Raw genomic sequence first — 72,089 nt, 5'->3', positions numbered from 1 at the left:
GCGAGGCCTAGAAATTGACGAATTTCGGTAGGCGTCTTCGGTGCTGACCAGCTCTCAATGGCTTTGATTTTGGAAGGGTCCACGTGTATTCCCTCTTTGCTAACCACGTGCCCTAAGAATTCGACTCTTCGGATCCAAAATTCGCATTTCGAGAACTTCACATAGAGCTTCTCCGAACGCAGCGTTTCTAAGACTAGTCGCAGATGTTGACTATGCTCCTCCTTACTACGAGAGTAGATAAGTATGTCATCGATGAAGACGATGACGAACTGATCCAAGTAAGGACGACACACCCTATTCATTAAATCCATGAATAACGCGGGCGCGTTGGTTAATCCGAACGGCATCACTACGAATTCGTAGTGCCCATAACGAGTTCGGAAGGCTGTCTTCGGGACATCCTCCCCTAGCACTCGTAGTTGGTGATATCCGGATCTTAGATCGATTTTTGAAAAGAAGTTCGCCCCTTGCAGTTGATCAAATAAATCGTCAATACGAGGCAGACGATAACGATTTTTGACGGTCAGTTTGTTGAGCTCCCTGTAGTCGATGCACATACGAAACGATCCGTCGTTCTTCTTGACGAACAAGACTGGAGCTCCCCAGGGTGAGAAGCTTGGTCTTATAAAGCCCTTGCTGAGCAGTTCGTTAAGTTGACTGGACAGTTCTTGCATCTCTGCAGGTGCTAGACGATATGGCGATTTGGCTACTGGGGTAGCCCCTGGAACTAAGTCGATTCTGAACTCGACTTGACGTTGCGGAGGTAATCCTGGGAGTTCTTCTGGAAATGTGTCGGGAAAATCACGTACTACTGGAATGTTCTTAATGTCTTTCGCTTCTTGGCTCACATGGACAACATGAGCGAGGAATGCTCGATATTCCTTTCGAAGGTATTTCTGGGCTTGAATACTCGAGATGAGGCGAAGGTTAGTGTCGGGTTTGTCGCCGTAGATTTCTAGAGTTTCGCTAGACGGCAGATTAAGGCGAACAACCTTTTCATAACACATGATGTCGGCACGATGCAGACTCAACCAATCCATGCCGATAATGATGTCGAAGCTTTTAATTGAGACCGGCATGAGGTCGATCGAAAATAAATGACTATCTAGAGTTAGGGTACAACCTATGTATATGCAGCTAGTACTCTCTGTCTTTCCATTAGCCATTTCTACAGTGAACGGTTCTTTAAGTGCTCGTGATTTTTGCTTAAGTAAATAAGCAAATTTTTGGTTCACGAAACTCCTCTCTGCTCCACTATCAAACAGTATGCATGCATAAGAGTTATCGAGGAGAAACGTACCAGTGACCACTGTGGGGTCGGCAACCGCTTCCTCGTGGCCTATGGCCAGAACTCTTCCCACTCCACCGGCATTCCCTGCCTTCGGGCAGTTCCTTTTGTAGTGGCCCACCTCGCCACAACCGTAGCAAGCTTGGCCCACACCAACGCCGGGGACTTGGTTGATTGGTTTTGTTGGAGCCTTGCAGAAGCGGGCAGTGTGCCCCTTCCTGTTGCAGTTAGAGCACTGCATTTCACGGAAGGCTCCATTGTGGTGGAAGTTGCACTTGTTGCACTTAGGCAAACTTCCAGCATACTGCCTTACCGGAGCAGCAGCGGCAGGTGCTATCGCAGCATGAACTACCACGACCTGCTGCTTTTTGGCAGCCTTCTTATTCTTTTTGTCATCCTAGAATTTCCGCTTGTTGTCAGCGGTCTTGGAGGGTTCTGAGATGGATAGGGTTTTTGTTCACGACGGGGTAGGGACCCCATGGTCAATAAGCCGCTGTGCCAATCGTTTGGCACTATTGAATGTAGTGGGGTTTGAAGCCAAAACATTCCCCTAAAAATGGAGGCACCAGACCCCATATGTACCTCTCTATCTTCTTTCCCTCTGTGTGAACCATGTTGGGACAGAGGGCTACCAGCTCGCTGAACCTGGCGGTATAGGAAACTATGTCGGAGCCCTTCATGGTTAGACTCCATAGTTCCTGTTCCAATTTCTGGATCTCGCCCCTCGGGCAGTATTCCTCAATCATCAGCTCTCTAAGAGCTTCCCAGCCTATAGCATTAGCCACCACTAGAGATAGTGACTTGACATGGCTATTCCACCATGTCAGGGCTTTTTCCTCGAAGGTGCAAGCAGCGAACTTGACCTTGCTCCCTTCTGGACAGGAGCAGATTTTGAAAACCGAATCGGTCTTCTCGAACCATTGCGAGAGGGCAATGACTCCGCCAGTCCGTCTAAAGGACTTGGGCTTGCAGTTGGTGAAGTCCTTGTAGGAGCACTCTCTCAAGCGCACGGGGATTTCACCGTGAGTAGAATGAACAGGTGTTCCTCCTCCAGTGGAACCGGAAGAATGATATTGAGCCATGGCTGTTGCCACAGCCGCAACTACTGCAACATTTAGAGCTGCCGTATCGATTTGAGGAGTAGGTGGTGTTGCAGTTATTGGAGGATTGCGTCTTGTTGATCGGCGTGGAGGCATCTTTCAACTATAAGTTTACAAGGATGACAATATGGGTAAGAATAGAGAAATTGATGAGAGTAACTCATGGACTAACTTTCCGTAGCCCAACAACACAATTGAATAGTATGATTGAATGTAGATCTAGTACTAATTGATGATAGCATTTGGATAATAATTTCCATGAGATTAGATATTTGTCAATAATACTGGAATTACAGATGTAACAAGTTCGGGAAAAATGACCTAGAAGTAGGCCTTACATCAACCAAGATGGGAAAATTTTGACAGAACTACGACCTAATCAAGACCTAACATGTCCAAGTTTTAACAAAGATAGGAAACTAGACTAGAGTTTTACATAACTAAGTTATATCCAAAAGAGAAGGTTGAGTAGGCTCTATCTACGAAGAGAACCACTCGAATGAGTCCTTGATTCAGACAGACGGCGCTCTATGTCTCGCATGCGCCTTTCATACATTGACTGTCTAGCCCGAAGTTCCCTAACTTCAGCTTGGGATGCAGCTAGCTGTTGCTGCAGAGTCCCATTGGTTATCCTAGCCCTTTCCATAGCCACCTCGAGTTGGCGAATGCGGACCGTGTTAACGCCAGAATTGGCGTCAATCTCCATGACTCGGTCAATAGATGCTCGACCTTGCTCGGTGTTCCGAGCAATCCTACGGACCATGATAGGCAGGACTCGATCAGCTGAACCTCCCTCGTTTAGGTTGTAAAAGCTTCTGTCCCCATTGTAGGGAATGGGTTGACCCTGTTCTTGACTCCGTCTGTTCAAGTTTTTGGCCCACAGAGGTGTGAGTCCTTGAAATGTTGGACGAGGGTTTGGGTTTGGAGCTACTGGGGGTAGGTTGTTGACTTCTGGCTCTGAGTCAGAACCATCAGAAAAGCCTTCAGCATAGTGATCATCCAAAGGGATTGGATGATCATCTTCTGGCTCTTCTCCAAGCCATCCAGCATTGCCTTCATTTGGGAAGTATGGATTTCCGGGAAGATGTAATCCAGCCATGATATCTACGCGAGAAAGGGGTATAAGAAATAAGCACATAAGTAATTTATAGTAACACAAAATACTCCTATAGTATTTTAGGTTTATGTTTTGTTCTAAGGTTTTCGTTGTGGTATTGTTGGTAAGTTTTTAGACTTGTTGCAACCTCACAACCACTCTTAGGCACATGCTAGTCACTCCTCGGATAATATAGTTGATCAGGCTATATCTTCCCAGATTTGACTATATGTCTCTAAGTCTACTTGTGCTGCCCAACAATCGTAATAATTTTGTTCTGTCCTAGTGACACTGAATTTAGCATGAATGCAGGTAGGTATACTTGGTTAAATCTTTTATTATTTAAAAGTATAAACTCTTTGTCAGAGTATTTTTAAATCCCGCTGTGTTTATAGTTTGTATATCTTTTATGGGTTGATATACTCGATTCACTATAAACAATGCTCTGATACCAATCTGTCACACCCCAAAACCAGAACGGCGGAAACATTCGGGGGTGGAGGACGTCATGTACAATATCACAACAAAGAATAGTAGTAAACAAGCAACAACATCATCCATTGCATTAATAATATAATTTCATACAAGTGTGTTCTGTAAAGTTATAAGATACCAAAAATGTAAATCAAAATATAAGATGAGTCTTGAAAGTGCTCCATCTTCTCAAAAGCCTAGCATCGGTACCTGTCTACTGATGACCTGAGAATACAAGTTATTTTGAAAGAGTTGATCAGCTTTAAAGCTGGTGAGTTCATAAGTATTTTAGTGTCATTGTTTGTATGAAAGTGTTTGTATGTACTTGATGTATAAGTTTGTAAATGTTTGTAAATGTTTGTATCTCCTAGAAAATCCTATATTTTCTACTAAACGTAGCCTTCTACCAAGGCATCAAATGAAATGTATGTTTGTTTCTTGTAAAAGTGAGTATTTTCCCAAATATAACTATCATTAACCAAAAATATAGCTTTTACATTACTGTTCATTGTGTGAAGGTCACAAAGTGAATGCAATGGGGAAATAATAAAGTACTGTAGTGTTGTATTAAGTAACTACTGCTGTACTAATTACCTTAAACCAAATGTTATTTAAAGTAACATGTGATATGCCTGTACCATACTACCGACTAAAAACACGACGATGAAAGACGTCGGAAGAAATGACATTTGGCACTCGTAGACTTGCAAGTCCCACTGTAGCGAACAGCAAGGTGTAGGATAGTCAATCCAGTATAGATCTATACTAAAATTCAACGCTCTCCTTCTAGGAGACTCTGGATACAAAACGAGCCATGGCAGGTGATGCCATGCCCCGTTACGTGGCTCACATAACTGTTGTAGTGTTCTTGTATATGTATTGTATGTACTAGCTGTATTGTATGTTCTCTCTCTGTCTAGTATGTATGTATGTTCTCTCTGTTTCTCATAATAGTATGTTCTCTTTTATAATGTATAGTATGTACTAGCTGTATTGTATGTTCTCTCTCTCTGTCTAGTATGTATGTATGTTCTCTCTGTTTCTCATAATAGTATGTTCTCTTCTATAATGTATAGTATGTGTTGACTCATGTATGAACTGACTCATTGTATGTTTCATTGTTCTAGTAATAGTATTAGTAACTTCCTAAACTATACCTATTATAGTTTATTAGTAATGTTGTTTGTATGTATGAACATGTTTGTATACCTTTGCTACCCAAAGGTATTGAAATGAAAGAAGTAACTTTTGTATCTATACAGATATACATAATATATAACTAAGATTCAAACGACCTTCGGACAAACAACCGATACCCTAAGACCACAACCAAACAAGGCACAGGAGGTAGGGTGAGTTATCAGTCCTAAGTCCTTTGAATCCTACTTATATAACTATATCTACATAGATACACATTTAACAAAATATATTAATTTAAAAGACAAAGAAGTTTTGTAAAACCTTTTGAAGAGTTTTAATAAATATTGATGACTTGATGTCATTTCATAAAACGATTTGAAAGCAGTTTGGCATAAAGAAACAAGTTTGATAAAGAGTTTAACATATGAAAGTGTTTGATAAACATTTTGAAGTAGTTTGTTTGATAAACCAGTTTGAAAAGTAAGAAAATCCATATGTTTGATAGTCATTAATCACATGTGATTGATATAATAACTATAATGTATCTACTTGTATTCCTCCCCATAAAAGCATTTAAAATCATTTAAAAGGTTGATTAAGGGGTATGAACTCACCTGTAGTGAGTGGTTTGGAAGAACGGATGGTACAGGATGCTAAGTGTCAAGTGAAGACTTGAGCACACACACGGATCCTATTTAACATATAATGACACATATATGTATCCAATTAGTCATTTAACAACTAATTAACCAAGTTAAGACACCCTAGGACATGGAAAACACTTTGATTCAAGTGCTAGAAGTACCAAGGGTTGCATCTAAGGGTTGTATAGCCACTTAAAGGAGTTTTCGGTCCAAGTAGTATGTTTCTTGAGGTTTTCGGCCCAAAGGGTTTTCGGTCCAAAGAGGTTTTCGGTCCAAAGAGGTTTTCGGCCCAAAAGGGTTTTCGGTCCAAATGATTTTCGGCCCAAAAGGGTTTTCGGTCAAAATGGTTGGCCGAAAACTCATGATGTTTGGTGATTTTTAAGGGCTTTCCACAATCAATGAAGTGTTCTAGACTCAATACTAAGTATTAGGAAAGGCTTAAAGTCATATTGCACCCTTCATAAGGGTTTTCGGTCTAAGGAGATGCACTAGACTGAAAACACCTTTTGTTCTTGGATAAATGATGATTTCAAGGCCCTAAATCAAGAGTTTCAACTAGATAAAAAGTATAGGGAAGTAATACTTACGATTTAGAGGCTAATAGATTTGATTTTGGACCAAAACACTAGTGTGTGTTCTTGGTGTTCTTGAAGATCTAACCCAAAAGAGATGATTTCGTGGATGAAATCAAAGGGTTGTACTAGATAAAGCTTTGTATCAACAAATTAGATGAAAGGAATTCTTACAATTTTGAAGATTGGAATGAAAAACTCGATGATACTTGAGAGAGAACGGAAGTTTTCTTGACTTGTAAAGGAAAGAATGATCAAAATGATCATGAAATATATATGTATAAGGGAGTTTTCGGTCACCTTGACCGAAAATCCAAAGATCTTGACCGAAAACTCCTTTTTGAGGAGGTTTTCGGTTTGCTTCATGACTAGAACTTCAACCAATTCATCCTAACACTGATTCCTTTGATGTACTAAGTTTAGAATACTCGAATAGACTCCAAATAGGGCTAAAAGTTAACAAACAAGACTAACTCTGATAAATTTGAATGTTTATACAAGCTAGAAATTTCGGATTGTCACAGTTTACCTCGAACTCAAACACACAAAGATTCCGTCATGGTTCTTGTTGACAGGTTTTCAAAAATGACTCATTTTATACCCTGTGCTAAGACTTATGATGCGAGCCAAATTGCAAGATTGTATTTTTCTGAAATTGTAAAGCTTCATGGAGTTCCAAAGACCATCACCTCGGATCGGGATGTTAAATTCGTGAGTCATTTTTGGCGTACTCTTTGGAAAAATATGGGTTCTAAGTTGCAATTTAGTAGCTCTCACAATCCGCAAATGGATGGCCAAACCGAAGTTACAAACCGGGGTTTGGGGAATCTCTTACGGAGTCTTATTGGTGATAACCCCAAGCAATGGGATTTAACCCTTGCTCAGGCTGAGTTTGCCTATAACCGTTCCACAAACCGTACTACTGGGTTGAGCTTGTTCATGGTCGTATACGGTCGAAACCCCCTTACTTTGCTTGATTTGACACCCATTCCCCTGGTTGACCATGTTAGTGTTGAGGCGGAAAATCAATCACAACAGATCAAAACTCTCCATCAGAAGGTTTGTGATGAAATCATTAAACATAATACGACGTATCAAAAGCGAGCAAGACGAGCATAGGAAGCAAGTTGTCTACAAGGAGGGTGATTTGGTTTGGATTCATTTGCGAAAAGAACATTTTCTAGCTGGTCGTTTTGGGAAGTTGAAGCCCCGTGCTGATGGTCCTTTCCGGGTGCTCAAGAAGATTAATGATAATGCCTATAAAATTGAACTGCCTGGTCATTACAACACGTCGACTACTTTCAATGTTGCTGATTTATCATCATTTCAGGAGGGAACAGATGAAGGAGCACACTCGAAGGCTGGTCCTTTTCAAGGCAGGGAGGTTGATGCAGGAGCATCCGATCACAGCCTACTATTGGCTGACTTTTTTATGTTTTAGTCAATTATTTAGTTGATTTGTTTCCTATTTGAATTATATTAAAATAATAAGAGATTTAGTGGAAGCTAATATCTGTTTACAGAATATATCTTTAATCTAAATCTTAGGAGTATTTTTTAGGAAAGTCGAACTCTCTTTTTTTCCAGGGTTATAAGTATTTTCCTTGTAGCACGTTTAGAGGGGTCTTTTTTTGATGATTGATAATAAAACATAGAGACTTTCATTGTTCTCGTTTTCTTCTACTTTCACTACTAGAAAAACAGCCTTTTACGACGCGCAATGCGTGTCGTAAAACGCTCAGACGACGCGCAAATGCGTGTCAAGGAAGGCCCTGTCATAACGAGAGACGACACGCTTTTGCGGGTCGTCTATTTACGACGCGCATTTACGACGCGCATTTACGACACGCATTTACGACGCTCATTTACGATACGCAACGCGTATCAAGGAAGGCCCTGTCATAAAGGAAGACGACACGCATTTGTGTATCGTAACCTTACGACGCGCGTTTAGGACACGCATTGCGTATCATTAAAGCCCCTGTCATAAATGAAGATGACACACATTTGCGTGTCATAAACTTCAGCAAGCATTTACGATATACATTTACGACGTGTCTTTATAATACTTATTTACGCATAATACAAAAATATGGAAACAAATATATACCAAAACAATCAATTTCATCCAATAACATCATGTCAAAAAATTGTAATACATTGGTATTAAGGGGATCTGATTGTACATTGTTATTAAGAGGTTTTCCCTAACTATATAACCTAATACTACATTGCTATTAAGGGACACCTTATTGTTTCTACTTCTTATTGTTTCCACATGATACATGTCTTCATCATCAACACATTAGTATTCCGAAAGGCTTCAAGCATCATCAATCTATGTTATAAAATCTTAAAATTTAATACACATGTAGTAAAATACCTTTTGCGAAGAATACAGGCTTCAATACAACCCATACCTGTATAAAATATTTAAATTTAATACACATGTAGATTATAAACGTTAATATGAAAGAGTGAAATAGTAAAATACCTTTTGCCAATTGTCATTGCAGCAATTCAATACAGCCCATACCTGTATAAAATATTAAAATTTAGCTTGGAGCCATACTCTAGACAAAAGGATAACTTTGAGGCCCCCATAAACTTGCTTACCTGTTTTCACAGAATTTATGTAAGAAAGAAGAATATGATTCTAGTTTCCAATATAAAATATAAGCCGATTTTGGGCTTGTTTCCTTTTTTTTTAGATTAGGTTTCGTTTGGATAAATGATTTCTAGAAAATATTAGAAAAACAAGGCACAATTGGAGAAATGGAAGAAAAAGAAATAAGGGGTAATTTGTAAAATCTAAAAAGTTAAGTCTTGTATTCATTAACTAAAAAAGAAACAATATCTTACTAGAGATGTGAAGCTTGCTATCAGAAATTATTTTTAAAAAAATGTTTTTTTTTGTCATTTAGTATTTTTATAAAATTGAATGAAAAAATAATAGCTGGTCGGTGAACCTTCTGTCAGGATTAAAGTTTTTTGGGTCGAACAAAAAACTAAAGTTTTGTCTCATTGAAACATTATATAAATTTTCTGTCATGTCCTGCCTTGTGAAACCAATGAGGGTATTTATGTCTTTTTGCAAGTTTCTTCATATAATGAAGAAACAATCTAATATTTTTATAAACTAAGGAAATGCTCAAAATAGACAAGACTGAACAAGCTTTTTAAGGCAATTTTCAATGATGAAAGTGACGAGGGTATTTACGTCTTTTTGGGTGGAACAAAATATTACAACTAGATATTTGAAACTTGCCGTACACAAATCATTCAAAGATGGTCACCTGAAATTGGAGCCACTCCAATATTTGAATACAAGAGAGGTGTCAATTACTCTTGTGTGATCTGTCTTCAATGCTGCATACAAAAGTTACAGAAGGGCAAATTCGTAAAAAGTCCAACTTTCTCAATTAAGTCAAAAAGAAACACTCATATTATTATTATTATTATTATTATTACCTTGTAGATCATTATTTAAACTATGCCCAATCAAAACTGTTCCTCTTGATAGGAACTTCTTCATGGAATCCTAACGAAAACACATCACGTTCAAGGACAAAATGGTAAACTACCAAATAGTTTCCAATTTTAATACAAGTGACTCGGGCTCATCAATGGTGAAAGATTCTGTCAAAAAAAAAAAAAAAAAACTTGTTTTCTACATTTTGTAGAAAACAGTCAGGGACAAAATAGTAAACTACTAAAACAGTCAATCCGATTCATTTCAGAATTTTGTTGGCTTATCTGTTCTTGATGGATATATAGCATGTGGATCTGAATCAAATGAGGTATTATTATTCTTTATCCTTAAGGTCATGTCTTGGATGCAAATATTAAATACTTATTTTATCATGTTGTATTAAAAAAATAAAAAGACACAGGTACATTTGTACAGAAGAGAACAAATCCTTTGAGCCATTACAATCACTATGTTCCTGTTCGTATAAGTTGCGATTTGATGACATTGGTAGTTGCTTCAATGTGAGTGCATTATAACAGATACTTGGAAGATCGAGTGAACCATCATATTCCGAAACTACCCCTGTTTGCCCAGGTCTTATTTCTTTTCCATTCTGTCATTTCTGTTACTTTGTAATTTCTATCAATATATAAAAATGTTTCTTTGGTTGCCATTTATACCCCTGTAAGAGAAGATGGAACTGAAGGATGTCCAGTTTCTGCTTCAACTGAACCAATAACTGTTGGTAAGCCAAATTAATTTTATGAATTTTTAATGGTGATCTTTTCCTAAATTTATTTTATACCACATCTACGTGCAGAACCTGATGTTCTTACAGAAGTAAAGCAGAAGCTTGATCTTGGATCTGTTAAGTTTGAGGAGTGAATAGGTGGACATGGAAACGAACAATCTATGCATACTGCATAGTAGTTGGAAAGATTGTGAGAGAAGCAAGCTTGCAAAATTACTATTAAGGCAATAACACAAAGATCACATAAAGTTAATTACTATCTTGTTTCAAAATAATGGAGTGAATAGGTGGACATGGAAACGAACAATCTATGCCTTAAGATAAAAAAAAATATGATAAAATAAGCAACAGGGTATCTGGTAGGGAATTTCAATATGTAAAAAAACACGTGAAGTCGCTAGTTCATTTGTATCCTTTCACATGATGTTATTCTCTGCTATCAAAAGGATTTAGGAAGTTACCTTTACAGCTGAGAGAACAAGTTTAGCATGTATTTCTGGCCACTTTGTAAGATCCTGCCGAACATTTGAGATCGTAGGAATATCAGATATTTGAGATCGTAGGAATATCAGACATTTCCTAAAACTGCAGTGATCTGAATTTTACCATTCGTAAACCACCAATTGATAAATATAGTATTTTTTGGAATGTAAGGGTAAATTGGTCATTTAGACTCATTCAGACGGTTTATTCAGTCTAGAAAAAGAAACAGACCTTGTGTGTACATCAGTTTATCCATATAAGCATCATTACAGATTCAGCTACTTTACCCATACAGGCCTTGATGAAAAAAAAAACAAGAAACAGCCCCTATGATGACAGTGGTAAAATACATAGAAAATACCTTAAATTAAGGGCACGTTCCTCTTTGTTTGGTCTACTGTCCACATCCTCTGAATCTGAAGAAGTGTCTGATAGATTTCGATCAGCATTTTCATCTTTTACTTCAAATATCAATCCTACGAACATCATCAAACGTTGTATAATCAAATATCAATCATACCAACATTGAATACCTAAAAATTCACACAAGGAATCTTGCAAGTTTATGAAGCAATCAAAGGAATCACAAAAGCATTGGGAATTCATAGAAGAATTCCTTTCCGAAATTCGGAAGACAATTTACAAAACAAAGACAAAAAAAAAAAAACAAAAAAAAAAAAAAACTCTTTACATGAATACCAGTATTCCTGTAAAAATTAAAACTTTAATACATCTATTTGATTAAATTGAAATATATTAAGGAAAAAGAAAAAGAAAATTTTCACCTTAAATAAAGGGTCAATGTCGCCATCTATATCAAACCAACAAAATTTGCTATTGATCTTCACAGATGTATATAAAGCAATTTCTTTCTGGTTGAGAATTTAATAGAATTGATTATTATTTAAGTCTTGATGATTATTGATTAATAAGTGAATACAAGATGTGGAACCTGATAGAAGGCCAGGCATTGAAGGACAAATTTGTCCATTGAGTCTAGCTCTAGATCCAGAGCAGCATCATAATCCTTTACCTGTTAGATCACTCATATTGTCAAACTCACAAAGTACATATGATGTAGTAGCCCGTAGATAGAGACACTCTATGTTTGAGCTCTCAATGGTAAGCCCAATTGCTATTCTCGTTGACCTTGTTTACTGCATGCATGCAGGAAAAGTTAACAACATCACTGTTGATAAATGCACAAACATTGGAAGTTGTCTTCACAGTCAGTAAAAATTTATGATTATTTTTAATTTTTATGTAACCCATAAGAGTATTGCCACCATACCAAGGAGAAGGTAATCGTACATCAGGTGAAGCACCAAGTAACATTAGTGATGGTGAAGGTTTATGATGTCTACTGCCACTCGAATGCCGAGGTGAATCTTCCCATTCCCATCTTCCATCATCCCAATCAGATCTACCTACAATACATACACACACTTGATTCATTCTTAATAATGAGCAAATTGAACTAATAAAATAGTTATTACAATTTACAAAAGTAAACTTGGACATTAATAGTCGAACACTTATTAGGCAATAAGAAAAAGTTCAATTATCTAATATATTAGGCATTTCATCTAAGGCAATTATCAGTTTAACAACATTAAACAATTAATATGTAGTTCATACCTGAAGCAATATCGTTTTGAACTTAATAGTGATTTTGTGGAATCGAGCAAGCACTAAAGAAAGGAAGGAGAAAGGAAGGATAAGAAAACCGAGAAACAATCAGGGAAATGAGGTGGAGCATTTAGGTCAAGAACATCAGGACCATTTACGAATGAAACCTAAATTGATTTAACAGTCCAAAATATATACCCTTAACGTTGCATCCTCGATATACACAAGATTCAATGAAATTGTGGTTACGCAAAACCAACTAATGTTTAATTAGTGAATCTGTAAACATAATCAAAGAAAAGTAAGAGCATATGAAGAAGAAGCTCAAATATGTTTTTGGAAAAAAATAGATTGATATAATGGACATCGATCAGGGCCTGATTACCTTTGTGGAGATTTATTTTAAGGACATCGTCAAGATAGAGACCAAGAAAATACTTCATGTATTAATCAATCCAACCCCGTTGTTTTCAGGTTTCTTCTTATTGGTATCCGTACAAACCGTGAAGGGACCAACTGAGAATCATTTGCTGAGGGAAAGGCCAGTATGAGACAAACCCATATATATTCCGACAAAATGAGTCAGGTGGAGAGAGAAGGATGGCGACAGAGGGCAAAGTAGACGACGATGGAGTAAAATCAGGTCTCCTTTGAGAAAAAGGAGATGGTGAGGGAGTTGAGGTAGGGTTTGTGGAGGCTTCGCAGTCGGCAAGAAATCGTTTAATCGGAGAGCAATCGAAAGGAATTGGGGTAATAACCCCCAAATTGGAAGCAGCTGAATTTGGGAGGGTGGGGGGAAGAGGTGAGCGGAGGTCGTCGGTGGGAAGAGGTGAGCAGAGATGAGCGGAAGTGAGGCAGATGCAGCGAACCTTGTAGAGAGCATCCTTTTAAAAAAGCCCTAGATCCCCTGCGATTTTGTTAAGTAAACAGTCGGCGCGCGTTCATTTTAAGAATTATAAAGCGACATGTCTGCACGACACGCTTTTTTTAATGGGTGCCCTCCATGTTTTTATTTTTATTTTTCTGACACTAGTTTTAGGTCACGCAAAAATGCGTATCTTAAATCATTCACATTTTTTGACAGATGACATAATGTTTAGGGCACGCACTTTTGCGTATCGTAAATCAGCGAGTGTCATGGTTTGCACGTCATTAAAGGCCTATATTCTAGTAGTGTTTGTGATTTTCTGGCCATTTGATTTTGCTAGTGTTTGACATCAAAAAATCTAGGAAACCAGAGTAACAATTGCATTGTCATACTCCTATTGCTTCTATAATTCTGCTAGAAGGATTATATCTTAAAAACCAATAAAAATTCAAAATATGAAATTGGAAAGAGTAATTAGTACTTATCTTTCCACCACTTGGGATCACCACTCCCTTTTTCTTGATTTATGAAGGGATTTTGAGTTTTTCTTATTTAAATGCTGAGTGCATGGTGGTAATCATGTGGATTCCACAAGCCTTGAATTTATTTAAAGATCAGTCTGTTCAGTCACCTGTCTTATCTAGGAGCTTTACACATCACCTGTCTTATCTAGGAGCTTTACACATTTCATTTTTTTTTCTTTCCTAGCTATGATGATGTGTTATATGAAGCAAAGTTATATGCTTTAATTGTTGCCTTATATGTTTTTATATTTATGAGATGTCTTTAGCATAAAAAGCTAGTGAAATATGGCGCACTTTGAAATTAGAATTCACATTACACATTAAACTATGAACGGTCTACTCATGGAAACACTTTCCTTAGAAATTTGATTACTTGCACATCGAAAAAAGAAGGAACTACTCATAAAGTAGGGACTAACATGACTTAAAGGAAAAAGGGGAAAAAAGAAGGAACACATAGGGGTAAAAGTAATCAGGAAAATGTTGTATGAAAATCACAATCATATAAGAAGGAAGCTAGGGCTTAAACTACTCCACTATCCTTATTTTTAACCTTCACAGCATGCTATATGAGGTCATGTCCTTGGTAAGATCCAACTCCTTCATGTCCAACCTCACACTATTTTCCTGCTTTGTTCTCGGGCATACTATGCTCCTTGCACTATCAATCATGACAGTCTTCACCCTCCTAGACACAACCGTTGGTTGCCTCCTTTGTACATGTCTGAACCACCATCCACCACAATCTTCCTTTACATTAAGTTTTCGGTGATCGACACCACTCCCAACGGAAATATGAATTTCGTGTCTGGTATCTAGACCAACAATGTTTTACCACATGTCCACCGTAGCATCCGTATTTGTTTCTTTCTTGGAAATGATGATGTTGGAAGCTCAACAAACTAGCTGCTTTAGTTGTTGCCGTAAACGCTTTTGTAAGTTATGATGCCTTCTAGCTTTGTTATTTAGCACTCAAGATCTGGAAAGGTACCTCCAAAAATATGAATATTTTCTCTATTAATACAGTTTAAAGATGCAAACCAGTAGCTTTGAGTGATGATTATGCTTCTAGTAATTCGAATAAGAACAATGCCTTTAGAGTTGAACAATAGATAAATACCCTTAATTCCTCAAAGCACACTAGCATGAAGAAATGAAACAAAATTGATAAACGATAAAAAAAATGCTAAAGTGGAAATGGAGCTGATAAAATCAGTTCTTCATATTTGTGTACTAGCAGATAGGTTGGTTAAGCAACTTAAGTTAGGGTGTGTTTGGGTTAGCTTTTTTATCACAAAAGTGATTTTTAAGAAAAGTGTTTATTAGCTTATGACTTTTAGAAAAAATTGTTTTTAAAAAGTGTTTGGATAAGAAAAGCTATTTTTTAAGAGTAAAACGGTTAAAAAACTAAAAAGCTAGGATTTTCTAGCTTTTTGAAAGTTTTATTTTTTCTTATCCAAAAGCTGTTTTAAAAAGCGCTTTTTAGATACACAAACAATTTTTTTGCTTATTAGCTTTTTGAAAAGCTAAAAAGCTAATAAGCTTTTTTCAAAAGCTTTCCCAAACACCCACTTAGTACTACAATATAGTGTGCATAAGTTGAAATGTATTACAATTCAAGTACCTTATACTTCAAACAACAATATTCTGTACACAAACATATTGGAATCACACTAGACTATAAGCAAGAAAAAAGACAAGCATGCATTGGTAAGTTTGCCAGCATGGCTTCTGATACTATTTAATCAGTTTCTTTTGATGAGCCTTTTCCTTTTCCTTTAATTTATTATTCTGTGGGAGTGGGTGGTGTCATTTTTAAATTCACCTTTCCACACCACTTGTGGATTGCTCACACCAATTCAGTTATACATTGTTTTGAGATATTGTTTCATTTCTATATTGAGTATATTGTGGCAGTCATCTGGATTCCATAATCCTTGATTTTTTTTGTTAAGATTGATTACTAGCTTTTAAGTAATGAGTGCACTCTTTCCTTTTCATTGCAAGAAACATAGTTCTCCCTACTCTTTTGATTAAAACCATTCTGTCATAAACAAAATTATTTAGCTAGAGGAAGACAATATTTTAATAGATATAAGTAAATCTTACACACAAGACATATAAGCATATCGCCCAAAGAGCGAGCCCTCTCCTCCTATGCTGCTTGGGATGATCATTATGAAAACTTTACTCATCTTGAAGTAAAATGCATAGCACATTAGAAAACATAATACCATAAAGACAACAGAAAATGGCACAAAGGCAAAAAAGTCACTGGAAGAGAAATCGTCAGCCACTCAAGCTAACACTGATAGCTCTATAGACAGTAATCAAGAAAAAAGATATATAAGCATTTGTAAGCTGCCGTTCAAAATAAATAAATAAGCATTTGGAAGCTTGTAGCCATGGGTGCTGATACTATTTAATCTATTTGTTGGAATGCTTGATATATATGAATGTCATTGTCAGGGGCTTCTGGGTAGTTATCTTCGATTTCTTTTCACCATCTACGCATTTAAAGGTTTTCCATCAATCTCCTTCTGTATTTACTTGTTTCTTTCAATTTCTCTATTTGCGATGAGGTAATAAAATTAAATAATATACCCTTTTATGTAATGCAACTACCTAATTGTTTTGCTTGAAAGTGACTGTTTGGAAAATACTTCAATATATTGAGTGGATTGTGGCAGTCGTGTGGACTCCAAATTTTTGTTGAGATTGATTACTCCACTTCAGTTGCGAGTGCACACTTTTTCTTTTTCACTTTAAGAAACGTATGTTCTCTCTATTATATTGTTCGAGTAGAACTCCTTCACAGCACACACAATAATTCTGCTAGAAAAAAGAATATTTGGTGCCATAATGCAAAGGTAGGCTCATCTTACAGGTCTAGAGCAAGACAACCTAGTGTAGATATAGGTTTAATCTTACACATATGCCAAGGTAATGAGCATAATCCAGTAGAGATAGGAATGTAAGGTGCAGATGAAACAAACGGATAGAAAAGAAACAAACTAATAATAAGCATAAAAACAAATTACGTCCAGCAGCACCATTCCTGACCAAAAGTTATAATATATACATATGTTATAACACAACTTAAACTGCTTATACCATGCCTGAATGGTCACAATTGTATCCATTTTTTGTAATCATTGTTGAGAATATTATAAAACGCAGCTGGGCACCTAAAAACTACTTCGGGTGAGCATTATGAAATCTTGAGTCACCTTGGGATAAATTGGATAGCGCATTAATAAACACAATATCATGAAGCAGAACAGAAAGTGCAGAAGATCAAAACCAGTAAATTGGATAGCGCATTAAATAAGTACTCATGCAAATTTTGATTAGTTCTACTGGCTTTTGGTTGGTAATTTTCCTACCAAGTGGATGATATCTTCAACTGAAATGTAGGAAAACATAGGAACGTAAGATTGTCCTAGTCCTATTGCTTCTTCTATAACTCTGTAAGGAGGATTACACTCTTTTATTTAACTTGTAAGTAGTGTCAGTACCATTTTGTTATCGTAAAACATGTATTCCACCATCGTTTCATATATTTTACTATCTTTCCCTCCCTTTCTTTTTTACTTATGAAGAGCTGTTTATGTTTTTCTCATTTAGATGCAAAGTGCATGGTGGCAATCGTGTGGGTTCCACAAGCCTTGAATTTTTTAATGATCAATATTCCTATGTTTTGTATGTAGTATGACACTTTCTATTTCTGTATAGTGTATAATAGACATACCAAAATCTGAGGGCTTTTGGGTTGCACACTAGCTGTAACTTTATTCACCACCTACCCATTGGTCATTATACACAAATACATACTATATATAACACATAAGGGGATTCTAATCTTCCACAAATAAAACTTCATTATCATTCTTTGTGATATAGGGAAGTAATACTTACGATTTAGAGGCTAATAGAGTTGATTTTGGACCAAAACACTAGTGTGTGTTCTTGGTGTTCTTGAAGATCTAACCCAAAAGAGATGATTTCGTGGATGAAATCAAAGGGTTGTACTAGATAAAGCTTTGTATCAACAAATTAGATGAAAGGAATTCTTACAATTTTGAAGATTGGAATGAAAAACTCGATGATACTTGAGAGAGAACGGAAGTTTTCTTGACTTGTAAAGGAAAGAATGATCAAAATGATCATGAAATATATATGTATAAGGGAGTTTTCGGTCACCTTGACCGAAAATCCAAAGATCTTGACCGAAAACTCCTTTTTGAGGAGGTTTTCGGTTTGCTTCATGACTAGAACTTCAACCAATTCATCCTAACACTGATTCCTTTGATGTACTAAGTTTAGAATACTCGAATAGACTCCAAATAGGGCTAAAAGTTAACAAACAAGACTAACTCTGATAAATTTGAATGTTTATACAAGCTAGAAATTTCGGATTGTCACAGTTTACCTCGAACTCAAACACACAAAGATTCCGTCATGGTTCTTGTTGACAGGTTTTCAAAAATGACTCATTTTATACCCTGTGCTAAGACTTATGATGCGAGCCAAATTGCAAGATTGTATTTTTCTGAAATTGTAAAGCTTCATGGAGTTCCAAAGACCATCACCTCGGATCGGGATGTTAAATTCGTGAGTCATTTTTGGCGTACTCTTTGGAAAAATATGGGTTCTAAGTTGCAATTTAGTAGCTCTCACAATCCGCAAATGGATGGCCAAACCGAAGTTACAAACCGGGGTTTGGGGAATCTCTTACGGAGTCTTATTGGTGATAACCCCAAGCAATGGGATTTAACCCTTGCTCAGGCTGAGTTTGCCTATAACCGTTCCACAAACCGTACTACTGGGTTGAGCTTGTTCATGGTCGTATACGGTCGAAACCCCCTTACTTTGCTTGATTTGACACCCATTCCCCTGGTTGACCATGTTAGTGTTGAGGCGGAAAATCAATCACAACAGATCAAAACTCTCCATCAGAAGGTTTGTGATGAAATCATTAAACATAATACGACGTATCAAAAGCGAGCAAGACGAGCATAGGAAGCAAGTTGTCTACAAGGAGGGTGATTTGGTTTGGATTCATTTGCGAAAAGAACATTTTCTAGCTGGTCGTTTTGGGAAGTTGAAGCCCCGTGCTGATGGTCCTTTCCGGGTGCTCAAGAAGATTAATGATAATGCCTATAAAATTGAACTGCCTGGTCATTACAACACGTCGACTACTTTCAATGTTGCTGATTTATCATCATTTCAGGAGGGAACAGATGAAGGAGCACACTCGAAGGCTGGTCCTTTTCAAGGCAGGGAGGTTGATGCAGGAGCATCCGATCACAGCCTACTATTGGCTGACTTTTTTATGTTTTAGTCAATTATTTAGTTGATTTGTTTCCTATTTGAATTATATTAAAATAATAAGAGATTTAGTGGAAGCTAATATCTGTTTACAGAATATATCTTTAATCTAAATCTTAGGAGTATTTTTTAGGAAAGTCGAACTCTCTTTTTTTCCAGGGTTATAAGTATTTTCCTTGTAGCACGTTTAGAGGGGTCTTTTTTTGATGATTGATAATAAAACATAGAGACTTTCATTGTTCTCGTTTTCTTCTACTTTCACTACTAGAAAAACAGCCTTTTACGACGCGCAATGCGTGTCGTAAAACGCTCAGACGACGCGCAAATGCGTGTCAAGGAAGGCCCTGTCATAACGAGAGACGACACGCTTTTGCGGGTCGTCTATTTACGACGCGCATTTACGACGCGCATTTACGACACGCATTTACGACGCTCATTTACGATACGCAACGCGTATCAAGGAAGGCCCTGTCATAAAGGAAGACGACACGCATTTGTGTATCGTAACCTTACGACGCGCGTTTAGGACACGCATTGCGTATCATTAAAGCCCCTGTCATAAATGAAGATGACACACATTTGCGTGTCATAAACTTCAGCAAGCATTTACGATATACATTTACGACGTGTCTTTATAATACTTATTTACGCATAATACAAAAATATGGAAACAAATATATACCAAAACAATCAATTTCATCCAATAACATCATGTCAAAAAATTGTAATACATTGGTATTAAGGGGATCTGATTGTACATTGTTATTAAGAGGTTTTCCCTAACTATATAACCTAATACTACATTGCTATTAAGGGACACCTTATTGTTTCTACTTCTTATTGTTTCCACATGATACATGTCTTCATCATCAACACATTAGTATTCCGAAAGGCTTCAAGCATCATCAATCTATGTTATAAAATCTTAAAATTTAATACACATGTAGTAAAATACCTTTTGCGAAGAATACAGGCTTCAATACAACCCATACCTGTATAAAATATTTAAATTTAATACACATGTAGATTATAAACGTTAATATGAAAGAGTGAAATAGTAAAATACCTTTTGCCAATTGTCATTGCAGCAATTCAATACAGCCCATACCTGTATAAAATATTAAAATTTAGCTTGGAGCCATACTCTAGACAAAAGGATAACTTTGAGGCCCCCATAAACTTGCTTACCTGTTTTCACAGAATTTATGTAAGAAAGAAGAATATGATTCTAGTTTCCAATATAAAATATAAGCCGATTTTGGGCTTGTTTCCTTTTTTTTTAGATTAGGTTTCGTTTGGATAAATGATTTCTAGAAAATATTAGAAAAACAAGGCACAATTGGAGAAATGGAAGAAAAAGAAATAAGGGGTAATTTGTAAAATCTAAAAAGTTAAGTCTTGTATTCATTAACTAAAAAAGAAACAATATCTTACTAGAGATGTGAAGCTTGCTATCAGAAATTATTTTTAAAAAAATGTTTTTTTTTGTCATTTAGTATTTTTATAAAATTGAATGAAAAAATAATAGCTGGTCGGTGAACCTTCTGTCAGGATTAAAGTTTTTTGGGTCGAACAAAAAACTAAAGTTTTGTCTCATTGAAACATTATATAAATTTTCTGTCATGTCCTGCCTTGTGAAACCAATGAGGGTATTTATGTCTTTTTGCAAGTTTCTTCATATAATGAAGAAACAATCTAATATTTTTATAAACTAAGGAAATGCTCAAAATAGACAAGACTGAACAAGCTTTTTAAGGCAATTTTCAATGATGAAAGTGACGAGGGTATTTACGTCTTTTTGGGTGGAACAAAATATTACAACTAGATATTTGAAACTTGCCGTACACAAATCATTCAAAGATGGTCACCTGAAATTGGAGCCACTCCAATATTTGAATACAAGAGAGGTGTCAATTACTCTTGTGTGATCTGTCTTCAATGCTGCATACAAAAGTTACAGAAGGGCAAATTCGTAAAAAGTCCAACTTTCTCAATTAAGTCAAAAAGAAACACTCATATTATTATTATTATTATTATTATTATTACCTTGTAGATCATTATTTAAACTATGCCCAATCAAAACTGTTCCTCTTGATAGGAACTTCTTCATGGAATCCTAACGAAAACACATCACGTTCAAGGACAAAATGGTAAACTACCAAATAGTTTCCAATTTTAATACAAGTGACTCGGGCTCATCAATGGTGAAAGATTCTGTCAAAAAAAAAAAAAAAAAAACTTGTTTTCTACATTTTGTAGAAAACAGTCAGGGACAAAATAGTAAACTACTAAAACAGTCAATCCGATTCATTTCAGAATTTTGTTGGCTTATCTGTTCTTGATGGATATATAGCATGTGGATCTGAATCAAATGAGGTATTATTATTCTTTATCCTTAAGGTCATGTCTTGGATGCAAATATTAAATACTTATTTTATCATGTTGTATTAAAAAAATAAAAAGACACAGGTACATTTGTACAGAAGAGAACAAATCCTTTGAGCCATTACAATCACTATGTTCCTGTTCGTATAAGTTGCGATTTGATGACATTGGTAGTTGCTTCAATGTGAGTGCATTATAACAGATACTTGGAAGATCGAGTGAACCATCATATTCCGAAACTACCCCTGTTTGCCCAGGTCTTATTTCTTTTCCATTCTGTCATTTCTGTTACTTTGTAATTTCTATCAATATATAAAAATGTTTCTTTGGTTGCCATTTATACCCCTGTAAGAGAAGATGGAACTGAAGGATGTCCAGTTTCTGCTTCAACTGAACCAATAACTGTTGGTAAGCCAAATTAATTTTATGAATTTTTAATGGTGATCTTTTCCTAAATTTATTTTATACCACATCTACGTGCAGAACCTGATGTTCTTACAGAAGTAAAGCAGAAGCTTGATCTTGGATCTGTTAAGTTTGAGGAGTGAATAGGTGGACATGGAAACGAACAATCTATGCATACTGCATAGTAGTTGGAAAGATTGTGAGAGAAGCAAGCTTGCAAAATTACTATTAAGGCAATAACACAAAGATCACATAAAGTTAATTACTATCTTGTTTCAAAATAATGGAGTGAATAGGTGGACATGGAAACGAACAATCTATGCCTTAAGATAAAAAAAAATATGATAAAATAAGCAACAGGGTATCTGGTAGGGAATTTCAATATGTAAAAAAACACGTGAAGTCGCTAGTTCATTTGTATCCTTTCACATGATGTTATTCTCTGCTATCAAAAGGATTTAGGAAGTTACCTTTACAGCTGAGAGAACAAGTTTAGCATGTATTTCTGGCCACTTTGTAAGATCCTGCCGAACATTTGAGATCGTAGGAATATCAGATATTTGAGATCGTAGGAATATCAGACATTTCCTAAAACTGCAGTGATCTGAATTTTACCATTCGTAAACCACCAATTGATAAATATAGTATTTTTTGGAATGTAAGGGTAAATTGGTCATTTAGACTCATTCAGACGGTTTATTCAGTCTAGAAAAAGAAACAGACCTTGTGTGTACATCAGTTTATCCATATAAGCATCATTACAGATTCAGCTACTTTACCCATACAGGCCTTGATGAAAAAAAAAACAAGAAACAGCCCCTATGATGACAGTGGTAAAATACATAGAAAATACCTTAAATTAAGGGCACGTTCCTCTTTGTTTGGTCTACTGTCCACATCCTCTGAATCTGAAGAAGTGTCTGATAGATTTCGATCAGCATTTTCATCTTTTACTTCAAATATCAATCCTACGAACATCATCAAACGTTGTATAATCAAATATCAATCATACCAACATTGAATACCTAAAAATTCACACAAGGAATCTTGCAAGTTTATGAAGCAATCAAAGGAATCACAAAAGCATTGGGAATTCATAGAAGAATTCCTTTCCGAAATTCGGAAGACAATTTACAAAACAAAGACAAAAAAAAAAAAACAAAAAAAAAAAAAACTCTTTACATGAATACCAGTATTCCTGTAAAAATTAAAACTTTAATACATCTATTTGATTAAATTGAAATATATTAAGGAAAAAGAAAAAGAAAATTTTCACCTTAAATAAAGGGTCAATGTCGCCATCTATATCAAACCAACAAAATTTGCTATTGATCTTCACAGATGTATATAAAGCAATTTCTTTCTGGTTGAGAATTTAATAGAATTGATTATTATTTAAGTCTTGATGATTATTGATTAATAAGTGAATACAAGATGTGGAACCTGATAGAAGGCCAGGCATTGAAGGACAAATTTGTCCATTGAGTCTAGCTCTAGATCCAGAGCAGCATCATAATCCTTTACCTGTTAGATCACTCATATTGTCAAACTCACAAAGTACATATGATGTAGTAGCCCGTAGATAGAGACACTCTATGTTTGAGCTCTCAATGGTAAGCCCAATTGCTATTCTCGTTGACCTTGTTTACTGCATGCATGCAGGAAAAGTTAACAATATCACTGTTGATAAATGCACAAACATTGGAAGTTGTCTTCACAGTCAGTAAAAATTTATGATTATTTTTAATTTTTATGTAACCCATAAGAGTATTGCCACCATACCAAGGAGAAGGTAATCGTACATCAGGTGAAGCACCAAGTAACATTAGTGATGGTGAAGGTTTATGATGTCTACTGCCACTCGAATGCCGAGGTGAATCTTCCCATTCCCATCTTCCATCATCCCAATCAGATCTACCTACAATACATACACACACTTGATTCATTCTTAATAATGAGCAAATTGAACTAATAAAATAGTTATTACAATTTACAAAAGTAAACTTGGACATTAATAGTCGAACACTTATTAGGCAATAAGAAAAAGTTCAATTATCTAATATATTAGGCATTTCATCTAAGGCAATTATCAGTTTAACAACATTAAACAATTAATATGTAGTTCATACCTGAAGCAATATCGTTTTGAACTTAATAGTGATTTTGTGGAATCGAGCAAGCACTAAAGAAAGGAAGGAGAAAGGAAGGATAAGAAAACCGAGAAACAATCAGGGAAATGAGGTGGAGCATTTAGGTCAAGAACATCAGGACCATTTACGAATGAAACCTAAATTGATTTAACAGTCCAAAATATATACCCTTAACGTTGCATCCTCGATATACACAAGATTCAATGAAATTGTGGTTACGCAAAACCAACTAATGTTTAATTAGTGAATCTGTAAACATAATCAAAGAAAAGTAAGAGCATATGAAGAAGAAGCTCAAATATGTTTTTGGAAAAAAATAGATTGATATAATGGACATCGATCAGGGCCTGATTACCTTTGTGGAGATTTATTTTAAGGACATCGTCAAGATAGAGACCAAGAAAATACTTCATGTATTAATCAATCCAACCCCGTTGTTTTCAGGTTTCTTCTTATTGGTATCCGTACAAACCGTGAAGGGACCAACTGAGAATCATTTGCTGAGGGAAAGGCCAGTATGAGACAAACCCATATATATTCCGACAAAATGAGTCAGGTGGAGAGAGAAGGATGGCGACAGAGGGCAAAGTAGACGACGATGGAGTAAAATCAGGTCTCCTTTGAGAAAAAGGAGATGGTGAGGGAGTTGAGGTAGGGTTTGTGGAGGCTTCGCAGTCGGCAAGAAATCGTTTAATCGGAGAGCAATCGAAAGGAATTGGGGTAATAACCCCCAAATTGGAAGCAGCTGAATTTGGGAGGGTGGGGGGAAGAGGTGAGCGGAGGTCGTCGGTGGGAAGAGGTGAGCAGAGATGAGCGGAAGTGAGGCAGATGCAGCGAACCTTGTAGAGAGCATCCTTTTAAAAAAGCCCTAGATCCCCTGCGATTTTGTTAAGTAAACAGTCGGCGCGCGTTCATTTTAAGAATTATAAAGCGACATGTCTGCACGACACGCTTTTTTTAATGGGTGCCCTCCATGTTTTTATTTTTATTTTTCTGACACTAGTTTTAGGTCACGCAAAAATGCGTATCTTAAATCATTCACATTTTTTGACAGATGACATAATGTTTAGGGCACGCACTTTTGCGTATCGTAAATCAGCGAGTGTCATGGTTTGCACGTCATTAAAGGCCTATATTCTAGTAGTGTTTGTGATTTTCTGGCCATTTGATTTTGCTAGTGTTTGACATCAAAAAATCTAGGAAACCAGAGTAACAATTGCATTGTCATACTCCTATTGCTTCTATAATTCTGCTAGAAGGATTATATCTTAAAAACCAATAAAAATTCAAAATATGAAATTGGAAAGAGTAATTAGTACTTATCTTTCCACCACTTGGGATCACCACTCCCTTTTTCTTGATTTATGAAGGGATTTTGAGTTTTTCTTATTTAAATGCTGAGTGCATGGTGGTAATCATGTGGATTCCACAAGCCTTGAATTTATTTAAAGATCAGTCTGTTCAGTCACCTGTCTTATCTAGGAGCTTTACACATCACCTGTCTTATCTAGGAGCTTTACACATTTCATTTTTTTTTCTTTCCTAGCTATGATGATGTGTTATATGAAGCAAAGTTATATGCTTTAATTGTTGCCTTATATGTTTTTATATTTATGAGATGTCTTTAGCATAAAAAGCTAGTGAAATATGGCGCACTTTGAAATTAGAATTCACATTACACATTAAACTATGAACGGTCTACTCATGGAAACACTTTCCTTAGAAATTTGATTACTTGCACATCGAAAAAAGAAGGAACTACTCATAAAGTAGGGACTAACATGACTTAAAGGAAAAAGGGGAAAAAAGAAGGAACACATAGGGGTAAAAGTAATCAGGAAAATGTTGTATGAAAATCACAATCATATAAGAAGGAAGCTAGGGCTTAAACTACTCCACTATCCTTATTTTTAACCTTCACAGCATGCTATATGAGGTCATGTCCTTGGTAAGATCCAACTCCTTCATGTCCAACCTCACACTATTTTCCTGCTTTGTTCTCGGGCATACTATGCTCCTTGCACTATCAATCATGACAGTCTTCACCCTCCTAGACACAACCGTTGGTTGCCTCCTTTGTACATGTCTGAACCACCATCCACCACAATCTTCCTTTACATTAAGTTTTCGGTGATCGACACCACTCCCAACGGAAATATGAATTTCGTGTCTGGTATCTAGACCAACAATGTTTTACCACATGTCCACCGTAGCATCCGTATTTGTTTCTTTCTTGGAAATGATGATGTTGGAAGCTCAACAAACTAGCTGCTTTAGTTGTTGCCGTAAACGCTTTTGTAAGTTATGATGCCTTCTAGCTTTGTTATTTAGCACTCAAGATCTGGAAAGGTACCTCCAAAAATATGAATATTTTCTCTATTAATACAGTTTAAAGATGCAAACCAGTAGCTTCGAGTGATGATTATGCTTCTAGTAATTCGAATAAGAACAATGCCTTTAGAGTTGAACAATAGATAAATACCCTTAATTCCTCAAAGCACACTAGCATGAAGAAATGAAACAAAATTGATAAACGATAAAAAAAATGCTAAAGTGGAAATGGAGCTGATAAAATCAGTTCTTCATATTTGTGTACTAGCAGATAGGTTGGTTAAGCAACTTAAGTTAGGGTGTGTTTGGGTTAGCTTTTTTATCACAAAAGTGATTTTTAAGAAAAGTGTTTATTAGCTTATGACTTTTAGAAAAAATTGTTTTTAAAAAGTGTTTGGATAAGAAAAGCTATTTTTTAAGAGTAAAATGGTTAAAAAACTAAAAAGCTAGGATTTTCTAGCTTTTTGAAAGTTTTATTTTTTCTTATCCAAAAGCTGTTTTAAAAAGCGCTTTTTAGATACACAAACAATTTTTTTGCTTATTAGCTTTTTGAAAAGCTAAAAAGCTAATAAGCTTTTTTCAAAAGCTTTCCCAAACACCCACTTAGTACTACAATATAGTGTGCATAAGTTGAAATGTATTACAATTCAAGTACCTTATACTTCAAACAACAATATTCTGTACACAAACATATTGGAATCACACTAGACTATAAGCAAGAAAAAAGACAAGCATGCATTGGTAAGTTTGCCAGCATGGCTTCTGATACTATTTAATCAGTTTCTTTTGATGAGCCTTTTCCTTTTCCTTTAATTTATTATTCTGTGGGAGTGGGTGGTGTCATTTTTAAATTCACCTTTCCACACCACTTGTGGATTGCTCACACCAATTCAGTTATACATTGTTTTGAGATATTGTTTCATTTCTATATTGAGTATATTGTGGCAGTCATCTGGATTCCATAATCCTTGATTTTTTTTGTTAAGATTGATTACTAGCTTTTAAGTAATGAGTGCACTCTTTCCTTTTCATTGCAAGAAACATAGTTCTCCCTACTCTTTTGATTAAAACCATTCTGTCATAAACAAAATTATTTAGCTAGAGGAAGACAATATTTTAATAGATATAAGTAAATCTTACACACAAGACATATAAGCATATCGCCCAAAGAGCGAGCCCTCTCCTCCTATGCTGCTTGGGATGATCATTATGAAAACTTTACTCATCTTGAAGTAAAATGCATAGCACATTAGAAAACATAATACCATAAAGACAACAGAAAATGGCACAAAGGCAAAAAAGTCACTGGAAGAGAAATCGTCAGCCACTCAAGCTAACACTGATAGCTCTATAGACAGTAATCAAGAAAAAAGATATATAAGCATTTGTAAGCTGCCGTTCAAAATAAATAAATAAGCATTTGGAAGCTTGTAGCCATGGGTGCTGATACTATTTAATCTATTTGTTGGAATGCTTGATATATATGAATGTCATTGTCAGGGGCTTCTGGGTAGTTATCTTCGATTTCTTTTCACCATCTACGCATTTAAAGGTTTTCCATCAATCTCCTTCTGTATTTACTTGTTTCTTTCAATTTCTCTATTTGCGATGAGGTAATAAAATTAAATAATATACCCTTTTATGTAATGCAACTACCTAATTGTTTTGCTTGAAAGTGACTGTTTGGAAAATACTTCAATATATTGAGTGGATTGTGGCAGTCGTGTGGACTCCAAATTTTTGTTGAGATTGATTACTCCACTTCAGTTGCGAGTGCACACTTTTTCTTTTTCACTTTAAGAAACGTATGTTCTCTCTATTATATTGTTCGAGTAGAACTCCTTCACAGCACACACAATAATTCTGCTAGAAAAAAGAATATTTGGTGCCATAATGCAAAGGTAGGCTCATCTTACAGGTCTAGAGCAAGACAACCTAGTGTAGATATAGGTTTAATCTTACACATATGCCAAGGTAATGAGCATAATCCAGTAGAGATAGGAATGTAAGGTGCAGATGAAACAAACGGATAGAAAAGAAACAAACTAATAATAAGCATAAAAACAAATTACGTCCAGCAGCACCATTCCTGACCAAAAGTTATAATATATACATATGTTATAACACAACTTAAACTGCTTATACCATGCCTGAATGGTCACAATTGTATCCATTTTTTGTAATCATTGTTGAGAATATTATAAAACGCAGCTGGGCACCTAAAAACTACTTCGGGTGAGCATTATGAAATCTTGAGTCACCTTGGGATAAATTGGATAGCGCATTAATAAACACAATATCATGAAGCAGAACAGAAAGTGCAGAAGATCAAAACCAGTAAATTGGATAGCGCATTAAATAAGTACTCATGCAAATTTTGATTAGTTCTACTGGCTTTTGGTTGGTAATTTTCCTACCAAGTGGATGATATCTTCAACTGAAATGTAGGAAAACATAGGAACGTAAGATTGTCCTAGTCCTATTGCTTCTTCTATAACTCTGTAAGGAGGATTACACTCTTTTATTTAACTTGTAAGTAGTGTCAGTACCATTTTGTTATCGTAAAACATGTATTCCACCATCGTTTCATATATTTTACTATCTTTCCCTCCCTTTCTTTTTTACTTATGAAGAGCTGTTTATGTTTTTCTCATTTAGATGCAAAGTGCATGGTGGCAATCGTGTGGGTTCCACAAGCCTTGAATTTTTTAATGATCAATATTCCTATGTTTTGTATGTAGTATGACACTTTCTATTTCTGTATAGTGTATAATAGACATACCAAAATCTGAGGGCTTTTGGGTTGCACACTAGCTGTAACTTTATTCACCACCTACCCATTGGTCATTATACACAAATACATACTATATATAACACATAAGGGGATTCTAATCTTCCACAAATAAAACTTCATTATCATTCTTTGTGATATAATTTTCTGATTCGTTCTTTCACAATCATGGCTGGAAATATTGATCTGTGCATTCCGGTTTCTGAGGACAAATCCGAACAGGAACACAGCCAAGTGTCTACAGAGGAAGACTTTGACTACTCAAAAAGGGGACAGTGGCTGCGTGCTGCTGTTCTGGGAGCCACTGATGGTTTAGTCTCTGTTGCATCTCTGATGATGGGTGTTGGAGCTGTGAAGCAAGATGTGAGAGCCATGATTCTTACAGGCTTTGCTGGCTTAGTTGCAGGTGCATGCAGTATGGCAATAGGTGAATTTGTTTCAGTCTACTCCCAACGAGATGTAGAGGTGGCTCAGATGAAAAGAGATAAGAAAATTTCAAGAAATGAGGAGGAAAGTGAGAAGGAAGCACTCCCGAATCCCATTCAGGCAGCTGCAGCATCGGCCCTTGCATTCATGTTGGGGGCCATCATGCCCTTACTTGCTGCTGCTTTTATAGTGGATCATAAAGTTAGGCTGGGGGTGGTGGTAGCCACAGTGAGCTTGGGGCTTGTGGTTTTCGGGTGGTTTGGAGCTGTTCTTGGGGGGAGTCCTGTGGTGAAGTCTTGCTTTAGGATTCTGGTTGGAGGGTGGCTGGCTATGGCTATTACTTTTGGACTTACCAAGTGGATAGGATCTACTGTCATGTAGTGTTACACCAGACTGTATTTTCACCTTTTTAATATAGTACAGTTTGAAGCTTGAACTTTCTGTTTATTCCAATTAGCCATAAGGTCGCTGGTTTCAATCACAATTAAAGAAATATGATTGACAAAGCATCAAACAGGGATTTTCATGTGATATTTAACACCATGCAATGATTATTATATAATGGGGAAGAAAAGTTGACTACCTTTTTCATTTTACATATTGACACACGATGGTGTGCATCTGTTATGTGATGTTATAATCCTTCAAGTACATGTCTGTTTAAGACTTTTGAGGAGGATGCATGCTGTGCCTATGCAGCCTTGCACCTTCATAGCTATGGTGGTGCAATGAGTTTCAGTATGTTAGTTCCCATAAACATATTAATTAGATTTTGTCTTGTTACTCACTTTAGTCTTATCTGATTAAGTTAGTGTAAACAGCTTGAAGTTGATTTCATGCACCTGGCATGCAGTACACCTTATTGAGTTTATGTGATATGAGCTTTTTGGACTAATAAATTGATATCTTCTTAAATAAAACATTCAGAAATCATTTAAGACCAGTAGTCCACCTCGACGTAAGGGAACTTAGGGGGGTTGTGTTATCTATCTATGTTTACCCGGGTGACTAAGCTTAAGACATTAAGCATAAATTAAATTGACAATTTATGGGTATTTTCAAAAGGAAGCTGATTCGTACACAATAAATTTTTGCCATCCACAATTTTTTTTGAATAGACAATTTTACCCTTTTTTTTTACCAAACTTTAAACTTGACCCTTGACTATATTAATATATGTATGTCTACCATATATAACATTGTTTTGGCAAAATATGAATTTTACAGTTTTATCTATTTTACAAAACTTTACAATTTACCCCTTATCACTAAAAAAATATACTTTTCTCCTAGATTTTTGTCACATAAAAACTTAAAAAATATAAGACATATGTATATATTCTACTTGACAATAACGTTTAGAATCAAAAACTTAGTTATATCATAAACTTTTTACCAAAAGAATATGATCAAACAACCGTCTAAATAGAAATCCAAACAACCATCCAAATAAAAAATCTAAAGAACTAGCCGTTCAAAAAAATAAAAATAAAGAACTATAACGGGCTCAAAAAGGACCATCCAAATATCCAAACACCATCCGATCCATCACTAGACCTTTTGCCCACAATCTTCAAAGGACAATTGATCAAACGAGATCCAATAGTTTTTTTTTTCATTTACTTGAAATACCTCGTATATATCGATACGAACCACCCTTGTCGCATTGCAAAATCATATGCTTGTCTTTTCTTGAACCATGAATAGATATCCATATCCTTTAGAATAATAAAATTCTAAACTCTTTACTAAATCATCACACGAATCAAATTTCGAAGTACTTAAATACAAAATTTCCTCTTCTTGCATTGAAGTATTTGACTCTATTGAACTCATATGTTAGATAATCCCACATACATTCACAAATTTTATAACATTCAAATGGAATTTAAATGTTAGATAATCACACATACAGTCACAAATTTAATAACATTCAAATGGAATTTAAATGGAACAAAAAGGTATTAAATGGAACCAAATATTATAACTCCATTCCAAATCAATTCACTTTAATTTTGGATTTTAAGACTTGAGACAATTGATATCAACAAGATTATACACAATTGTTACTAAAAAACTAACACACCCCTAAATCCTAAACACCAAAAAAATGAATTATGATTAACCAATTCCAAATCAATTCATAATTGTACCGGAAACAATTCCAAATCAGTTCATGATTCCAATTTAGTGATTTTGCAAACTTGTTAATGCACAGATTGATACATGTTTGTACAGAAACAATCAAAAACTAGAAACAAAATTGAAATTATACAAGATTTATGATATGTGGTGGGCGACGGCGGTGGAGCAAGTCGGAGGTGGGACAATGGTGAAGCAAGCGATATGGGCGATGGTGGAAGATCGTATCATTTTGGGGGGGGGGGGGTGGATGGTCTTAACTGATCGTGACGATACGTGAGGAAGGGTTTTAGAGTAGGAGGGGATAAAATGTAAAATAAATAAAGGGTATAATTGTCTATTCCTATATAATTGTTGTGTATGGTAAAATCTTGTTATGTACGGATCATCACCATTTTGAAAATTTAAGGATGATTGTGCATCCCAAATTTTCTCGGCCAAAAAAGACCGTTTATTTATTTATGCTTATTTTAAAAACATATTTTATTTATAAATGCGGAATTTGGTTTCGTAAAAGTATTTCCGAATAAATGGTTTTCATTGTTTATTATAACTTTGGGATGTCATAACTGATACAAGAAACATAAACATAAATGTAATTGTTACATGCCTTACATTAACTTACTGTACTAATGGCCTAAACTCCTTGAATCTCTCAGTAGATTTCATATTCATACCGCTACCTGTGATATAAAGAAACTGAGTGGGTCAGGCTTGAGAGCCTAGTGAGCACATAGGGTTTTCAACCCACAGTATTATTATTATATTGTTTTAAGTATACTTTAACACGCCAACCAGATTTAATCCTAATTACCCATTCCCGTTATTCTTACTTTTTGATCCTAAAATGATAATCTCAAGGGTCCTATCCTAAAGGATCTCTGTAACAACGAGTATACGACACTGCTTCAGGAATTCCTTAGCAATGCATATCTGTAAGGAAACCATGAGGGCATAGAGTACTCGAATGAACACACAATCCATACTCTCGGATAGTATGATTCATTAACACCTACAGATTGCGAGTCTGCTAGTGTTCCACTAGACTGTCTAGAAGAGTCTGTGGTTGTCATCAATACCCTGCAAGATGATTGCTCTCTGTTGGGGGTCTCTAACCATTATATTATCTCTAGTATGGTCTCTCACCATTATATTATCTCTGGTATGGTCCCTCACCACTATTCTATCTCTAGCATGGTCTCTCACCATTATATTATCTTTGTTCTCTCTCTATCCTTTTTACCTGATACAATATAAGTATAGTAAAAATACCTATATAATTTATTGCGAGTAAAAATCATGATCTCATTTAGCACAATTATCAGTAACGCAGATAATAAGCACATAGGGCGTCTAAGCAAATTAACTACTTGATATCTATGTGTATGCTGAAAGTAACTATGCACTCACTTGATAAAAGTTGATGTCTCAGAATTTGAGAAAAATTTTTCCTTGGTATTTCACCTTCTCGTCTGACGTAACCTAGGTTCATATTACTAAGTAATAGTCTTATATTCCCGGCGACTAATTGTAGTCTAGATTCCTCACTAATCCCAATGTCTACATCAAGATCTATCAAGTAAGGGACAACCAGGTAGGATCATATCGGGTGTAGGGTCCGTTTGGTTTATATAGTATACTGTTTGGAAATCCCACTTTAAACACCTCATTACATTTAGCCTAGACATCATCCTCGTAAATAGATCAATCAGTATATATAATGACTTGGAATCACTAATAAATCTTAACTATAGTTTCATAATAATGATTATGACTATAATCATAAGTTACACTGAAAGCGATATAAGTGTAGCTTAACTTATAGAGATTCTCCTATCAGAAGTTCGGAAATTGCACTGACAAAGCTTCTACTCGAAAGCTACTACTGGTTGGGCATCAGGGACCTCATGGCTTCACCAAAATACTAAAAACTAAGGGAAATGGGGCTAAGGCAGAGAAAACTCAAGAGAGAGAGGTTGTAGGGGTGAGGATATCGAATGAGAGACTGATTGCTATTTATAGGGCGAAAAATTTGCACGCCTCACACATGGTCGGACCGGGTGACGTGGTGATACGTGTCACAATTTGGGTGGGGGTGTCAGATGTGCGCCTCTATGCGCGACTGCGCGCAAAAAATTATATTTTCTTTAAAAATCCATATCTTCTTCATATGAGCTTTGTTTACGACATACTTTATATCCACGTGTAGCTATCGACGAGATCTACAACTTTCATTTAAACTCTGATGGCTAATTTTGACTTTATTTTTAAAGTTATATTTTTAACAGAATTAGACTGTTAAAGTCCGTTAAAAATTCATAACTCTCTCGTCCGACATCCGTTTTCGATTGTCTTTATATTGACGGATTCCTCTTAACGAGATCTTTGATTCTTGTTTAGATTGTTTTTCCTAACAATTGACCGATTTTAGTTTTGGTTTTTGTGTCGCGTACTGCTACGCTGAAACTTATAAAAATCATAACTTCCTATGACGAAGTCAGATTTGGACATTCTCTATATGCACACTCTTGCTTTTACGATTACTATGACTTTCGTTTAGATTACTTAGGCTAATAAGTAATCTATCTAAAATTCACTTTTTACGATACGCATAGTTACGTCGACTTAATCGCGAAATTTTGAAGAAGCATAACTTCTTCATACGAAATCGAATTTCAAAGTTCTTTATATGTATAGAATCCTTGTCACATATACTATAACTTTTTTAAGATTATTTATCCTAAATAATCTTGTATCAAAAAATCATTTTATCACTTATTTGTCTAGCCTGAATCTACGGGCATTACAATGATCATGACAAATATATGGCAAGTTCAAATTCTCATAACTAACCAGGTTTAATTCTATCCACTATGATGGGAAGAAAAAAGAAACAATAATGCTAGCAAAATTTAACTTTTGCTTGTTTTAGCATTGTGATGGATGGAATGTGACATCCTCTAATTTTCAGAACCAATTAAAACTTTCTTTACGCTTTAAAAATAATATATTTATATTTGTGGAAAATCCCAATACAAAAGATCATTTTGATTACAAATGTTTGTTTCCAAAATATTAAAACCCTAAGGATGTCATAAGCAATGTAGATACATAAGTTACAGCGTAAAGACTTGATCTTCCTAAATACTATTGCAGACTGTCTCTTAATCACTCATCATCCTAATTAGGTTCCACTAGCTTAAGTCTTGATACTTGTGATACATATAAGTTGAGTGGGTCAGGTTGGGAAAACCTGGTGAGATACGTAGCAATTTCAATCCCACAATATTGATATGATACTATTCCTTAATTATCGAACCTGCAACAATAACCGTTACCATACAATATCCATATAGGTTTACATTCCTACATGCTTATTCCAACTGATCCTCACAAATCCTAGTCCAAGATTATCGTGGAAAATTATCTCCCTGACGAACCATTTAAAGTAAGGGTTTTCCGGTATAAGTCATAAAAGCCTATGGGTCGTTAGAGTATTTGATGAATATGGTTTTCCAATTCATCTACGTCTGTGAGTCATGAGCTCACACTAGCAACGTAATTTACAAGACTGTCTAGAATGATCGAGTGTTGTCACGTAATCTGTGGGGTGACCAGGCATACCGCTGGCAATTTCCTGATCGGGACCCACCATTTCTGGTCATCCCATATGGATCTACCGTACATCGACACCTGATAGTGTCAAGGAACAAAACTTTACTCTCCGTTCCTAGGTTACACACATTCTCCTAATGAGACTACCTAATATCAACGTAACTGAACTAGGTATCTTCCATAAGTCTAAGTTTATCCCTAGACTAGATTACAATGCCTGAAACCAACTCTTAATACCAACTCTATTCTTGGTGACACTAACTTATCTTAGTGCATATCAATTGCATAAGAGTATTAGGTATTATTAATCATTTATCTTCTCAACAGTTCTACTTTTAATATCATTATATAATATTATCCGTTTATCCTAACATAAAATAGAACCATATCTGGTCCGCACATAGCACATTATGTGTGTATGTGTGTGTGTGTGTGTGTGTGTATATATATATATATATATATATATATATATATATATCCTGACATACAATCCAGGCAGTAAGCACATAATTCACATACGACTTCCAACAGATATTTAATATTTTAATTAATACTTATATTAAATCATGTTCATGAAAGGGACTATGCACCCACCTGACTTAAGTGGGTGAGAGTTTCGCCTAACACCTTAGATATTCCTTGATGTGACCTAAGTAATATCAAAGTTTTAGTCTAATGATCTTGGAGACTGATAATAGTAAATCCTCACTAATCCCAATGTCTACATCAAGATCTATCAAGTAAGGATCAGTAAGGCATGACAGTTGGTAGGCAGGATCATTTCAACATAATAACTTTTCTGAAATCCAACAACCAGGCCAACGTGTCTATTCTAGACACCTCTCCCGTAAGTAGATCAATCAGTACAACGACATGGAATTATTGATAAATCTTATTTATAGGTTCATAATAACGACTTATGACCATAAATATAAGATACACCGAAAGTGATATCGTAGCTTAGCTTACAGAGATTCTTCCTGACCAATGTCTGGAAATCACACTCGCATGGCTCCTACTAGATTCAGGGGTTGTAGGGCTCCGCCGTAGACTAAAACTAAGTGAAATGGGCTAAAATTAAGAGGAATTCAATAGAGAGGAGGATGGAGAGTGAGGAAGCCAATGACCAGTCGAAGCCTATTTATAGCACAATTGCACAATGCGCTTGATGTGTGTGCCGCACACACCTGAGATGTCGATCCTCCCGTTTTTCTGCCACGTGTCACAAATATGGTGGTCCACACCCCACCTTCTAGAAGGTGCATGTCGGGCAACCCACCTGCGCGTGAGGCTTCTCGGAAAACTTCAGAAAATCGTATCTTCTTCATATAGACGTTATTTATATTCACGCGTAGCGATTGACGAGATCTACAACTTTCAATTAGACTCCGTCAGCTAATTTTGACTTTTATTTTTAAAGCTATATTTTTAATGGGCTTAGACTATTAAATTTCGTTTAAAATTCATAACTTTCTCATATGACATCTGTTCTCCACTGTCTTTATATCGACGGAACCATATGGACGAGATCTTCAACACTCGTTTAGATTGTTTTTCGTAACAATCAACCGATCTCTACTTCGGTTTCTGAGTTGTATACTACTGCGTTGAAACTTAGATAAATCATAACTCCCTCTTACGAAGTCAGATTTTAGTATTCTTTATATGTATGAAGTCGTTGTCATATATACTATAAATTTTGTTAAGATTATTGTTCTTAAATAATCTTCTATCAAAAAGTCATTTTTACGCTTATTATCTATAAATTGACTAGCTCGAATCTGCGGGCGTTACATGGAAGCTCAAGTATTTGTGTGGATCCTGCAACCTTTTGATAAACTAATATTGTAGTTTCCATGTTTAGTGTGGAGTGCACACTCCTTTTTGTTTTTAATCTGGGAAAAGATTTCCCAACTATTCTGTTACTTGATGCAAGTGTTATCCAACATAGTTTTCCACCTTCCTATAATTTTGTATTGTGTAATATAATAGAGAGTAAATTGGTAATTACAATCGTTTATTCCTTTGCTTTGATTAAGGGCCCGTATAATTGTGTATTGTATAGAAATGAATATAATAGGTTACAAAGAGATCTCTAGAGATAAACACTTAGGTACCCTCTACTATAAGATAATTACAATATTCCCCCAATTGATAAGAACTCGACCTTGAGTACTTATAGAGACCTGGAATGTTGAAAGCCTTGGAAATGGACATCGTAGTAACAAGGTCAACAATATTTGTCTTACCATTGATCTTTAGCGGTATCTTGTAGGGACAATACTTTCTTTGACCTTGTTTGCTATATATATATATATATATATATATATATATATATATATATATATATATATATATATATATATATATATATATATATATATACTTGAAATCTCTTTCTGCATAGGTAGACCATGATATCATCTCCCACTTCAAATGTTTTTGTATGTTTATGTTTATGAACCACTGCCTAGTAATTTACATTGGCTTGGGACATATTCTCCCTCACTTCTTTGTGTGATTTCTTTATATTTTCACAAAGTTTGTTGGTCGTCTGCCCTACTAGTTTGACCAAATCTACCATCTGTCACGGGGGAGTTTCGTATACAATAAAAAATGGTGAAGTTCCTTGATCTTGAGCTATAAATGACACTATTATTTGTGAATTCTTGACTAAGGTTGCATCCCTCCTTCGTTTTATATGGTAAAAATGTGAAAAGGTATATAAATCGATCTATGTTCCATATTCCAACCTATGAAAAGGCAGTGCAGGTGAATGCCTAGTAGATCCCATTTTTTTTATCACTCCACATAGCTGACGACCCGACACAAAGAAATCTCTTAGATGGACGGATGCGAGTGAAAGCACACAAGAGAGAGTTAAACACTAAACCGTAACATTCGTAATGACATTTTATTATCGTTTATTCATAAATATGAGAAAATCTTTAGTCCATAATGCCTAAAATGTATAGTCTGAGTTGTTCCTATTTGTGAAAACACAGTATAGTAGTTATGTCACTTTTCTTTACTCAACTACAAAAGCAAAAGTGTTCTGTAGACCCAAATGTCACCGTCGATGAAAAATCAATAAAAGTAATTGATTGAATTGTCAAACCAATTCATTTTTTGGTATTATAACATCTCTTTCTTATACTCAATAGTTTTCCATACCTTCCTTAGGTTCTTTCCTTCTTTTTGTTCAACATTCATTCATCCATAACAAGGTACATATTATTGTCGTTTATTCATAAATATGAGAAAATCTTTAGTCCATAATGCCTAAAATGTATAGTCTGAGTTGTTGCTATTTGTGAAAACTCAGCATAGTTATGTCACTTTTCTTTACTCAACTACAAAAGCAGAAGTGTTCTGCAGACCCAAATGTCACCGTCGATGAAAAATCAATAAAAGTAATTGATTGAATTGTCAAACCAATTCTTTTTTTGGTATTATAACTTCTCTTTCTTATACTCAATCGTTTTCCATACCTTCCTTAGGTTCTTTCCTTCTTTTTGTTCAACATTCATTCATCCATAACAAGGTACATATTATTGTCTTTATGTCATATATTTAATAACAATTAGCATATGTAGCATACTCATTAATCTCTTTTCTATCTTATGATTTATTTTGTAGTTAGATTTTGGTATATTTATCATTATAACTCTAGATGGCCGGTTATGATTAATTCATATTGGGTGGTAATATTGAATTTGGTAATGGTGTCATAAAGGGTGACCATTCAAAATTTTCTACTTCAAATATTTCTAGGCATAAAATAAGGTATGAAGCATTTAAAGATTTATGTTACGCACATGTTGGAGTTGAAAAAATGTCAAATAAGTTGAATATCTCACTATGCTATCACTTTCGAGGGCAATCCAATATTTAACGGGTCATAAGTAATTTAAGTCTAGACATAATGTATTATTTGGCTAAGAATGTTTAAAATTATTGGCGTCAAGTTTCAAGTTTTCAACTGAAGTTGAAAAAATAATGCCGCCTACAAGTACTAGTTTTGTAGATCTCCTTTGTAGTTTTTACGTGTTGAAGCCCAATCCATTAAATATACCATTTGCTTTGTTGATTGTGATACATTTAGGGGAGACTATCATGAAGCTAACTCACTATATAGTGAAGATAGTTGTAGTGACTCATTATGTGTTGGGGATGATTATGATGATCGACAATAATACTAGAATTCTAAACTCTACAACTATTGCATTGTACATCCTCCATTCAATTAAAAATGTTGTTGCTTATCCAGTGAAACATATACAATCAGATATTAAAAATAGTTTGAATGTTGATGCTACTTATGAAAATGCATGACGTTGTAGACAAAAAGCCATAGAGAGTTTTTATGGAACTTGTGAGAGTAACTTTGATGAGTTACCAAAGTATATTGCAACGTTGCAGGCTTTAAATCATGATACAATTGTGAAGTGGTTTCATTGTCCAAATAGCTCATCACATGTAGCGACATTTAAATATGTTTTTTAGGCTTTTGGACACGCTATTGATGTGTTTTTTCTATGTCGACCTGTTATTTCAGTAGATGGTTGTCATTTGAAGGGTTCATATAGAGGGAAAAGGCTTGTTGTTGTCACAAAAGATGCTAAAAATAGTATATTGTTTGTTACGTATGATATCGTTGATGAAAAGATTTCACACAATTGGGATTGGTTTTGTTACCAACTCAGACATTTTCTTGTTATTTATTTCAGAGAATTATGTGTTATTCAGATAGGGACAGAGGAATAATTTATACTATGGAAAATCTACAGGAATGGGAAGAGCCATTAGCATAACATCGCTTCTGTCTTCGATACATTTGAAGTAATTATCTGCAAAGGTATAAGAACGTGAGTCTTAAAAAGCTTTGTTGGTCTATTAGCAGAACCACACAAAGATTAAAGTTTGTTGCATATATGAAAGAAATAAAAAATATCAATCTTGAAGCTTGGTTGTATTTAAAGCAAATTAAAAGAAAGCAATGGTGTTTTTTATATGATGACAATCATCGATGGGGTTTCTTGACCATATATATCTTTAAGAGTATGAACAATGCACTTCGAGGAGCAAGATAGTTACCGATTAGGGCGTATATTGACCTTACATTCAATAGAATTGTACAAATTTTTAGAAAGTACAGTGATGCTGCAATGAATTGCAGTACACCTCTACCATCATGTATGTGGCCTCACTTTTGAAAACGAGAAACTTGTGCACAAAGCCATAAATTAACCGAGTTTGACTACAATGAAGGTATCTACAGAATTGTCACAAAGTTACAAATAAATGGAAAAAGGAGGAAATGTGCACATTGTCCATTATTTTCAACAAACATGTACATGTGGTAGTGGATACGGAAAGGTTTCCATGTCCGCATGCTATTACAACTTGTGGTTATTGAAGGGATAACTCTCTTTCTCTTGTAAATATTGTCTACACTACTATGATGTATAAACAACAATATGTGTATGTTTTCAGCCGACTTTCTCATGTTGATTATTGGTTGGTGTCAGATTGGAAGATTCGATCAGATACCTCGAAATTCCTGTTCATCGAGGTCGGAAGCATGCAAATCAATTTCATAACGAGATGGACATTCTGTCGAACCTGCAAATGTAGACTATGCCACCAACCTAGTCATAATAGAAGAAACTGTCCAATTTCTCGGCCATTATTCATTGTGATATGAACTTTGTAACATTTTTAATTAATGATGTAGGTTAGTGTTTAACTTTTATTGTAATTTTACGTTTAATTTGTTTTGTAATATTGGTTTTAATTGTTCTTTTATTTTTGTAATGTTATAATATATTCAATTTTTGTATTTATTTGAAGATATTTGTAAGATCTATTTAAGGGTATAACTTGTAAAAATAATACATAAGATATAATGTATATTATCAAATAAATTAATTTATGTATAATATTTAATAAGGGTAAAAAATAAATTGTTCAAGAGTGAAATATATAAATAAAATGAGATAAAAGTTGAAGGGTTAAATTTGTAACATGTAAAGGTTATAAATGAAAGTATATAAAGGTTATAAATAAAAGTATATAACTTGTTTTCGGAAAAAACGGTAGAAACTTATAGAAATGGCCCTCCCTCTAACCAACCTATTTCTACTAGATATTCAAAAACTAATCTATTTCTTCAAAGCTTTTGGAAAACAAGCCTAGTTTTAAAATAAATAATTAAATAAATAAATTAATTAAATCCTCCACCTTTGACAAAGAAAAAAAAATTACAATTATCAATTTCCCTTTAATTTTTCATACAGATATACCCAAATAACCATATGGTCTCTGGTTCTATTCCTAAGTAGATGTGATTGAGAATGCATGGGGGGTTTCCACATGATATTTGGCACTATGAAATTATTAATTAGGAAGATAAATGGCTCCTTTTTCAGTTTTATGTATTGACATCATGGTATGGCTATTGTGTGATTTCATTATCCGTTAAGCATATATAATCGTTTCCAATTTTTTTAGCAAGGTACACTCCCTGAGCACTCTCCAACAAAGAGTTTTAGCTGTGTAGAGGTTGATGTTATCCTATATATTCATGGCTATGGCAGTGCAATGAATGCAGTAGGTTGTTTCCCACGAACGTAGTAATTAGATTTTGTGCTACTCAGTTTAGTCTTCTCTAGCTAGAAAGTGATTTCATGCACCTAGCATTATGCTGTACACTAGATATATTGACCCCTTTATGTAATATGAGATTTTCGGATCAATAAATTGATATTTTGTTTAAGAAATCAATTAAGAGTATGCACCTTGATTTAAGGGAACTTAGGGGATTTGTGTGATTGATTGATGTTTAACATATAAATAGTATTTGGATTTGTGTGATTGATTGATGTTTAACATATATTAGTATTAATACCATTTGTTACGAGAAGTAGGTTAAGCTATCCTATATCTGACAAGGAGTCTTCAGTTTTTCTGAAGGTTCTTCCATATGATATGACCTGCCTGTGAATGTATTCCACTCTCGTTTCATATAGTATACTTATTTTTCCACTACTTGTGGGTTGCACACCTCTTTTCAGTTTTTAATCCATAGCTTTTGATTCCCATTTGAACATTGAGGGGGATTCCACAATCCTCTAAATTATTAAACTTTACAACTTTTGTGTGGAGTGCACACTTCTTAAAATTTAATAAACTTGACATTAGATCCCCCAAATCCATTCAGTCATTCTTTTATGCAAGTGCGTTCCTATCGATTTACTGTGTCCTTGTCTAGTTAGGTACACTGAAATGTAGTTAAATATTAGAATAAAAGCCTTCTCCTTCTTCAGTTCATCTTTACGATGTGGGCGGTGTGGATTCCACACTCCTTCCATTTTATAAATTCATCTTTCCACCAGTTATGGACTGAACACTCCGTTTCAGTTTTGAGATGTTTCATTTTTATATTGAGTGGATTGTGGAAGGCATGTGGAATCCACTATTTTTAATTTTTATGTAAGATTAATTACTCAAACTTCACTTGTGGAGTGCACACTCCTTTCTATAATTATAACAACAAAGGATCAACTTCACATATAATATTATGTACACAAACTTATTTTAATTGCAGTAAACTATCAAGAAAAAGGACGTGCATGCACTGGTAAGCTTGTCACCATGGCTGCTGATACTATGTAATCTATTTCTTGGAATGCTTTCTTTAAATATCATTATCAGTGGCATGTGGCTTGCACACTCTCAAATTTTTTTCTCAGCATCTACTCATTATGATTATTATAGACAAACGCATTCTATATAATATTTAGGTAAAACACACACATACACATACTATATATATGTTCTATCAGAGGGGCTCTATCATCAACAATAAGTCATCTCTGGTTCTTTTTTCAGTATCTATCATTCTTTGAAACATAATATTATCGTTCCTGCTTTCGCCATCATGGCTGTGCGAAATGATTTATGCATTCCAGGTCTTGAGGACAAATCCGAACAGGAAAACGGGGTTTCTGTAGAGGAAGAATTTGAGTACTCAGAAAGAAGAAAGTGGCTGCGTTCTGTTAAACAAGATGCCAAAGCCATGGTTCCTACAGGCTTTTCTGGCTTGGTTGCTGGTGTATGTAGTATGGCAATTGGTGAGTTTGTTTCAGTGTACACCCAAAGATCCTTAGAGGTGGCTCTGGTGAAAAGAGAGACCACAATTGTGGAAAAAGAGAAAAGTACCCATCTTTATAGATCAAGTTATTATATGTTTTACTTGCTTTAGTATAGTTGGTTGAGAGGCTGTTCAAAGCCCTTATACTTGTGTTGGTACAAACATGATTATTAGTCCTGTTTACATTCCTAATGCATACGTCTGCAAGTGCTATTTATCTTTTACACATGGGAGTCCCATACGGTGTCTGTACATGACCTTTTAGTTATATATTTATATAATTTATGGGGGGTATCCTCCTTTTATTGTTTGAAAACCCATTATGCATACAAGATTATCTTGCTTGAAAACATAGCATTTTTAGCATAATGCAAATATAGATACATCATGCAGGTGTATACAACAACTAATAAACTTCCGGTAAATCTTGCCCATATACCTGTAATTTCAATAATTCCCTATGAAAAACACTTTTATACAATAGAAACTATTTTATACAAAATACATATGGGCCAACTATACAAGGCCTTAAGAAATAATAAAGGGCTATACTATAATAAATACAAACAACCGTATACACAAAATAGATCCATTAACAGCCCTGCAGTTGGAACGGGAGATGGTTGGCGAACGTTCAAACTGGACCGGAAATCAAGAAACAAAGTGAAAGGAAGGCTTTTAGTGAAGATATCCGCATATTGAGATTTGGATGGAACATGAAGGACCCGAACATGACCGGTGGCAACCTTATCTCAAAGTGCAGTGAATCTCAATATGTTTGGTCCGTTGATGTTGAACAGGATTGGAAGACATATACACGACACTCACATGATCACAGTATACAATTGCAGCTTGATGATGAGAGTAGTATAGCTCAAGAAGTAAATTCCAAATCCAGCATGTTTCAGCAACAGCATTAGCAACCCCACGATATTCGGCCTCAACGTTGGAGCGGGATATAGTAGAATGGCGTTTAGAGGACAAAGATAAAAGATTATGCCCCGAGAAGACACAATAACCCGAGGTGGAGCGCCTGGTAACAGGACAGCCAGCCCAATCAACATCAGCATATGCTATAATGTCAATAGATGAAGAACAAAAAATTTGAAGTCCTTGATCAGAAGTACCACAAACGTAACGCAGAATGCGTTTAAGAGCAGCAAAGTAAGGCTCGCGAGGATCATGCATGTAGATATAGAGTAGGGTCTGCAACAGGAGGTCCCGACCCATCAAATTCGGAACTAAGATCGGCTGGAGTAGAGGCAGGTTTTCAATTCAACATAGAAGCACGAGCAAGAATCTCATTAGCATGTTTCTGTTGAGACAAAAACAGGCCATCAACGGTCCTGGTGGCAGCGATACCTAAAAAATAATGAAGATCTCCAAGATATGACATAGAAAACTCGGATCCAAGCAGGTTAATGATGTGAGTCAGAAGTTGAGGAGAGGAGTCGGTGAGAATTATATCATCCACATACAACAAAAGGTAAGCAATATGATAGCCATGTCTGTAGATAAATAGAGAAGAATCACACTTGTTGTTAGTAAAACCAAGACGAGTAATAAACGTAGTAAACTGTTGAAACCATGCACGAGGGGCCTGTTTAAGACCATAAAGAGATCGTTGAAGGAGAAAAACATGATCCGGTTTTGAGAAATCCCGAAAACCAGGGGATTGCTGCATATAAACGGTCTCCTGAAGATGACCATGAAGAAAGGCATTCTTCACATCAAGTTGTCGAATTGGCTAGTGGTGTGTAACTGCAATGCTGAGAATAGTACGAATGGTGGCAGGTTTGACAGCTGGACTGAAAGTCTCATCACAATCAATACCAGGTCTCTGACTTCGTCCATTAGCAACAAGACGAGCTTTATATCGAGCTAAATAGCAATCCACATTAAGCTTCTTTTTAAAAAGACAAATGCAATTAATAATATTAGCACTAGGAGGTCGTGGCACTAGAACCCATGTTTTGATAGAGATAAGAGCAGAGTATTCCTCATGCATCATTTTGAGCCAGTTAGGATCGTTAAATGCTTGTAAGTAAGTTTGGGGGAGAGGAGAGGATGACTCGACATGAAGCTTAAGTTTTTCAATAGGCTTTTTAACACCACTTTTAGCATGCGTGAGCATTAGATGATGGGATTGAGACGGAAGCGAATAGGCAGAAGCAGAAGTAGAATTTATGGGGGCTACCGAGGGACTGCTCTCGGCAGATGAGACATAATCGGTTGTGGCTGACGTAGCCACATCATCTACAGAAGTAGGAGAGGAGGTCTCGTGAGGAGGCTCGTCCTCAGAACCGTGATCAGAAGGAGGCGATGGAGTAAAGGAAAAATCGGAGTCATGATGGTGGGAGTTTGGATCAAGTGGGGATGAGAGATTGGAAGGGAGGTGAATGTTTTCAAGGAACGAGTAAGACAGGGGAGCATCAGCAGTCATGGATCCAAATGGAAACACAGTTTCGTCAAAGGCAACATCTCGAGAGATAATAATCTGTTTTGTATGGAGATTTAGACATCGATAGCCCTTGTGATTTGTGGGATATCCAAAAAATACACACGGAGTGGAGCGTGTCGAAAGTTTATGAGGAGTGACGATGCGAGGGAAACAAAGACACCCGAATACTCGAAGATGATCATATGTGGGACGAATGCGGTAAATTTATGAAAAAGTGTGTTATTGTCAATGGTGGTAGAGGGAAGAATGATTAAGATATGTTCGGCCATTTGAAGAGCCTCAACCCAATAATCGGGAGGGAGGCGAGCATGAAGGAGAAAGGTACGGAGAATATTTTTATAGTGCGAAGCATGTGTTCAGATTTGCCGTTTTGTTGAGATGTATGAGGAAAAACGCATGAGAATTCCATTTTGATCGCATATTTGATGGAATTGATTATTATTGTATTCACCCCTAATATCACATTGTAGGTCTTTAATATCGGTTTTGAATTGATTTTGAAAAAATAGACCGAAAATGAACAAATTTAGAGGAAACATCTGATTTGGCACGTAAGGGATAAACCCACAAAAAATGAGAGAAATTGTCAAGAAAGATAACATAATATTTAATGCCACTAATACTTGCGACCGGAGAGGTCCAAACATCATAGTGAACAAGTTCAAAAGGAGACTCAGAAACATAATTAGATAAAGTAAATGGCAATTTAACATGTTTTCCTAATTGACAAGATTGACATAAAGTTGAAATTTTATTGGTTGAACACAAAATAGCTCGACTGTCAACTATTTGCTTGAAGACGTGATGACCGGGGTGACCGAGTTGATGATGCCAGACAAACAGAGCAACAAAAACGAATGATTGAGGAGAAGGAGTAGTGATCGGATAGAGGTCACCGGTGCTATCCATCCCATGAGAATGTGTTTACTTTTGAGCTAGATCCTTTACAGAAAAACCAAAAGAGTCAAATTCAACGGAACAATTATTTTCACAAGTAAAACGATTGATGGAAATGAGATTTTTACTAATTTGGGGAGTGACTAAAACATTTTTCAAGAAAAGAGTACGATAAGCATTAGGGAGAGGAGTTGTGGTGTGTCCGACCTTACTTACATGGATTGTGGATCCGTCCCCAACTAAAACAGATGAAGAAAAATTGCTTTTATCTAAAACAGTTTTAAGTATACCTGCATTTGCATGAATATGCGAGGTAGCACCGGTGTCCATGTACCATCCCACATTTGTCGGGTCATTTAAGGACATGGCATTAAACATTTTTGGGATAGTAGTGGGTTGTTCGTGTGGTTGTTGGACCTGATGAGGGGATACAAATGCCTACTGGACAGGTGCAGATGGAAAAGGAAAAAGAAGGTTGTTGGGCTGATTGCTTGAAGCCGCTGAAGTGTTGTTGGGCTGGTGAAGTTGGGTTCGGCAGCAGGCCTTGCTGGCCGGTTGCGGTTGTTGGACCTGGTACCATCCGTAAGCCCACCCGGCTGGTGGGGGAGGTTGTTGTCACTGATGAGATGTACCGCCAGATCTGCTATCTCCTGATCTTTCGCCCCGGCCACCACAACCATTCCGGCCACCCTTTCCAGCACGAAAATTATTGGAGCCTCGAGAATTGTTTTGATGTTGATAGGAGCCATCAGTAGCAAGAACAGTAAGGGAAGATGAATGATCTGAGTGAGGCATGGCAGCGATTTTTTGATCATCTTGAAGCATTTTATGTTCTTCCATGATTAACATAGAGCGGGTGTCCATGAAAGACGAAACCTGCCTTTGATGACGGATGGTGGTGGCAATGTACTATAACTTTGTTAGACAACTAAGAGTGTAAGACACGAGATTTCTTTCAGGAACAAGAGCATCAAGGTTCTCCACTAAATCAACTATGGTTTTTATGCGGGTACAGTAGTCTGTAACATCAGAATCACCATGGTGATGTTTCTCAACTCAGATTCAAGTTGAAGAGCTTTGTTTTCCTTGTTATCTCAAAAACGTTTTTCAAGATAAACCCATATAGAATGAGCAATGTAATGCCCGTAGATCCGGGCTAGTCAATTTAGAGACGATAAGCGTCAAAAATGACTTTTTGATAAAAGATTATTTAGAATGAATAATCTTAACTAAGTTGTAGTGGTCGTGGCAAGGTTTCCGAATATATAAAGAATGTCGAAATCCGAGTTGTAACGAAGAAGTTATGACATGTCGAAGTTTCGCGACAGAACCGACACGACACAGCGCGACGTAAATAGTGAATTTACGTTAGACCAATATTTAGCCTTAGTGATCTAAACGAAATTCATAGAGTTCGTTAAACCGTGAGCGTGCATAAAAAGAAGGTCCAAATCTGACTTCGTATGAGGAAGTTATGATTTATCGAAGTTTCAGCTCAGCAGTATGCAGCCCGAAACTCGAATTTGAGATCGAGTGATTTTTGGTTGAAGCAATCTAAACGAGAATCGAAGATCTCGTTATTAGTAGTGCAACGGTAAAAAGACAGACGAAAACGGACGTCAGATGAAGAAGTTATGAAATTCTAACGGAGTTTTCCTGTCCCGGCCTACTAAAAATAATATAATAAAAATAAATTCCAAATCAGCCGACGGAGTCTAAATGAAAGTTGTAGAGCATAGTCTCACCTACGCGTGGATATAAAGAACGTCGAAAACGGAGTTCGTATGAGGAATATATGAATTTCTGAAGTTTTTAAATAATTAAAATATATTTATTTAATTATAAAATCGGATAATACGAAACCCGTGACTCATCCGGCCCTATCCACCCGGTACGCCCAGCGTACCTAGATGTACGCCCAGCGTAATTTGGGGTTACGCCCAGCGTAACTCGGGGTTTCAGCCCCTATAGATAGAAGTCGAAGACAGCCGAGTTCTTTGCTCATTTTATTTCCTTCTCTCTCGTTTTTGCATCGTTTTACGTGCAAGAAATATCCCGAAGCCCCGGTATTAATCCCGAGACCCGAAGCAAGTCCCGAAGCCCCGAGGATCCCGAGAAGTAAAGTTTCCGAGCCGAAACTCTTCCCGCGTAAAGCCCGGTTTTGGAGAAAACGTCCCGGTTTTATCGGAAAATATTATTTTAAGAGATGAGGTGTTGTCCGATCATCGTCTTATCAAGTGAGTGTATAGTTACTTTCTTCTAACACATAGATATGAAGTATTTTCTATGAAATACGTGCTATGTGTTATGTATTGTTTGTTTATTTGAGATGGGTGTGGAATGGATGTTTTATACAGGTTTTTAAATGATTTAAACCGTATATGTATTTTATATCTACAAATATGTTGGGTAGAACATGGGTAGATGAAATACCTGGTGACTATGAGACGTAGTGCCTATTGTGTAAACCCTGGTGACTATGAGACGTAGTGCCTATTGTGTAAACCCTGGTGACTATGAGACGTAGTGCCTATTGTACAAACCCTGGCGACTATGTGACGTAGTGCCTGTTGTATAAACCGTGGAAGCAAATGGATTTTGTGCCAATCCCTTAGGTCAATCCTTAGGAATGAATGAATGAAGGATAATTGACTCTTAGGGTAAAGCTTTAAGAAACAAAAGAAGATAATGGGGATGGGTAATTTGGGTTGATTGTCTGATGATTAAATATAATATTATATCTTACTGTGGGTTGAAAACCCTATATGCTCACCAGGCTCCCAAGCCTGACCCACTCAGTTTTCTTTGCATTACAGGTAATGGCACAAGATATAAGTTGGTGGACTTGACGGGAGATTTTGGATTATAGATCAGTAGTTATAAATAACTGTTGTAAGGTCTATTTTATATTGTTTATGCTTTTAGTCTGTATCGGAACATGACATCCCGAGATTTTGTTATTTAATGAAAATACATTTCTTTAAAGCAATGATTTGATAAATTATTATCATATTTTGTTTTGGGAACAACTTCTGCAATTCTTTTAATCAAAGGATTACTCTGATTTTATAAAACAAAGCATAAACAAATCGGTCTTTTCTGGTCGTGAAAACGGGGATGTCACAAGCAATGACTTTCTTTTTCAAAATCATGTGTAACAAAGGTTGAGCAAGGGTGTTGTAAATCCATGACTTAATAATGGAATCGACTTTAATACATTCAGTATCATCGATTTCCTTGGCTTTGGGGAGTTGAAGGTGATGAGCAACACCAAATCCTAGACAGTGAGTTTCAAATAATTCCCACCATATGTCATAATTCATACGGTCCAGATCCAATACCATGGGTACAACATGCTTAATGTTGATGGTAGAAGAAGTTTTACAACAAGAAGATGATGACGAACCTGTCATTAGTTAAGATGCAGGATTCAGCAAGAAGTCTTGATTGATTAAGATTTAGGAAGGAAAGATTGACAGAAAAGGGAATAGCGAGAGAGAGAGAGAGAAGTAAGGATCGGCTAGGGTTGATCGACCTAGTCTGATACCATGTAATTTCAATAATTCCCCATGAAAAACACTTTCATACAATAGAAACGATTTTATACAAAATACATATGGGCCAACTATACAAGGCCTTAAGAAATAATAAAGGGCTATACTAGAATAAATACAAACAACCGTATACACAAAATAGATCCATTAACAATACCAACATAGGGAGCATGACGCCAGTAGCAAACAACGCACTCCCATGGGAATCGGTGTTTCAAGCGAGCACAATGAAGTTGATAACAAATATTCCCATGGAAATTCTCTCTCATTAATCAACAATGTTGGAAAATTAGTTTTATCAATTTCCAAAAATGGGTTTTTTCCCATTTTTTGAGCACAAAATTTGAAATCTAAATGTAATCAAAATGGATAAATGATTATGTGCTCGTGTTCGCCTCTGTGATACCTTCGTTTTGATATATCATACCTTCGTTTTGATATATCATATGTCCAAAACGGATTAAAATGAATGAGAAATTATTTGTCAAAGTGAGGTAGTTGAAAGAGATTAAAAAGGAGTTAATATGGTTTTGTTACATCCCACACAGGTGGGAGAAAGAAAAGGAAATTGGGATACAACTACAAGGGTTTCTACCCCCTTGTAAGATTTATAGAATCGAAGGCTCTTTCTTGTGCGTGCACATGGGAGGGGTGCAAATGCGAGCCAGTTTGGCACAAACTTGGGTTCATTGAACTTGCGTATGAGCGCGGGTAGGGGTGGCAATTGATGACACGACACAAGAAAAATACACGACACGAAACGGAATTGGGATGAAACTGAAATTCAAATTTGTTTTCGTGTCGTGTTCATGTCAAGTGTAAACAACACGACGTCGTTTTGTGTCGTGTTTTCTGGACCAAGAGCACCTCCTTGACTGATTAGATTAGACCAGATGATCCAATTGTCTCCTCCTTTCTTCAGTTTCTACTATATATTGCTTCTTCTTCCTGCAGAAACCAAGGTATTTTCTGGGCCAAGAGAAGGTTCGGGTGATCTTGAAGAATCCCTTTTCACTATTGTATCATGCGAAACAAACACCCATATAAGGTAAATTTGTTTTAAGGATATTGTGTTAAACACAAGCCTCAGCAACAATTGTTTAATTTTGTTCTTTCGTGCAATTACCTAATATATTTTCCAAACAAACAATAAATAGCAAATATACACCAATAGACGAAGATAACTACAAAGGGTCAAAATAAACATACAACATAATAATACCGTAACATCCTCTCCCGATTTGTATGGGAGTGGGGGGTGATTCCGAACATTCAAACTACAATTTTTTTAATTATGCAATCTATATCTGTTTTTCAAATAAAGCAACCTTTGAAATCTAGTATTTGAAGGAACATTACCAAGATAAACTTCATTAGAAAAGCTAGTATTATTTCCACTTTGCAGTTGGTTTAGGAGATTAAAAAAAGGGGATATTACCTCTATCATTTTGCTTTCATGTAGAAGTTATAATCTGCGAGTGAGCCATGGATAAATATTTCACCGGCATGAACACCACCTTGATTTATGTGCAACAACTTAATTACTCGAACCCACGATGCTTCAATCTCATTAACAAATCTCCATCTCCATTTTTGCAACAATTCATGGTGAAAAGACTGAAGACTACCACTATCAAGGCCTTCATTACCATTTAATGCCAAGAAAAGGTTCAATTTTACCCATGAGATTTTTTAAGTATCTTCCCCTTATTCCCAAAATAATTTAACCCTTAAGGATTCAAGAAAGATTTTGACCTTAACCGACATCCAAAAAATAGACATATAATAAATCCCTAAGAACCCGAACACCAAGGAAAAAAATGTAGACCTCCCCAAATATACAAGACTGTCTAGAATGATCGAGTGTTGTCACCTAATCTGTAGGGTGACCAGGCATACCGCTGGCAATTTCCTGATCGGGACCCACCATTTCTGGTCATCCCATATGGAGCTACCGTACATTGACACCTGATAGTGTCATGGAACAAAACTTTACTCTCCGTTCCTAGGTTACACACATTCTCCTAATGAGACTACCTAATATCAACTTAACTGAACTAGGTATCTTCCATAAGTCTAAGTTTATCCCTAGACTAGATTACAATGCCTGAAACCAACTCTTAATACCAACTCTATTTTTGGTGACACTAACTTATCTTAGTGCATATCAATTCCATAAGAGTATTAGGTATTATTAATCATTTATCTTCTCAACAGTTCTACTTTTAATATCATTATATAATATTATCCGTTTATCCTAACATAAAATAGAACCATATCTGGTTCGCACATAGCACGTTATGTGTGTATGTGTGTGTGTATATATATATATATATATATATATATATATATATATATATATATATATATATATATATATATATATATATTAATATCCTGACATATAATCCAGGCAGTAAGCACATAATTCACATACGACTTCCAGCAGATATTTAATATTTTAATTAATACTTATATTAAATCATGTTCATGAAAGGGACTATGCACCCACCTGACTTAAGTGGGTGAGAGTTTCGCCTAACACCTTAGATATTCCTTGATGTGACCTAAGTAATATCAAAGTTTTAGTCTAATGATCCTGGAGACTGATAATAGTAAATCCTCACTAATCCCAATGTATACATCAAGATCTATCAAGTAAGGATCAGTAAGGCATGACAGTTGGTAGGCAGGATCATTTCAACATAATAGCTTTTCTGAAATCCAACAACCAGGCCAACGTGTCTATTCTAGACACCTCTCCCATAAGTAGATCAATCAGTATAACGACATGGAATTATTGATAAATCTTATTTATAGGTTCATAATAACGACTTATGACCATAAATATAAGTTACACTGAAAGTGATATCGTAGCTTAACTTACAGAGATTCTTCCTGACCAATGTCTAGAAATCACACTCGCATGGCTCCTACTAGATTCAGGGGTTGTAGGGCTCCGCCGTAGACTAAAACTAAGTGAAATGGGCTAAAATTAAGAGGAATTTAATAGAGAGGAGGATGGAGAGTGAGTAAGCAAATGAGCAGTCGAAACCTATTTATAGCACAATGGCGCAATGCGCTTGATGTGTGTGTCGCACACACCTGAGATGTCGATCCTCCCGTTTTTCTGCCACATGTCACAAATATGGTGGTCCACACCCCACCTTCTAGAATGTGCATGTCGGGTAACCCACCTGCGCGTGACGCTTCTCGGAAAACTTCAGAAAATCGTATCTTCTTCATATGGACGTTATTTATATTCACGCGTAGCTATTGACGAGATCTACAACTTTCATTTAGAATCCGTCAGCTAATTTTGACTTTTATTTTTAAAGCTATATTTTTAATAGGCTTAGACTATCAAAGTCCATTTAAAATTCATAACTTTCTCATATGACATCCGTTCTCGACTGTCTTTCTATCGACGGAACCATATGGACGAGATCTTCAACACTCGTTTAGATTGTTTTTCTTAACAATCAACCGATCTCTACTTCGGTTTCTGAGTTGTATACTACTGCGTTGAAACTTAGATAAATCATAATTCCCTCTTACGAAGTCAGATTTTAGTGTTCTTTATATGTATGAAATCGTTGTCATATATACTATAAATTTTGTTAAGATTATTGTTCTTAAATAATCTTCTATCAAAAAGTCATTTTTACGCTTATTATCTATAAATTGACTAGCTCGAATCTGCGGGCGTTACATGGAAGCTCAAGTATTTGTGTGGATCCTGCAACCTTTTGATAAACTAATATTGTAGTTTCCATGTTTAGTGTGGAGTGCACACTCCTTTTTGTTTTTAATCTAGAAAAAGATTTCCTAACTATTCTGTTGCTTGATGCAAGTGTTATCCAACATAGTAAATTGGTAATTACAATCGTTTATCCCTTTGCTTTGATTAAGGGCCCGTATAATTGTGTATTGTATAGAAATGAATATAATAGGTTACAAAGAGATCTCTAGAGATAAACACTTAGGTACCCTCTACTATAAGATAATTACAATATTCCCCCAATTGATAAGAACTCGACCTTGAGTACTTATAGAGACCTGGAATGTTGAAAGCCTTGGAAATGGACATCGTAGTAAGAAGGTCAACAATATTTGTCTTACCATTGATCTTTAGCAGTATCTTGTAGGGACAATACTTTCTTTGACCTTGTTTGCTATGTATATATATATATATATATATATATATATATATATATATATATATATATATATATATATATATATATATACTTGAAATCTCTTTCTGCATAGGTAGACCATGATATCATCTCCCACTTCAAATGTTTTTGTATGTTTATGTTTATGAACCACTGCCTAGTAATTTACATTGGCTTGGGACATATTCTCCCTCACTTCTTTGTGTGATTTCTTTATATTTTCACAAAGTTTGTTGGTCGTCTGCCCTACTAGTTTGACCAAATCTACCATCTGTCACGGGGGAGTTTCGTATACAATAAAAAATGGTGAAGTTCCTTGATCTTGAGCTATAAATGACACTGTTATTTGTGAATTCTTGACTAAGGTTGCATCCCTCCTTCGTTTTATATGGTAAAAATGTGAAAAGGTATATAAATCGATCTTTGTTCCATATTCCAACCTATGAAAAAGCAGTGCAGGTGAATGCCTAGTAGATCCCATTTTTTAATCACCCCACATAGCTGACGACCCAACACAAAGAAATCTCTTAGATGGATGGATGCGAGTGAAAGCACACAAGAGAGAGTTAAACACTAAACCATAACATTCGTAATGACATTTTATTATCGTTTATTCATAAATATGAGAAAATCTTTAGTTCGTAATGCCTAAAATGTATAGTCTGAGTTGTTGCTATTTGTGAAAACTCAGTATAGTTAGGTCACTTTTCTTTACTCAACCACAAAAGCAAAAGTGTTATGTAGACCCAAATGTCACCGTTGATGAAAAATCAATAAAAGTAATTGATTGAATTGTCAAACCAATTCATTTTTTGGTATTATAACATCTCTTTCTTATACTCAATAGTTTTCCATACCTTCCTTAGGTTCTTTCCTTCTTTTTGTTCAACATTCATTCATCCATAACAAGGTACATATTATTGTCGTTTATTCATAAATATGAGAAAATCTTTAGTCCATAATGCCTAAAATGTATAGTCTGAGTTGTTGCTATTTGTGAAAACTCAGCATAGTTATGTCACTTTTCTTTACTCAACTACAAAAGCAGAAGTGTTCTGCAGACCCAAATGTCGCCGTCGATGAAAAATCAATAAAAGTAATTGATTGAATTGTCAAACCAATTCTTTTTTTGGTATTATAACTTCTCTTTCTTATACTCAATCGTTTTCCATACCTTCCTTAGGTTCTTTCCTTCTTTTTGTTCAACATTCATTCATCCATAACAAGGTACATATTATTGTCTTTATGTCATATATTTAATAACAATTAGCATATGTAGCATACTCATTAATCTCTTTTCTATCTTATGATTTATTTTGTAGTTAGATTTTGGTATATTTATCATTATAACTCTAGATGGCCGGTTATGATTAATTCATATTGGGGTGGTAATATTGAATTTGGTAATGGTGTCATAAAGGGTGACCATTCAAAATTTTCTACTTCAAATATTTGTAGGCATAAAATAAGGTATGAAGCATTTAAAGATTTATGTTACGCACATGTTGGAGTTGAAAAAATGTCAAATAAGTTGAATATCTCACTATGCTATCAATTTCGAGGGCAATCCAATATTTAACGGGTCATAAGTAATTTAAGTCTAGACATAATGTACTATTTGGCTAAGAATGTTTAAAATTATTGGCGTCAAGTTTCAAGTTTTCAACTGAAGTTGAAAAAATAATGCCGCGTACAAGTACTAGTTTTGTAGATCTCCTTTGTAGTTTTTACGTGTTGAAGCCCAATCCATTAAATGTACCATTTGCTTTGTTGATTGTGATACATTTAGGGGAGACTATCATGAAGCTAACTCACTATATAGTGAAGATAGTTGTAGTGACTCATTATGTGTTGGGGATGATTATGATTATCGACAATAATACTAGAATTCTAAACTCTGCAACTATTGCATTGTACATCCTCCATTCAATTAAAAATGTTGTTGCTTATCCAGTGAAACATATACAATCAGATATTAAAAATAGTTTGAATGTTGATGCTACTTATGAAAATGCATGACGTTGTAGACAAAAAGCCATAGAGAGTTTTTATGGAACTTGTGAGAGTAACTTTGATGAGTTACCAAAGTATATTGCAACGTTGCAGGCTTTAAATCATGATACAATTGTGAAGTGGTTTCATTGTCCAAATAGCTCATCACATGTAGCGACATTTAAATATGTTTTTTAGGCTTTTGGACACGCTATTGATGTGTTTTTTCTATGTCGACCTGATATTTCAGTAGATGGTTGTCATTTGAAGGGTTCATATAGAGGGAAAAGGCTTGTTGTTGTCACAAAAGATGCTAAAAATAGTATATTGTTTGTTACGTATGATATCGTTGATGAAAAGAGTTCACACAATTGGGATTGGTTTTGTTACCAACTCAGACATTTTCTTGTTATTTATTTCAGAAAATTATGTGTTATTCAGATAGGGACAGAGGAATAATTTATACTATGGAAAATCTACAGGAATGGGAAGAGCCATTAGCATAACATCGCTTCTGTCTTCGATACATTTGAAGTAATTATCTGCAAAGGTATAAGAACGTGAGTCTTAAAAAGCTTTGTTGGTCTATTAGCAGAACCACACAAAGATTAAAGTTTGTTGCATATATGAAAGAAATAAAAAATATCAATCTTGAAGCTTGGTTGTATTTAAAGCAAATTAAAAGAAAGCAATGGTGTTTTTTATATGATGACAATCATCGATGGGGTTTCTTGACCATATATATCTTTAAGAGTATGAACAATGCACTTCGAGGAGCAAGATAGTTACCGATTAGGGCGTATATTGACCTTACATTCAATAGAATTGTACAAATTTTTAGAAAGTACAGTGATGCTGCAATGAATTGCAGTACACCTCTACCATCATGTATGTGGCCTCACTTTTGAAAACGAGAAACTTGTGCACAAAGCCATAAATTAACCGAGTTTGACTACAATGAAGGTATCTACAGAATTGTCACAAAGTTACAAATAAATGGAAAAAGGAGGAAATGTGCACATTGTCCATTATTTTCAACAAACATGTACATGTGGTAGTGGATACGGAAAGGTTTCCATGTCCGCATGCTATTACAACTTGTGGTTATTGAAGGGATAACTCTCTTTCTCTTGTAAATATTGTCTACACTACTATGATGTATAAACAACAATATGTGTATGTTTTCAGCCGACTTTCTCATGTTGATTATTGGTTGGTGTCAGATTGGAAGATTCGATCAGATACCTCGAAATTCCTGTTCATCGAGGTCGGAAGCATGCAAATCAATTTCATAACGAGATGGACATTCTGTCGAACCTGCAAATGTAGACTATGCCACCAACCTAGTCATAATAGAAGAAACTGTCCAATTTCTCGGCCATTATTCATTGTGATATGAACTTTGTAACATTTTTAATTAATGATGTAGGTTAGTGTTTAACTTTTATGGTAATTTTACGTTTAATTTGTTTTGTAATATTGGTTTTAATTGTTCTTTTATTTTTGTAATGTTATAATATATTCAATTTTTGTATTTATTTGAAGATATTTGTAAGATCTATTTAAGGGTATAACTTGTAAAAATAATACATAAGATATAATGTATATTATCAAATAAATTAATTTATGTATAATATTTAATAAGGGTAAAAAATAAATTGTTCAAGAGTGAAATATATAAATAAAATGAGATAAAAGTTGAAGGGTTAAATTTGTAACATGTAAAGGTTATAAATGAAAGTATATAAAGGTTATAAATAAAAGTATATAACTTGTTTTCGGAAAAAACGGTAGAAACTTATAGAAATGGCCCTCCCTCTAACCAACCTATTTCTACTAGATATTCAAAAACTAATCTATTTCTTCAAAGCTTTTGGAAAACAAGCCTAGTTTTAAAATAAATAATTAAATAAATAAATAAATTAAATCCTCCACCTTTGACAAAGAAAAAAAATTACAATTATCAATTTCCCTTTAATTTTTCATACAGATATACCCAAATAACCATATGGTCTCTGGTTCTATTCCTAAGTAGATGTGATTGAGAATGCATGGGGGGTTTCCACATGATATTTGGCACTATGAAATTATTAATTAGGAAGATAAATGGCTCCTTTTTCAGTTTTATGTATTGACATCATGGTATGGCTATTGTGTGATTTCATTATCCGTTAAGCATATATAATCGTTTCCAATTTTTTTAGCAAGGTACACTCCCTGAGCACTCTCCAACAAAGAGTTTTAGCTGTGTAGAGGTTGATGTTATCCTATATATTCATGGCTATGGCAGTGCAATGAATGCAGTAGGTTGTTTCCCACGAACGTAGTAATTAGATTTTGTGCTACTCAGTTTAGTCTTCTCTAGCTAGAAAGTGATTTCATGCACCTAGCATTATGCTGTACACTAGATATATTGACCCCTTTATGTAATATGAGATTTTCGGATCAACAAATTGATATTTTGTTTAAGAAATCAATTAAGAGTATGCACCTTGATTTAAGGGAACTTAGGGGATTTGTGTGATTGATTGATGTTTAACATATAAATAGTATTTGGATTTGTGTGATTGATTGATGTTTAACATATATTAGTATTAATACCATTTGTTACGAGAAGTAGGTTAAGCTATCCTATATCTGACAAGGAGTCTTCAGTTTTTCTGAAGGTTCTTCCATATGATATGACCTGCCTATGAATGTATTCCACTCTCCTTTCATATAGTATACTTATTTTTCCACTACTTGTGGGTTGCACACCTCTTTTCAGTTTTTAATCCATGGCTTTTGATTCCCATTTGAACATTGAGGGGGATTCCACAATCCTCTAATATAATAATTATTAAACTTTACAACTTTTGTGTGGAGTGCACACTTCTTAAAATTTAATAAACTTGACATTAGATTCCCCAAATCCATTCGGTCATTCTTTTATGCAAGTGCCTTCTTATCGATTTACTGTGTCCTTATCTAGTTAGGTACACTGAAATGTAGTTAAATATTAGAATAAAAGCCTTCTCCTTCTTCAGTTCATCTTTACGATGTGGGCGGTCTGGATTCCACACTCCTTCCATTTTATAAATTCATCTTTCCACCAGTTATGGACTGAACACTCCGTTTCAGTTTTGAGATGTTTCATTTTTATATTGAGTGGATTGTGGAAGGCATGTGGAAGCCACTATCTTTAATTTTTACGTAAGATTAATTACTCAAACTTCACTTCTGGAATGCACACTCCTTTCTATAATTATAACAACAAACGATCAACTTCACATATAATATTATGTACACAAACTTATTTTAATTGCAGTAAACTATCAAGGAAAAGGACGTGCATTCACTGGTAAGCTTGTCACCATGGCTGCTGATACTATGTAATCTATTTCTTGGAATGCTTTCTTTAAATATCATTATCAGTGATATGTGGCTTGCACACTCTCAATTTTTTTTCTCAGCATCTACTCATTATGATTATTATAGACAAACGCATTCTATATAATATTTAGGTAAAACACACACATACACATACTATATATATGTTCTTCTGAGGGGCTCTATCATCAACAATAAGTCATCTCTGGTTCTTTTTTCAGTATCTATCATTCTTTGAAACATAATATTATCGTTGCTGCTTTCGCCATCATGGCTGTGCGAAATGATTTATGCATTTCAGGTCTTGAGGACAAATCCGAACAGGAAAACTGGGTTTCTGTAGAGGAAGAATTTAACTACTCAGAAAGAAGAAAGTGGCTGCGTTCTGTTAAACAAGATGCCAAAGCCATGGTTCCTACAGGCTTTTCTGGCTTGGTTGCTGGTGTATGTAGTATGGCAATTGGTGAGTTTGTTTCAGTGTACACCCAAAGATCCTTAGAGGTGGCTCTGGTGAAAAGAGAGACCACAATTGTGGAAAAAGAGAAAAGTACCCATCTTTATAGATCAAGTGATTATATGTTTTACTTGCTTTAGTATAGTTGGTTGAGAGGCTGTTCAAAGCCCTTATACTTGTGTTGGTACAAACATGATTATTGCTCCTGTTTACATTCCTAATGCATGCGTCTGCAAGTGCTATTTATCTTTTCCACATGGGAGTCCCATACGGTGTCTGTACATGACCTTTTAGTTATATATTTATAGAATTTATGGGAGGTATCCTCCTTTTATTGTTTGAAAATCCTTTATGTATACAAGATTATCTTGCTTGAAATCATAGCATTTTTAGCATAATGCAAATATAGATACATCATTCAGGTGTAGACAACAACTAACATGGCCGGTGTAGGGCAGGGGCAAACTGGGCAGTGGAGCAGGGCCCAAAAATTTTAGGGGCCCATTTTTTTTTAATATACTCTTCGGAGCTTCAGTCTTTCGGCCTCCTTCTTCCTCCTTTGGCGCTTCAATCCTTCGGCCTCCTTCTTCACTTTCGTTCGTTTTCCATTTTCTTTATGGTTCGTTTTCCTGGCTTTCTTCTTGGTGCCTGCAGGTTTGTGATTTTTCTGGCTTTCTGGTTCGTTTTCTTCCTGATTCGTTTTCCTAGATATCATCTTGTTTCTTCCCGTTTCCTATGTCTCTTATATAGAAAATCTAGATTAATTTTGTGATTTTTTCACAAGCTAATTGATTTTGTATTGCTCTTTTTTTTCCATTAAGTTGATTGTATTACTGATTTTGTACTACTGTTTCTGACATACCTGTTGATTTTTTCTATGACTTGATTGAAATCTATTTAATGCATTAGATTGTAGGAGGAGATGAAGCTATATTTTATGTTTGTTGTTTTTGAATGAAATGTTAAACCTGTATGTTAAACAATTGGTCTTTTTGATATTAAAGGTCCAATTGTGTGTATGTGTCTCTGCTTCAATTAGCAATTCTATATGTTCAATTATGCTATTGTGAAGCCTAGGCATACCTGTTGTTTGTGCTTCAATTAGAAATTCAGTCAGTTATAGCACTACACCAAAGATGGGATGCTCTAATTGCTTTATATATAATACAAAATTTAAACCGGAGAATGAACTTTATTATAATATTTGCATTGGTTTTCTATTTCACCAAGTACTTATATTGTCAAAGTTAGATTCATTAAAGTAATTGATTGCTAATTCACCAAGTACTTATGCTTTAAATTGCATTTTTCTCGAAAAATTGTACTTGTAGTCGGAGAGAGGCTGAACCTGGCCATTTTGATTCAACCCAATTAATTTTCTCAAAAAAATTAATACTTTCACACGAGAAAAGCAGATTTCTGAAACTTATTGTCGTTTTAAAAAAACTTGGGTTTATATAATTTAATTCGTCAGACATTAGGACCTTTTTTGCGGTTCGCATTTTAATCCTCAGGATCGGCCCTGACAACTAATAAACTTCCGGTAAATTTTGCCCATATACCAACATAGGGAGCATGATCAGGGCCGGCCCCATACCTGGGCGAGATGGGCGAAGGCCCAGGGCAGCAATAAAGAGAAGGGCATAAATTCAGTCCATCTTGTTATTATTATAGGCATTTGGCCCAAATGAGTTCAGCATCTCCGAGTTCGATACACCGTCGCTTACTCGCTTCCATCTTTCCCAATCGTTACCTAGAAAGTCGAAATGCCAGGATGTAGAAGACGAGGAGTCGATTGGTTTCTCAATCGTCGATTAGTCAGGAGGCTCTTATTCGGATACGCAAAACGATTTCTGTCAAGAACATAAGAAATGTAATTTCTATAAACTCTCGTATATTCTCTCTCGATTTCTCTAAACTCTCCTATCTAGTCTCTCGATTTTTTTAAACTCTCCACTCTTGTCTCTCGATTTCTGCCAAGAACACAAGAAGATTTTATTTTTCATTTTTTTGATACTCTTTCCTGCTATTATTTTCCGTGACTCTCTGGATGTTTTTCTTCTCTGCGATCTAGTATTGATCAGATTTGGAATGGAAGTATTCTCTGTATGGTTCTTATTATGGATGATCGTGCCCCGATTGCTATGAAATTACTCGGTTCTCAATTTGTCGCTTAGCTTTTCTAGATGTCATTTTTTCTTATCTAATGTTATGTTTTTTTTTTGTTTTGGAATTTTACCCAGGTGTGGTGTAATGTTGTTTGCCACGTTTGGTTTAGATGATTCTGCCCTTGATGTTATAACCCGCTCTTAGAGGTGTATTTAGTTAAATTTGTCAATTTAAAGTGACCTGGAGTTTGGATTCAAAGAATATTAAAGGGATAGATTGGCTGGACGATTATGCCCTTGGATTTTGTGCCCCGTGAGGTTGATTACCTTAATTGGGTGGTTCTGCAATTCTAACAATGTTTTGTTGCTGACAGATACCTTGTTCCCAGTTTTGATAGAAGATTTGAAGTGTACTTGTCTCAATTTTGAGATTATATTACAAATTGATGAACACAGTGACATGTTTCTCTAATTCTGACATTATATTGACATTTAAGATAATGACATTAGAAGTTATTTATTTGTCACATTCTAATAATTTAATGTATCTAGTTTTTGTTTTCCTGTGCTTTACTATTAATAATTTTGTTTGTCTCTATATTTTTCTAAATCGATTACATTAGGGGTAACTCTGATGAGCCGGCTGAAAATGCTAAAGTTAACTATGATACATATTTAATAAAGGTATTGGGGCATTGTTAAGTTTTTTGGCCCAGGGCATTGAAAACCTATGAACCGGCCCTGAGCATGATGCCAGTAGCAAACAACACACTCCTATGGGAATTGGTGTTTCGAGCGAGCACATGAAGTTGATAACAAATATTCCCATGGAAATTCTCTCTCTCATTAATCAACAATGTTGGAAAATTGGTTTTATCAATTTCCGAAAATGGGTTTTTTTCCCATTTTTTGAGCACAAATTTCGAAATCTAAATCTAATCAAAATGGGAAAATGATTATGTGTTCGTGTTCTCCTCCGTGATACCTTCGTTTTGATATATCATACGTCCAAAACGGATTAAAATGAATAAGAAATTATTTGTCAAAATGAGGTAGCTGAAAGAGATTAAAAAGGAGTTAATATGGTTTTGTTCCATCCCACATAGGGTGGGAGAAAGAAAAGGACATTGGTATATAACTACAAGGGTTTCTAACACTTGGAAGATTTATACAACCAAAGGCTCTTTCTTGCGCGCGCACACTGGAGGGGTGCAAATGCGAGCCAGTTTGGCACGAACTTGGGTTCATTGAACTTGCATATGAGCCCTGGTAGGGGTAGCAATTGATGACACGACACAAGAAAAATACACGAAACGAAATATTGGGACGAAACTGAAATTCGAATTTGTGTTTGTGTCATGTTCAAAATTCGACACAAAATTGACACGATTTAGCATTTGTCCGTCGTGTTATATATGATTAAGTATTAACCAAATAAACTAATTTTTATTTTATTTTATTTTTGTCGTGTCATGCCGTGTTTGTCATTTTTTAATCGTTTGTTTTCGTGTTAGTTAAAAAAACACGACTTCGTGTCTTGTTGTATTCGTGTTACATAAAACCTTGTCGTGTCGTGTCGTGTCGTGAAAGACAAAAACAAGACACGATGGCCCGATTTGCCACCCCTAAGTGAGGGTGCGAACGTAGTACCGGTCGACCTCAAAAGTTTTGCTAATTAGTTATGCTCTTTACTTGATTGTTACGTTTTGATGTTAAATAACACCAGTTATGTTTTTATAGTATTAATAGAGCAATCCTTGACTGATTAGATTACATCAGATGATCCAATCGTCTCCTCCTTTCTTCAGTTTCTACTATTGCTTCTTCTTCCTGTTGAAACCAAAGTATTTTCTAGGCCAAGAGAAGGTTCGGGTGATTTTGAAGAATCCTTTTTCAATTTGTTTTAAGGATATTGTGTTAAACACAGGCCCAGCAACAATTGTTTAATTTTGTTCTTTCGTGCAATTACCTATTATATTTTCCAAACAAACAATAAATAGGAAATATACACCAATAGACGAAGATAACTACAAAGGGTCAACATAAACATACAACATAATAATACCCTAACATCCCCTCCCGATTTGTACGGGAGTGGGGGGGGGGGGGATTCTGAACAATCAAACTGAAGTTTCTTTAATTATGCAATCTCTATCTGTTTTTCAAATAAAGCAACCTTTGAAATCTATTATTTGAAGGAACATTACCAAGATAAACTTCATTAGAGAAGCTAGTATTATTGCCACTTTGCACTTGATTTAGGAGATTAAAAAAGAGGATAATACCTCTGTCATTTTGCTTTCATGTAGAAGTTATAATCTGCGAGTGACCCATGGATCAATTTTTCACCGGCATGAACACTACCTTGATTTATGTGCAACAACTTAATTACTCGAACCCACGATGCTTCAATCTCATTCACAAATCTCCATCTCCATTTTTGCAACAATGCATGGTGAAAAGACTCAAGACTACCACTATCAAGGCCTTTATTACCATTTAATGCCAAGAAAAGGTTCTATTTTACCCATGAAATTTTTTGATTATCTTCCCCTTCTTCCCAAAATAATTTAACCCTTAAGGATTCAAGAAAAATTTTGACCTTAAACGACATCCTAAAAATAGACATATAATAAATCCCTAAGAACCCGAACACCAAGAACAAAAGCATAGACCTCTCCCAATATAAAGCATATGACTTTTCCATGTGTAAAGCTTCTTCTAAAAATTGTCGATCATCTTATTTAATCCTTGAAGTCAAGCCATACAAGAACTAATAAGTAGAACTAAATACATAAAAATAAATTTTGTCAAGATTTCCTAATCCCATAAGGTATAAAAATCATTAATAAATCCCATAATCTAATCTTGACTATCTCCCAATACTTCCTAGTAAAACCGAAAGTCAAGCCATAAGGACTTGAAGATGTATCATTTCCACACGACCATATAGCCTCCTTTACTTAGGAAACTGTGAACATGTGTTTAAGGGAAGCAACTTGGGTTGTAGACAATCTTTCGTACAAGGAGCTTCGACATTTGAACTTAACCCCTTTTACAAGACTATACTTTTCTTTGAAAAGAACCGTAAAAAATATTCTTCACTTGGCTTGGATTCGATACCTAATCCCCTTTTACTTAACACCGGGATATGTAAGTTGACACCTTTTTTTCTTAAAAATATCGTGAAAGAACATAGAGTTCTCATATCCTTCAATACAGTTGTTTGATTTCCCTATCACCCAATGATTAATCCACCCATCCTTTGATTTTGATTCTTATTAGCTAGATCACCTAATTAGGGTTTAATCGTTCTAGTTAACCAGTTAATAGAATATGTAATTATTCTAGTAAACCGGTAATAAGTAACAAGTATCAGAATGGTTATGTGTTGGGACTTAACTCTGATATAAAATAAAAATTCATATATTTACGCTTCCGAGCTTGTGAGATGTATTGCGTATTGATGGGAAATTTACATAGATTTTAATGTTGCTTTATAAGAGCTTGTCTAATTAGATAGTAAAAAGTTAGGGTTAATTCAAAGAGGTTATTTTGGTTAAATAATTAGGTAAAACAAAAATATACTAGAGCTTATTAGTTGTTCTTAGTACCAGCTTAGATAGAACACATCTTAAGTAATCAGGTCAATGTTGATTGCATGATTAGGAAAGTTGCAGCGGAATTGAATTCATTTTTATTATTGAATTTCATTTAGTTAATTTCACTGCAAATTTTAGTTTTAGTTTTTAATCACCCCGCCCCCACTTTATTATTTTATGCATTTGACTAGTATGCGCCTTACGCAAAAAGGCATCAACTCTTAGGCTGTGTCGTTGAGGATTCGACCATGCTTCCCTGTGCTACCCATTAGTGCATTCAAGCAGTGAAAATACTATTTGCTTAAGTCGTGTGCGATAACGATTTAACAATTTGGCATCGTTGCCAGTGACACGGTATTGATAATAGTTTATATGCCAAGATCTTCACGTATTGGTACACCACTAGAGTTTGATCTAGAAATTGAGAGAATTTCAAGAAAACTGAAGAAAGAAGCAACAAAAAAGCAATCAACTAGTTTCTTTGGTTCATCATCTTCTCTAGCACTTGAAATCCTTAGACCACAAGGTTGTCCCTTGTGGAACGAACCAAACCACAGTTTTTCTGTAACGTCCCAAAAATAATGACACAAAATTTTCGTTTTTAGATTAATAAATCGTTAATACATAACATCTCCATAAAACCAAGGTAATCAAGATTCAGCAGAATATTATTAAATCAGAGTCATTCACAAAATGTGGAAACATGTTGTGTGTGCTCTGCAATCATCCCGAGCCCTTCCATTTTGAAAACCGGAGTACCTGAAACATAAACTGAAAATCGTAAGCACAAAGTTTAGTCAGTTCCCCAAGATACCACATACCACACATACATAAATCACATACTGGGCCCCCGACCTCCATCGGGCCACGCCCGGTCTCGAGTCCCACTCGGCCTCGGGCCCCACCCGGCATCGAGCCCCGCTCGGATTACAGATCTGTTATTCACCATGCCCCGCCTGACATTGGGCCCGCCCGATACACACATAATCATATAGCCACATAATCATATAAACATATAACCTACTAACACATGCAATAATCACAAAGAGTATAGCACTCTATACAGTCATCGAGCCCCGCCCGACATCGAGCCTCGCCCGGTAATCATAAAACACATACTGATAACTAACATATAATATCCTCATCAGGCGTCGCCTGGCGTCGCGCCTTTCCCGGTCAGCATATCATCATATAACACGTGCAAGAGTCGAACATACATCTAGCATCCTAACATAAAACCATGGGCCGACATTGGTGCCATCGACCCGCTAAACCTAGTGAGGAGACTCACCTCGCACTGCCGAAACACACAGACGATACCTGGATGTTGGCTTACAGATTCCCCGAACAGTTAATATCAAAACAACACCCAATTATCAATTGGGTTCCAAACGATAACCATAAATCCATACTCGGGTTAATAAACCATTTTCCCCCTAACCTAGCTTGGTCCAAGACCAAGGCCCCAACTCATAACCGAAAGGCCCAAAGCCAAATAAACAACCAAAGCCCAATTATGGCCCAATTTTCCAAATTGGGCCCAAACCCCTTACATGGGCCTTACCCTAAAGCCCAACCAAAATTCCTAGTCCAAGACACTCATACTCAGATGGCCCATTTAGAACTCAAACACCCAAGCCCAAAAAGGAAGCCTAACACGAAGCCCAACATGCCAAAACCCTTCTGACTGAGTATGCGAAGCGTACTCAGCTGTACGCTAAGCGTACATGCAATTTGGCTTGTACGCTACGCGTACAGACTTGTACGCCCAACGTACTCATCCATTAAGCCAAAACTCCATTAAGCACTTAATGCTCAAAACCAGGGGTCCAAACCACAGATCTACTTCTTAAAGAACGTTAGAACCATAAAGTCATTGTCTTGTTGACTTTGCATGCCCCAAAAGAACCCAACATTAAAATAAAGCATTATACTTTCACCAAGTGGACACCATCTCATTCATGAGGATTCTAAACCCTAAAGGAGACAACTTTAAGCGTCTAGAACCTCAGAAACACCAAGAGTGGCAACTCATAGCTCCTGGAGTGGTACCAAACCACTAGATCTCATTCTTGGGACCAAAAATGAACCAAAAGCTCATACAAACTAGATCTAAGCCAACAATGAACAAGATCAAAGATCTTTACCTCAAACAAGCTGGAAATGAAGCACATAATCCAGATCCATAAGCTCATCCTTAATTCACAACCTTGCATCAAGCTCCGTCTTCTTGGAAATGACCCAAAAACACCAAAATGCGCATCATGAGCTCAAAATTACAACCATGGAGTCTTAGAGACGATTTCTAGGGTTTTGGGGACTTGGAGGCTAGTATAGGGACAACCAAAAAGACTTAATGAGATAATGTAGGGTACAACTCCAAAAATTAGTGTTTTTACTCTTCCTTCGTACGCCCCGTGTACTCCTTGTACGCCCAGCATACAAGGTCTCGCAAACCCGATCTGACCCTCGCAGTACGCTAAGCGTACTCAACCTTACGCGCAACGTAATGCCCTTCGGATGAGTACGCCCCGCGTACTCCCTAGTTACACTCCACGTACTAGGGTTTCCCCACAAACCCTAACATATTTCGAAGACCATAACTTCTTCGTTATAATTCCGATTCTGACGATCCTTATATCCATAAAAAGGTAACGAGAAGCTCTACACTTCCATCAACTCGTACATGCCTTACCAAATCCCGAACGAACATCCATTTTCCATAGAAGCCCAAGCTGACAAATTAACGAAATACCCTTTGACACTAAAACACAAACCGAATACCCAAATCATCCAAATTACATTATCCAACCCCAAATGAGTCCAAATCTCAATTCTTCAAGGGTCCTAAGCCTGCTAATACCCAATCCCTAATCACTACTCCAAAATGGGAAATGATTCGGAACAGGGTGTTACAACTCTCCCCCACTTAAATTAAATTTCATCCTCGAAATCATTCCTTACCATTCCCGACACGCCAAACAACCTGAGCAACACGACCACAACCTCGAGCATACCCCAGACATCCCAAGACAACCGAAACCAACCCTCCCAGGGCTCTAAAACCCGATGATGAACGAATCCCTTGCCACATATTCACATTTACTCAATCTGAAATCTAAAGTCTCGAGATAATCTAACTCCCTGACAGACCGCCTATACGGAATCATTTCTGAATCCATTCCACTTATCAGCCAACTAACTATTCAACTCCTGATAACTTGAGGTTCCCACTAGAAAATAGAATCACGCGCCAAATATCCCTTCGGAACACTTATACTTGACAGTGGGCTCAGATAATCCTTCGAGTATGAGACTTATCCTTGTAATGGTTAGACTCAGACGAGAGCTGCGCAAAAGGATCAAATCATTTACTCTGAGATTATCCAATCACGACTGCAAGTGGCCTAACATCTCCTCCGAATAACCATCTACTCCCACACGAGTTCCAAATCAATAATACTGCCTTGACTTATCTGGGTTCCCTTCACCAGTAGAACCAATCCAAGACACAATCACAAGAGCTTGATATATCATCAAAACTGAATCCATTTATAACCATTGAACCATTCGATTGATGCCCTCGGCATATAGATACCCCAATCCTTATTCCACAGAAACAAAAATCCCGCACAAAACACTCGTAATACCCGCCTCGATATCTTTCTCAGAAACCAACCCGATACTCAACTCATAACCCGGGATCCACGGATCTGCACTTGCATTTCACCTAAAACCTTCTAATGACGACAACCCCTTGTTATACCGAGATATAAAGGTTACCAACCATCGCCGAGACTACCAGTCTCGCACCTGGTCCAACCACCAGGTTCCCAAGAGTCCAAATAACAAGGCCAACCAGCCTAAAACCCCTCTGTGTCACACACTGACCACCCACTTAATCCTGCAACTCAAGATCCAATACCTTAACCCAACGGTCGCTACCAGGTCCCACTTGTGTTGCCATAATCACATGGGCCTCGCCCACGGGTCCCACCCAACTAAACCACGGAGCAGCCTCACCCACGAGTCCCGCCCGCCTAGAGCTACACAGGCCCGACTCCGCCTCGGATCTCAATGGTCCTCAACCCAAAACAAATAAATACTCCTCGACAATCCTGATCGGCGTGCCCAAGGCACGAACTAATCCCCCTCCCCCCTACACTCATGACCACCTCTAACGATTGACTACTTCGTCTAGTCAATGCTACAATCCTATCATAGTCTTACAACATTTCAAAATAACCACGATTACCACCCATGGCCTAACCACACCCTAACCATCACACCCCACTCACCCTGAGCCGAAACCTGCACCCAAATGCATCTAATTAGGTGTTCGGGTCATACTTCGAATTCCGAAGCCCTCAACCTAGGGTCAACCACAAGACTGCTATGCATAATAAGGAAGACGCCGACCAGCGGTTGGAAGTTTCCTGAACTACCACTTATACCACCTCAATATAAACGGCCACTTTAGCCGTCTCTCCTCCTGATCAAGGTGTGAAACTTGCCCTAGTTCACACCCTTCCTGTCTTCCGGAAAAACTTGATCGATTCTCCCCCACTTGGATTCGACCAAGTTCTCTCATCCCTTAAATCTAATGGATTCCCAACCCATCAACCTTATATAGCATGAACCGCCTATGACATGTGTTTATCAATACTAACGTTCCATCGTTAGCCAAACTCAATGATCGCCCAATTCCTAAAATCCTGAAGAATACTCTTGAAATATTAACCAGTCTGATAATCCAAATCACTTCTCATGATACCATGCCAATTCCTTAAGTTCTTATGCTTGCGACTGAAAACCACAACCCTTGCCATGAACTGACGAACATCCACTCCAATTTCCATCCTCAAATAATTACTGAACTCTAACCGACTATAATAATCCATGCAAAATTACAACTCCCCTGACACATCCAATGATCAAACAACTCACGCAACTGACACCACTATCTTCCTGCTACCGCTCCTCTCCAAGAAACGGTAGTGCTGGAACTCAAAAGTTCTTCCATGGGCAACCACCGATCATGCCCGAACAGATGATAAAACCAATGAACCCTGACTTCACTAGAGAACTAACCCGCTAACCCTGAACAAAGATCCTCCAAGAAATACTCCTGAATTGATCCCGGCAAAGACCCGGAACAACAACGGGACACGCTGAACCCACTCAACAAGACACGACCCTCTGAAGATTCATCGAAGACTCTCGGCATGCAGAATGGCATATCACAATCCTTGATAATATAATCCAGACACTAGCAGAGAACCAACCTGGTATATAACTTAACCTAAACCAACAAAATTCTGACACAATACAAATTCCCGATACAACCCAAAAGAATACAGAAGATGACATGCCCGCAAAGCATCCGAAGAAATCCTGACCTCCTCCTCCAGAATTACCCCAACCAACCTGAGGACATGGTGCAAAACTCCCTTTCGCTCCCATATGACAAGAACTAACAACAAGATCCTCTTTCCTGGAGGATTCTAGAGATTCACAAGCTTTGGGCTCCAGACGAGCCCCCAACTGCCCTAATACAACCTCGGCCCGAAAGGCCCCGAGATGACCATCCAAGAGCTCCAAAATCCCTTCCTTGGCTGAACCAAAGACCACCAAGGTCCAATCCGAAACACCGCGAGTAATCTCCGATAAGATGAACTCCCACGACTGCACATTGATCAGCT

General features: G+C 36.1%; 1 long non-coding RNA gene and 2 pseudogenes across 1 annotated transcript; all 3 read left to right on the top strand.

Annotated features, from left to right (window-relative positions):
- The first annotated feature begins 29,557 nt into the window (after window positions 1–29,557).
- LOC145115735 (vacuolar iron transporter homolog 4 pseudogene) lies at window positions 29,558–30,307 on the top strand (annotated as a pseudogene).
- Window positions 30,308–43,559: 13,252 nt separating this feature from the next.
- Window positions 43,560–43,883, top strand: LOC145113090 (vacuolar iron transporter homolog 2 pseudogene; annotated as a pseudogene).
- Window positions 43,884–59,904: 16,021 nt separating this feature from the next.
- LOC145116848 (uncharacterized) lies at window positions 59,905–61,022 on the top strand. The gene is made up of 3 exons (XR_013712331.1): window positions 59,905–60,046; window positions 60,162–60,194; window positions 60,525–61,022. It is a non-coding gene; the product is annotated as an uncharacterized LOC145116848 (long non-coding RNA).
- The last annotated feature ends 11,067 nt before the right edge of the window (window positions 61,023–72,089 follow it).

The sequence above is a fragment of the Lactuca virosa genome, chromosome 5 (genome assembly GCF_052849685.1).
Source record: "Lactuca virosa cultivar CGN04683 chromosome 5, Lactuca_virosa_CGN04683_v6, whole genome shotgun sequence".
NCBI lineage: Eukaryota > Viridiplantae > Streptophyta > Magnoliopsida > Asterales > Asteraceae > Lactuca > Lactuca virosa.
The sequence above is the reverse complement of the archived record's forward strand: the minus strand, read 5'-3'. Positions and strand labels throughout refer to the sequence as shown.